This window comes from Phyllobates terribilis, unplaced genomic scaffold (genome assembly GCF_046119375.1).
Source record: "Phyllobates terribilis strain yellow unplaced genomic scaffold, ASM4611937v1 Scaffold_3__8_contigs__length_932513732, whole genome shotgun sequence".
In the NCBI taxonomy this organism is placed as follows: domain Eukaryota; kingdom Metazoa; phylum Chordata; class Amphibia; order Anura; family Dendrobatidae; genus Phyllobates; species Phyllobates terribilis.
In genome coordinates, this window is record NW_027362763.1 from 271,445,411 (window position 1) to 271,517,499 (window position 72,089).

The window sequence follows — 72,089 nt, forward strand, 5'->3', positions numbered from 1 at the left end:
TCACTCTCCACCTGCTGCCCGGCACCACCCATGCCAAACACCTGATCCATTTGGCAGAGCCAGGACTGTTCCTTGGCTCTGAAATCCATCACTGTTGAAGACAAAATAACCGTGCAAAACACGGAAAGAGTAAATATACATACAGTTTTCAACTGGTGCATACTAATTAAAGTTCAAAAGTAGAATAATTCACACCTTAGGATAATGGTAAGGGAAAATCGCCCAACATGAAAATCAAATAGAGAAAAAACACGCGATCAGGAAAATCCAAGAACTAGGTAATTGATATAAAAATTAGCTTTTATTAAATATAATAAGATAAAAGATATCTGACAAAGGCGGTGCAAAACACATACAATGTAAAAAATCCATCATAATGAAGGAACAACTAGGTTCATACTGTGAGAGTATGGCACTGTGGCCCATAAATTCATCTCCAATACCTCACATGGTCACAGGTAAAGTCTAAAAGAGGTTATATTACAGATGTCCAAGAAATCTGATTATCTACTGTGGCTAGCTATGCATTAACCATTCATTGCCTAAAAAGCATACAGCCAGCCACAACCAAAAGGACAAAAAAGTTAGGAATGGAATGTATACAATATATATACCTGGACTCTGGACAGGACCGTGTGGGGACTCACAGATGGACCACGCGTCCACCCCAACGCGCGTTTCGGCGTTGCCTTCTTCAGGGGGCATAAATCACCTCCGGAGGTGTGTTGTTTTATTTGCTGCCCAACCAATCAGGGATGGGACAAGGACCTTAGATGACGCGTGTAGCGTCACGGCCGTCCGGCCAATCCCTGATGTCAGCGTCATGCAATGGGAGGTGCGGAGATCACGTGGGCCCACGTGATCCCGCAGGTCCTGCATGGAGACGCCGACACCACAGGAGCGCCGAGACAGCCGGCAGCGCGCACGCGCACAGGTCCAGTCGGCCACATATTGTGACAGGGTATTCAATTAAGCTATCATGATGACATAGGCAGTCATATGTCAACCTAAGAATATACAGATGTAAAACGTACACCCTATACATCCCAGCAAATCATATAAGCAAGAATGTCCCAATGATGTTGTGTGATTCAAACTAAATCATGAATCATCCTAGGTACATAATTATCAATTGAGCAATAAAAATGCAAATTAATACAGTGTAAATATGTAAATAAAGCTAATAAAGAAACTGGGAAAATGCTCAAATATCCTCTCCAACTGGCATAGGGCTATATAGTGATGATCATGATAATAAATAATAAGTAAAAATAAATAATAAATAATAACTTTGAATCACACAACACGTATACGACATCATTGCAGGATTTCAAACGTATAGTCATATATATACTGCATCAGGACCACAAGTGTACAACTATACTCACAGATTGACATCATAGACATCACAAAGCAGATACTCCTGTTCCACAATTAGTACATGGTATACAAACAAAGTGATAAATCGCAATAATTGACAATATTGAAGCCGACGAGTCTGTCCCGCAAACATTAACACATCATATCTCAGGGAGTATTCCTTGTCCATAGAGTGAAATTTCTTTCAACCACATATGGCTCGGTAGCCACCACCCGAAGGGATAAAAGACGAAGCAGATGGATATGTACTGTGAAGAATAAAACAAAAATTAAAAACTAATATAAAAACAATACAATAGTATGGTGCAGGTGGAGAGAGATCAAATAAACGGGACAAAGCTAAGGTTTTCATTTAATTCGTTGGGGCATACCATACCCAACCTCCAAATCCATTTCGACTCAAGTTGGGCTAGACGCTGGCCAAGTTTACCCCCCCGAATGCCGTATTTGAGTAGGTCAATACCTCTAACCTTCAATAGGGAGCTATCACAATCGTGACAGAGTTTAAAGTGACGTGGTATTGTCCTGAGTGTGGAGGTGTCTATACAGTCGACGGCTGCCAAAATGCCCAATACATGTTCCCTCACTCTGACCTTAAGTTGGCGTGTTGTTAAGCCAACATAAATTAGTCCAAAAGGACAAGTAGCATAATATATGACATAACGTGAGGCACATGTAATGCGGCTCCTAATATCATATACTTTAGTACCAGCCGCATTTTTGAAGGTGGTAATTCTTTCCATGTTCGGGCAGGCAACACATCGACCGCAGGGAAAACTTCCACACTCAGGACTAGAAGCACCAAAAATTGTGGTTACCGATTCAGTCTGATAGTGACTGTGAACTAATCGGTCGCGTAAATTTTGAGAACGACGTATAGTGATGGAGGGACGGTTTGGAAGGATTTTAGACAGTGTAGGGTCTACCAATAAAATTGGCCAAGCCTTAGTCAAACAGTCCCTCATACGTCCAAATTGACCATGGTAGTTAGTTATAAATCTTACTCTGTCATCAATTTTAGGGCATTTCTGCTTATATAACAAATCATGTCGGTTAGAATATTTGGCACGGTGGCAAGCCTTTTTTATCATTCGCCTACTATAACCTCTCTCATAGAATCTTTCTTTCAAATCTTCAGACTTTTCAATAAAGTCACTATCATTAGAGCAGAGTCTACGTAGGCGCAAAAATTGGCCTGTTGGTACAGACTGGATCATATAGGGAGGATGGGAGGAATTGGCGTGGAGTAACATATTTGTAGAGGTTTCTTTCCTATAGATACTAGTCTGTAAGATATTATCTCGATCCCTAGTCAGAGTCACGTCTAGAAAATTTACAACATCTCTATCCCACGTGAATGTGATACGGATATTCATCTCATTTTTGTTAAGAGAATCCATTTATAGAAGTAAGTCTTCCACCGGCCCATGCCAGATCAAAAGGAGATCATCAATGTACCGCTGTGAATCTGTGAGTCCCCACACGGTCCTGTCCAGAGTCCAGGTATATATATTGTATACATTCCATTCCTAACTTTTTTGTCCTTTTGGTTGTGGCTGGCTGTATGCTTATTAGGCAATGAATGGTTAATGCATAGCTAGCCACAGTAGATAATCAGATTTCTTGGACATCTGTAATATAACCTCTTTTAGACTTTACCTGTGACCATGTGTGGTATTGGAGATGAATTTATGGGCCACAGTGCCATACTCTCACAGTATGAACCTAGTTGGTCCTTCATTATGATGGATTTTTTACATTGTATGTGTTTTGCACCGCCTTTGTCAGATATCTTTTATCTTATTATATTTAATAAAAGCTAATTTTTATATCAATTACCTAGTTCTTGGATTTTCCTGATCGCGTGTTTTTTCACTATTTGATTTTCATGTTGGGCGATTTTCCCTTACCATTATCCTAAGGTGTGAATTATTCTACTTTTGAACTTTAATTAGTATGCACCAGTTGAAAACTGTATGTATATTTACTCTTTCCGTGTTTTGCACGGTTATTTTGTCTTCAACAGTGATGGATTTCAGAGCCAAGGAACAGTCCTGGCTCTGCCAAATGGATCAGGTGTTTGGCATGGGTGGTGCCGGGCAGCAGGTGGAGAGTGATCAAGACTGGGACAATCAGGTTCAGTCCATACAGGACTTACTTTTGAAACGGACTAAGTTGTGGTGGAATAGGGCTTTTCTTCAGAGGTACATCACCAACAAATTAATTCCAAGAGGACTAAGAGTACGGGTGATCCCTACCTTTATAGTAGATGATAAGGACTTCATCTCTGGTTGGGAGAATTTGTGCAACACCTGCTCTTTAGGACTCATGCAGTTATTGATTGAAAATAATACTAAGACTATTTTGGCTCTTGACGCATGTATTGATGAAGCACAAAACAAGCTCAAAATCACCTGTCCATCTGAGAAATTTCAGGAATTTAATGCACAAATAGAGAAAAATCTTGATATATGTGTCAAGAAAATTCATGACATTCAAACATCCAAAATGTCTAGAGATCAACGTGACTTTGCCTCCAACATGGTATATAATTGGAGGAAGACTAGTACTCCACCTTCATCTGCACAACGCTCCGCTTCCATTACATCACTGTCATCGCTTAGCGAATCTTCAGGCATGTCGTCTTCATCAATTACTACAAGATCGGGACTTAGCCTTAAAAGGATATGCAATGCCAATTTTCACCCTTACAGACGTAGACCGTATAAACAAGTGGACAGTGGGCAGAACAAGGTAATCAATTTAAGTAGATATGAGTTGACTGACATTGATCTTAAATTGTTACATAGGGGTCTGTCATTTTCACCTAAAAGCAACTTTGATGTGTTCACTGTCATAAAAGACCTCCATTTGTTTGCTAGGTCTCTGTTGTTTAAAAAACACTATTTTAATGACAAATTATTCAATCTATTCCCAACAGAAGAGCAACTAGCCTTACGAACCTTGGAGGAACTTGCCAGTGAACACATTAGTGAAGAAGGAGGTAAGATCCCTTCATCAATTAGGGTTAAATCAAAGAAATTTCCCCCACTGTCTACTTGTGCAAATATTGATTTATTTGTGCAAGTAGTAACAAAGGAGTTTGAACGTATTCCATGCCATATACAAAACGATAACCTCACCAGAAATGAGCGTGAACGGTTACGAGTTCTACAAAATCTCCCTGATGTACTGCTGAAGCCAGCTGACAAGGGTAGCAACATTGTACTGTGGCCCAAAGATATGTATGAGAAGGAGGCCTTTTTTCAGCTAAATAATAAAACTTGCTATAAACGGCTAACATTCAATCCTCTGGCCTCATTCTCCTCATAATTATCTTTAATTATTAATCGGGCTACAGACAATGGCGTCATCACTAAGGAGCTGGCTTCGGCATTACTTGTTACCGAACTGATGGTGTCTACGCTTTATTTGTTGCCGAAAGTGCACAAAAACATTTCTACACCACCTGGTCGCCCTATTATTTCAGGGGCAGGGAACTATCTGGAGAAGGTTAGCCGGTGGATCGATAGCAAACTTCAGCCATTAGTAGAAAGTCTACCCTCATTCCTTTTGGACACTGGTGATTTGCTAAGAAGAGTTGATGGGCTGAGCTTGAACTCTGAAATGATCTTAGTGACAGGGGATGTAGAGTCTCTCTACACTAGCATTAAACATCCTGATGGCCTTAGGGCCTGTGCTTTTTTTCTTCATATGTCGAATCTCTCTAGTGATATGACAAAGTTGGTGATGGAACTCTTGGAATTTTGCCCTCACCCACAACTTCTTTACGTTCAAGCTGTCCTTCTACCTACAGCTCCAGGGCACCGCTATGGGTGCAGCCTTTGCACCAGCCTACGCTAATCTTTTCCTGGGGCTATGGGAGAGGGACCTTACCCTGCCGGATCGGCAGTCATCAATGGACTGTGTCCCCTTTTGGACGCGGTACATTGATGATCTCCTTTTGATCTGGCATGGGCCGGTGGAAGACTTACTTCTATTTATGGATTCTCTTAACAAAAATGAGATGAATATCTGTATCACATTCACGTGGGATAGAGATGTTGTAAATTTTCTAGACGTGACTCTGACTAGGGATCGAGATAATATCTTACAGACTAGTATCTATAGGAAAGAAACCTCTACAAATATGTTACTCCACGCCAAATCCTCCCATCCTCCCTATATGATCCAGTCTGTACCAACAGGCCAATTTTTGCGCTTACGTAGACTCTGCTCTAATGATAGTGACTTTATTGAAAAGTCTGAAGATTTGAAAGAAAGATTCTATGAGAGAGGTTATAGTAGGCGAATGATAAAAAAGGCTTACCACCGTGCCAAATATTCTAACCGACATGAGTTGTTATATAAGCAGAAATGCCCTAAAATTGATGACAGAGTAAGATTTATAACTAACTACCATGGTCAATTTGGACGTATGAGGGACTGTTTGACTAAGGCTTGGCCAATTTTATTGGTAGACCCTACACTGTCTAAAATCCTTCCAAACCGTCCCTCCATCACTATACGTCGTTCTCAAAATTTACGCGACCGATTAGTTCACAGTCACTATCAGACTGAATCGGTAACCACAATTTTTGGTGCTTCTAGTCCTGAGTGTGGAAGTTTTCCCTGCGGTCGATGTGTTGCCTGCCCGAACATGGAAAGAATTACCACCTTCAAAAATGCGGCTGGTACTAAAGTATATGATATTAGGAGCCGCATTACATGTACCTCACATTATGTCATATATTATGCTACTTGTCCTTGTGGACTAATTTATGTTGGCTTAACAACACGCCAACTTAAGGTCAGAGTGAGGGAACATGTATTGGGCATTTTGGCAGCCGTCGACTGTATAGACACCTCCACACTCAGGACAATACCACGTCACTTTAAACTCTGTCACGATTGTGATAGCTCCCTATTGAAGGTTAGAGGTATTGACCTACTCAAATATGGCATTCGGGGGGGTAAACTTGGCCAGCGTCTAGCCCAACTTGAGTCAAAATGGATTTGGAGGTTGGGTACGGTATGCCCCAACGGATTAAATGAAAACCTTAGCTTTGTCCCGTTTATTTGATCTCCCTCCACCTGCACCATACTATTGTATTGTTTTTATATTAGTTTTTAATTTTTGTTTTATTCTTCACAGTACATATCCATCTGCTTCGTCTTTTATCCCTTCGGGTGGTGGCTACCCAGACATATGTGGTTGAAAGAAATTTCACTCTATGGACAAGGAATACTCCCTGAGATATGATATGTTAATGTTTGCGGGACAGACTCGTCGGCTTCAATATCGTCAATTATTGCGATTTATCACTTTGTTTGTATACCATGTACTAATTGTGGAACAGGAGTATCTGCTTTGTGATGTCTATGATGTCAATCTGTGAGTATAGTTGTACACTTGTGGTCCTGATGCAGTATATATGTGACTATACGTTTGAAATCCTGCAATGATGTCGTATACGTGTTGTGTGATTCAAAGTTATTATTTATTATTTATTTTTACTTATTATTTATTATCATGATCATCACTATATAGCCCTATGCCAGTTGGAGAGGATATTTGAGCATTTTCCCAGTTTCTTTATTAGCTTTATTTACATATTTACACTGTATTAATTTGCATTTTTATTGCTCAATTGATAATTATGTACCTTGGATGATTCATGATTTAGTTTGAATCACACAACATCATTGGGACATTCTTGCTTATATGATTTGCTGGGATGTATAGGGTGTACGTTTTACATCTGTATATTCTTAGGTTGACATATTACTGCCTATGTCGTCATGATAGCTTAATTGAATACCCTGTCACAATATGTGGCCGACTGGACCTGTGCGCCTGCGCGCTGCCGGCTGTCTCGGCGCTCCTGTGGTGTCGGCGTCTCCATGCAGGACCTGCGGGATCACGTGGGCCCACGTGATCTCCGCACCTCCCATTGCATGACGCTGACATCAGGGATTGGCCGGACGGCCGTGACGCTACACGCGTCATCTAAGGTCCTTGTCCCATCCCTGATTGGTTGGGCAGCATATAAAATAACACACCTCCGGAGGTGATTTATGTCCCCTGAAGAAGGCAACGCCGAAACGCGTGTTGGGGTGGACGCGTGGTCCATCTGTGAGTCCCCACACGGTCCTGTCCAGAGTCCAGGTATATATATTGTATACATTCCATTCCTAACTTTTTTGTCCTTTTGGTTGTGGCTGGCTGTATGCTTATTAGGCAATGAATGGTTAATGCATTGCTAGCCACAGTAGGTAATCAGATTTCTTGGACATCTGTAATATAACCTCTTTTAGACTTTACCTGTGACCATGTGAGGTATTGGAGATGAATTTATGGGCCACAGTGCCATAATCTCACAGTATGAACCTAGTTGTTCCTTCATTATGATGGATTTTTTACATTGTATGTGTTTTGCACCGCCTTTGTCAGATATCTTTTATCTTATTATATTTAATAAAAGCTAATTTTTATATCAATTACCTAGTTCTTGGATTTTCCTGATCGCGTGTTTTTTCTCTATTTGATTTTCATGTGGGCGATTTTCCCTTACCATTAACCTAAGGTGTGAATTATTCTACTTTTGAACTTTAATTAGTATGCACCAGTTGAAAACTGTATGTACATAGTACCGGGTGTCAGCTGTGACAATCAGCTGACACCCGGCGGCGATCGCGCCCGCACAGCCTGTGTGCGCGCGCGATCTCGATGACGTACTAATACGGATCTGGCTCTTAAGTCACAGGGCACAGACGCGTATTAGTACGTCTAATGTTGTTAAGGGGTTAAAGTAGCCACCTTTTGCTTTGATGACTGCTTTGCACACTCTTGGCATTCTCTTGATGAGCTTCAGAGGTAGTCACTGGAAATGGTTTTCACTTCATAGGTGTGCCCTGTCAGGTTTAATAAGTGGGATTTCTTGCCTCGTAAATGGGGTTGGGACCATAAGTTGTGTTGTGCAGAAATCTGGTGGATACACAGCTGATAGTCCTACTGAATAGACTGTTAGAATTTGTATTATGGCAAGAAAGAAGCAGCTAAGTAAAGAAAAATGAGTGGCCATCATTACTTTAAGAAATGAAGGTCAGTCAGTGCGAAAAATTGGGAAAACTTTGAAAGTGTCCCCAAACGCAGTTGCAAAAACCATCAAGCGCTACAAAGAAACTGGTTCACATGAGGACCGCCCCAGGAAAGGACGACCAAGAGTCACCTCTGCTTCTGAGGATAAGTTTATCCAAGTCACCAGCCTCAGAAATCACAGGTTAACAGTAGAGATGAGCGGTGTTCGACTAGAACTGTTCGCCAATCTCAAATTCGAGCTGTTTTGGGCGGTGTTCGAGTTGTTCGACGAACCCGAACGATTTGCAAAAAATTCGGCTGTTCGAGGTTATGTTCGATAACTGTTCGTGCACCAAAAGCGTGTCCTGCATGTCTGGCGCTATTTAGAGCACGAATCATGCAAGGATTGTCTGCCACTCACTGTAATGCCACAGCCATGGTGGTTGTGGCATTACAGTGATTGCCCAAATCGATGGGAACAGTGCCAACAGTGAAACATGAAAAGCCGGCAATTCAGCAGCGGCATACACCTGTACCCGACAATTTAGAACCGAAAGAATAGAGCTTCACACATAGATTAGATAGATATAAACATGTCAGCCACATATATACGAAGTACAGTGACAGTGTTGCTTACTGTACTTGTCATTTAGCGTAAAGGATTTATCAAAAAAAATAATAGTGTTTTCATGCACCGTCTCTTTAAAAAAGCCGGCCGGCAATTCAGCAGCGGTACCCAACAATTTATAACAGACAGAATAGAGCTTCACACATAGATTAGATATATAGAAACATGTCAGTCACATATATATGAAGTACAGTGATAGTGTTGGTTACTGTACTTGTCATTTAGTATTAAAATAAAGGATTTATTATTAAAAAAATTGGCGTGGGGTTCCCCTTAATTTTAGGCTCTAGCGGAGGTTAAGCAGACGGCTGGGGCAGATGTTTGAAGCCTGGGAAGGGGGTAATACCCACGGAGCTTCCCAGGCTACTAATATCAGCCCCCAGCTGAATACATAGCCTTTATTAGCTATTAAAATGGGGGACACCCCAAAAAAAATGACGTGGGGTCCCCCCTAATTTAATAGCTAGCAAAGGCTAGGCAGACAGCTGGGGGCTGATATTAATAGCCCAGGAAGGGAGCCATGAATATTGGCCCCCTCCCAGGCTAGAAACACCAGCCGTCAGCCGCCCCAGAAATGGCGCATTCATAGGATGCGCCAATTCTGGCACTTAGCCTCGCTCTTCCACGCTGCCCTGGTGCGGTGGCAGGGGGTAATAGGGTTGGGGTTGATGTCAGCTTATAATGCCAGCTGACATCAAGCCCAGGTTAGTAATGGAGAGGCGTCTATAAGACACCCCCATTACTAACCCCATAGTCAAAGTTAAAAAAAACACAAACACCCAGAATAAAGTCCTTTAATTGAAATAAAGACACAATCCTTTATTGTTCTAAATTAAACCATACTTACCGTCACGCCCATTCCAGCTGAAGCCAACGATCTCCTGCAATAAAAGAAAAATAATAAAGCAACCTCATCCTTACCTTTCCATGGTTCCCACGACAGCTTCAGCTCTGCTACATCGAGATAACAGGCTGGACCGCAGCAGAACGCTGCCATCCAGCCTCTCATCCCGCAGACACTGAGAAGCGCAGGCTTGCTTGCGCTGCTCAGCGTCTCTCTGTGACGACATCCAGATGAGCCGAGTTCATGTCCAATGAACTCGGCTCACCTCATGCACGTCACTGACAGCGTGGGAAAATTCTCACGCTGAAGCGGTGAGTGCAGGAGAATTCTCCCACGCTGTCAGTGACGTGCATAAGGTGAGCTCATGTCCAATGAACTCAGCTCACCTCATGCACGTCACTGACAGCGTGGGAGAATTCTCCTGCACTCAGCGCTTCAGCGTGAGAATTCTCCCACGCTGAAGCGCTGAGTGCAGGAGAATTTTCCCACGCTGTCAGTGACGTGCATAAGGTGAGCTCATGTCCAATGAACTCAGCTCACCTCCTGCACGTCACTGACAGCGTGGGAGAATTCTCCTGCACTCAGCGCTTCAGTGTGAGAATTCTCCCACGCTGAAGCGCTGAGTGCAGGAGAATTTTCCCACGCTGTCAGTGACGTGCATGAGGTGAGCCGAGTTCATTGGACATTAACTCGGCTCATCTGGATGCCCTCACAGAGAGACACTGTGGAGCGCAAGCAAGCCTGCGCTTCTCAGTGTCTGCGGGATGAGAGGCTGGATGGCAGCGTTCTGCTGCGGTCAAGCCTGTCATCTCGATGTAGCAGAGCTGAAGCTGTCATGGGAACCATGGAAAGGTAAGGATGATGTTGCTTTATTATTTTTCTTTTATTTCAGGAGATCGTTGGCTTCAGCTGGAATGGGCGTGATGGTAAGTATGGTTTAATTTAGAACAATAAAGAATTGTGTGTTTATTTCAATTAAAGGACTTTATTCTGGGTGTTGTGTTTTTTTTAAATACTTTACTAGAAATTCATGGTGGTCATGTCTAATATTGGCGTGACCCCATGAATTTCGGGCTTAGGGCCAGCTGATAATGCCAAGCTTGCCCTAACCCCTTTATTACCCAGTGAGCCACCGCATCAGGGCCCTGGATGAGTTGGGTACAGCGCCAGAAGATGGCGCTTCTATGAACGCGCCATTTTCCGGGGTGGCTGCGGACTGCAATTTGCAGCGGGGGTGGCCCAGAAAGCTTGGGCCTCCCTGCGCTGCGGATTCCAGCCCCCAGCTGCCTAGTTGTACCTGGCTGGACACAAAAACAGGGCGAAGCCCCACGTCAATTTTCTTTAAATTATTTCGTGAAATAATTAAGAAAAAAAGGGCTTCCCTATATTGTTGTGTCCGGCCAGGTACAAATAGGCAGCTGGTGGTTGGGGGCAGCCCGTTCCTGCCTGCTGTACCTGGCTGGACACAAATATAGTGCGAAGCCCCACGTCAATTTTTTTTTAATTATTTCATGAATTTCCTGAAATAATTTAAAAAAATTGAAGTGGGGCTTCGCACTATATTTGTGTCCAGCCAGGTGCAGCAGGCAGGAACGGGCTGCCCCCATCCACCAGCTGCCTATTTGTACCTGGCCGGACACAACAATATAGGGAAGCCCTTTTTTTCTTAATTATTTCATGAATTTCATGAAATAATTAAAAAAAATTGAAGTGGGGCTTCGCACTATATTTGTGTCCAGCCAGGTACAGCAAGCAGGAACGGGCTGCCCCCAACCACCAGCTGCCTATTTGTACCTGGCCGGACACAACAATATAGGGAAGGCCTTTTTTTCTTAATTATTTCATGAATTTCATGAAATAATTTAAAAAAAAGTACGTGGGGCTTCGCCCTATTTTTGTGTCCAGCCAGGTACAACTAGGCAGCTGGGGGCTGGAATCTGCAGCGCAGGGAGGCCCAAGCTTTCTGGGCCCCCCCCCCGCTACAAATTGCAGTCCGCAGCCACCCCGGAAAATGGCGCGTTCATAGAAGCGCCATCTTCTGGCGCTGTACCCAACTCATCCAGGGCCCTGGTGCGGTGGCTCACTGGGTAATAAAGGGGTTAGGGCCAGCTTGGTATTATCAGCTGGCCCCAAGCCCAAAATTCCTGGGGTCACGCCAGTATTAGACATGACCGCCATGAATTTCTAGTAAAGTATTTAAAAAAAACACAACACCCAGAATAAAGTCCTTTAATTGAAATAAAGACACAATTCTTTATTGTTCTAAATTAAACCATACTTACCATCACACCCATTCCAGCTGAAGCCAACGATCTCCTGCAATAAAAGAAAAATAATAAACCAACCTCATCCTTACCTTTCCATGGTTCCCACGACAGCTTCAGCTCTGCTACATCGAGATGACTGGCTGGACCGCAGCAGAACGCTGCCATCCAGTCTGTCATCCCGCAGACACTGAGAAGCGCAGGCATGCTTGCGCTCCTCACTGTCTCGCTGTGACGGCATCCAGATGAGCCGAGGTCATGTCCAATGAACTCGGCTCACCTCATGCACGTCACTGACAGCGTGGGAAAATTCTCACGCTGAAGTGCTGAGTGCAGGAGAATTCTCCCACGCTGTCAGTGATGTGCATGAGGTGAGCTCATGTCCAATGAACTCAGCTCACCTCCTGCACGTCACTGACAGCGTGGGAAAATTCTCCTGCAATCAGCGCTTCAGCGTGAGAATTTTCCCACGCTGTCAGTGACGTGCATGAGGTGAGCCGAGTTCATTGGACATGAACTCGGCTCATCTGGATGTCGTCACAGAGAGACGCTGAGCAGCGCAAGCAAGCCTGCGCTTCTCAGTGTCTGCGGGATGACAGGCTGGATGGCAGCGTTCTGCTGCGGTCCAGCCTGTCATCTCGATGTAGCAGAGCTGAAGCTGTCGTGGGAACCATGGAAAGGTAAGGATGAGGTTGCTTTATTATTTTTCTTTTATTGCAGGAGATCGTTGGCTTCAGCTGGAATGGGCGTGACGGTAAGTATGGTTTAATTTAGAACAATAAAGGATTGTGTCTTTATTTCAATTAAAGGACTTTATTCTGGGTGTTTGTGTTTTTTTTAACTTTGACTATGGGGTTAGTAATGGGGGTGTCTTATAGACGCCTCTCCATTACTAACCTGGGCTTGATGTCAGCTGGCATTATAAGCTGACATCAACCCCAACCCTATTACCCCCTGCCACCGCACCAGGGCAGCGTGGAAGAGCGAGGCTAAGTGCCAGAATTGGCGCATCCTATGAATGCGCCATTTCTGGGGCGGCTGACGGCTGGTGTTTCTAGCCTGGGAGGGGGCCAATATTCATGGCTCCCTTCCTGGGCTATTAATATCAGCCCCCAGCTGTCTGCCTAGCCTTTGCTAGCTATTAAATTAGGGGGGACCCCACGTCATTTTTTTTGGGGGGTCCCCCATTTTAATAGCTAGTAAAGGCTATGTATTCAGCTGGGGGCTGATATTAGTAGCCTGGGAAGCTCCGTGGGTATTACCCCCTTCCCAGGCTTCAAACATCTGCCCCAGCCGTCTGCTTAACCTCCGCTAGAGCCTAAAATTAAGGGGAACCCCACGCCAATTTTTTTAATAATAAATCCTTTATTTTAATACTAAATGACAAGTACAGTAACCAACACTATCACTGTACTTCATATATATGTGACTGACATGTTTCTATCTATCTAATCTATGTGTGATGCTCTATCTTTCTGTTCTAAATTGTCGGGTACCGCTGCTGAATTGCCGGCCGGCTTTTTTAAAGAGACAGTGCATGAAAACACTATTATTTTTTTAAATAAATCCTTTACACTAAATGACAAGTACAGTAAGCAACACTATCACTGTACTTATTATATATGTGACTGACATGTTTCTATCTATCTAATCTATGTGTGAAGCTCTATTCTTTCTGTTCTAAATTGTCGGGTACAGATGCTGAATTGCCGGCCGGCTTTTTTAAAGAGACAGTGCATGAAAACACTAATATTTTTTTTAATAAATCCTTTACACTAAATGACAAGTGCAGTAACCAACACTGTCACTGTGCTTCTTATATGTGTGACTGACATGTTTCTATCAATCTAATCTATGTGTGATGCTCTATTCCTTCTTGTCTAAATTGTCGGGTACCGGTGTATGCCGCTGCTGAATTTGCCGGCCGGCTTTTTTAAAGAGAGTGTCTTCTGAGCAGTTTGTCAGCTTTTGGACACCTTTGCAGGTGTTTTCTATGTGTTTCTATGTGTTTTTGTTTGCCTGCCATTGGTTTTAACGGTGTTCGACGGTGTTCTAAGGTGTTCGACGAACAGTTCGACGAACAGTTCCTCGAACATCCCGGTGTTCGACGAACCGAACCGAACCCGAACACTACGGGGGTGGCTCAACACTAGTTAACAGCAGCTCAGATTAGAGACCAGGTCAATGCCACACAGAGTTCTAGGAGCAGACACATCTCTACAACAACTGTTAAGAGGAGACTTTGTGCAGCAGGCCTTCATGGTAAAATAGGTGCTAGGAAACCACTGCTAAGGACAGGCAACAAGCAGAAGAGACTTGTTTGGGCTAAAGAACACAAGGAATGGACATTAGACCAGTGGAAATCTGTGCTTTGGTCTGATGAGTCCAAATTTGAGATCTTTGGTTCTAACCACCATGTCTTTGTGCGACGCAGAAAATGTGAACGGATGGACTCTACATACCTGGTTCCCACCGTGAAGCATGGAGGAGGAGGTGTGATGGTGTGGGGGTGCTTTGCTGGTGACACTGTTGGGGATTTATTCAAAATTGAAGGCATACTGAACCAGCATGGCTACCACAGCATCTTGCAGTGGCATGCTATTCCATCTGGTTTGCGTTTAGTTGGTCCATCATTTATTTTTTAACAGGATAATGACCCCAAACACACCTCCAGGCTGTGTAAGGGCTATTTGACCAAGAAGGAGGGTGATGGGGTGCTACGCCAGATGACCTGGCCTCCACAGTCACCAGACCTGAACCCAATCGAGATGGTTTGGGGTGAGCTGGCCGCAGAGTGAAGGCAAAAGGGCCAACAAGTGCTAAGCAACTCTGGAAACTCCTTCAAGATTGTTGGAAGACCATTTCCAGTGACTACCTCTTGAAGCTCTTCAAGAGAATGCCAAGAGTGTGCAAAGCAGTCACCAAAGCAAAATGTGGCTACTTTGAAGAACCTAGAATATAAGACATATTTTCAGTTGTTTCACACTATTTTGTTATGTGTTAATTCATAGTTTTGCTGCCTTCAGTGTGAATGTACAATTTTCATAGTCATGAAAATACAGAAAAATCTTTAAATGAGACGGTGTGTCCAAACGTTTGGTCTGTACTGTACATATATATGTATAGATATATATATATATATATATATATATATATATATATATATATATATATATATATATAGTACCCTCTGTGTGCACTGTTTCTATGATTTCCCAATGTCTTGCCTGCTCTAAAATTGAAAACTATTCTGTCTTCATAAAGTTTGACCGGAGAGCAGTAGCAAGGCGGCAAAGACCTGTCCTAACATCCTAAATTGCATCTAAGCACTTATTAGACAGCTTGTTAAAGCAAAAGGAGACACCTAGGGGCCAAAAGTTTAGAGAGATTTTTCTGGAAAAAAAAACTAGATTTAAGCTGGACGTCATTTTGTTGAATTGTAGAGAGGTGGCAAAAAGTTAAAAAAGATAATACTTTCCACACCGTTCACCCCTCCAGACTCATCCCCTATTCTACCTCTCCCCCTTATGGTCTTCAGCACATTTTCCTACCACTACTGCATACTGAAATCTTGGGCCTCTTTACCCAATGTCAACACATCGTCCACTACCTTATAATGTGCACTACAGGCCTTGACATGCGTTGCCACCCTATAATGTGCACTCTATGCCGGGATGTCCATGTGTGACTAGGCCCAGGAATCTCTACACATGCTTGTCATAAAGTTGTGGTGATGTTATTAAGTGGCCCAACATGCTCTCTGGGTCATGAATTTCGACCATGGCTAATCTGTAAAGTTGCAAAGACATTGCGAAATGACTTGGAGGCTTAGCTTTCAGGACTAGCATGAAGATGGCAGGAGTTTCAGTACATGACAGTGGTGAAAAGAGAGAACAGGGAGCAGCAGCAGTCAAGGGGAAGTTAAGTATTATTAATATTATTATTAGCCATTCTCCCTCCAAGGTGTCATGTGACTCATTAATGTTACAATGTTTCGGGTGTACCATTAGATTTTCAAAACTAGTAGGACAAAATATTTATATGCAGGAATGTGGCCTGCTTTTAATCTTAATTATCCAGATGTGAAAATTCAGTAGGCCAGGAGCCATACACCTTTATCTTTATGTTGACTTTTGAATTTGTATTCTTGTTTGGTTGATCAAAAGACTATTGTTTGAAAAAGCAAGGATGTTTATCACTTGAGTTGATATTTGTTAATTGATGAATGGCTATCATTTACATCTTATATTAGCTTCTACAATGTATTGTCTGCTAGATTTCCAAGACACCCACTCAGAGAACAATGATTTTTACTAATATTATTATCATTTATTATTATAGCGCCATTTATTCCATGGCGTTTTACATGTGAAAAGGGGTATACATAGCAAATACACTCACAATAATCTTGAACAAAACGAGTCAGCAATTGGTACAGGAGGAGAGAGGACCCTGCCTGCGAGGGCTCACAATCTACAAGGGATGGGTAAGGATACAGTAGTTGGGGGTAGAGCTGGTCGTGCATCAGTATGGTGGAGCGGTGGTTACTGCAGGTTTTACGCTTGTCGGAAGAGGTTTCCACAGTAGGCGAGAGTCTGATATGTTGGGGTAGAGAGTTCCAGAGTAGTGGGGATGCACGGGAGAAGTCTCGTATGCAATTGTGGGAAGAGGAGATAAGAGGGGAGTAGAGAAGGAGATCTTGTGAGGATCGGAGGTTGCTTGCATGTAAGTATTGGGAGACTTGGTCACAGATGTATGAAGTAGACAGGTTGTGGATGGCTTTGTATGCCAAGGTTAGGGTATTGAAGTTGAGTCTCTGGGCAATGGGGAGCCAGTGAAGGGATTGACAGAGAAGAGAGGTCAGTGAATAGTGGGGGGACAGGTGGATTAGTCAGGCAGCAAGCAGAGTTTAGGATAGATTGGAGGGGTGCGAGAGTGTTAGAAGGGAGTCCACAGAGCAGGAGGTTGCAGTAGTCGAAGCGGGAGATGATGAGGGCATGCACTAGTGTTTTTGCTGAGTCTTTGATGAGGAATGTGTGGACCCAGGAGATATTTCTGAGTTGGAGTCGGCAGGAAGTGGAGAGGGTTTGGATATGTGGTTTGAAGGAGAGATCAGAGTCCAGGGTTACACCGAGGCAGCGAGCTTGTGTTATTGGGGAGAGTGGGCAGTCATTAACTTTGATGGATAGGTCAGTTGGGGGGGTTGGGAGAGGTGGGGGAAAGATTATGAATTCAGTTTTGTCGATGTTAAGCTTTAGAAATCTGGTGGAGAGGAAGGATTAAATAGCAGACAGACGTTGTGGAATTCTGGTTAGTAAGGAGCAGATATTGGGTCCAGAAAGGTAGATCTGTGTGTCATCAGCATAGAGGTGATACTCAAAGTCTCTGATGCCAAGAGAAGAGAGAGCCTGTAGTAAGAGGGAATGGTCCGCTGTGTCAAAGGCAGATGACATGTCCACGAGGAGGACAGAGTAGTGACGCTTGGATTTGGCGGTTTGTAGGTCGTTGGTGACTTTAGTCAGGGCAGTTTCAGTAGAATGGTGTGGTTGGAAGCCTGATTGTAAGCGGTCAAAGAGGGAGCAGGAGGAGAGGTGGGAGGACAGTTCAAGGTGGACATGTTGTTACAGTAGTTTTGAGGCATAGGGGAGTTGTGATATGGGGCAATAGCTAGACAGAGAGGATGGATCGAGGTAGGGCTATTTGAGGATGGGTGTGATTGAGGCATGTTTAAAACATGACGGGAAGATGCCAGTTGTTAGTGACAGGTTGAATAGGTGGGTTAGGGTTGGGATGAAGACTGTAGAATGGTTAAGGATTAGGTGGGACTTGATTGGGTCGAATTCACAGGTGGTGAGGTGTGATTTGGAGAGTAAAGAAGAAACTAGATCTTCTGTAATGGTGGAGAAGCTGCATGCTAATTACATATTGTACTGGGCCAAATAGTTTGTTGATCTGCAGAGCAGTGAGATACCTGCTATGCAAATTGATTAAATGCTCAAACAATGAGACATGAGCCCCTGCCACCTTCCCCCCTGACCTGTGAATGATAACCTGAGCCACAGATGTAAATCTCAGAAGGGATTTATTTCGTTCTGCAAAGAGAATCAGAGAGACTCTTCAGGGCAGCAACCAGGACACATGGCTCCATCAAGAGGGATACAGTTGTGACTCTACAGGATGTCAGCTTAGGGGACCCTGGCCCCAGCTGGAGGGATACAGATCTGCTCCATTGACTATCACAGACCCCATGGATACATTTGGGGAAACCAGATTGGGATGATGAGGTCACCTGCTCCCATTGATATGTTGTTTGTGGTTGCCAGGTGGGACCCTCCGGTCACCTGGAACCCATGGATACACTCTGAGAAAGTCAGGTTGGTGTAGTATCAGCGTCTCTGCCCCCTGTCAAGCAAAGACGCCGTCCCCCTTACCGCCGCGCTCACGGCCCGACGTCTTCCAGCTCTCCTGCTGATGCTGCCGGCAAGCGCAGCTTCCGGGGCGCTGTGCTTAGGGTGCACGCGCGCGCTCCCTCTTAAAGGGGCCGCGCACGCCGTCCTAAGGAGTCCCGACCAATGGCCGGAGGACCTCCCATATAAAAGGCACCTCCTCCAAAATGGAGGTGCCCGTGCAAGGCTATAGCTTTGTGTCGTAAACTCTGCTTCAGCCCTCAAGTTCAGTCCGCCAGCCTGACTACCAGTCCAGTCCACCAGCCTGACTACCAGTCCAGTCCGCCAGCCAGACTACCAGTCCAGTTCGCCAGCCAGACTACCAGTCCAGTCCGCCAGCCAGACAACCTATCTCCGCCAGCCAAGTGTACTCTCCAGCCTGACAGTCTGCCTACGATCCTAACCCGCCAGTCTGTCTATGGGCCTGGCTTGCCTGCCTACCCGGGGAATGTACCAGTTACCTTCCGTGCTTAATAGCCAGCCTACCTGGAGGCTCCTACCAGTTACCTGCCATGCCTATCAGTCAGCCTACCTGGAGGCTCCTACCAGTTACCTGCCGTGCCTACCCGGAGGCTCCTGCCAGTTACCCGTGGGAGTCACCTGCTCTCATACAAGGCCAGGCCCAGAGTAGCACGTGGTCCCTCTGTTTGGTCCTTCCCTGGTTCACGGAGTCGATTGAGCCATCGTGCAACCTTGGTCAGTCCGAGTTGATACCTAGTTAAGCCCATCTGGTCCCTCCTTGCTCCGCAGCACAGAGGTTCCACCACCCGGATCCATAACAGTAGTAACCATCTGGTCACCTGGTTCCATGGATATGTTGTTTTGGGTTGCCAGGTGGGACGCTCTGGTCACCTGGAAACCATGGATATGCTCGGAGAAAGCCAGGTTGAGACCATCCGGTCACCTGGTTCCATGGATATGTTCGGAGAAGCCAGTGTGGGAGCTTCGGTTCTCCTGGCCAAGCACCTCAATGGACTGTCAGCTTCCTAAGCTTAGAAAAAAAGAGAGGGGTCGCTCACTAGTCTATTCGGGTGCTCTGAAGACAAAAGTAATCTCAATTGCAAAAAGAACTTCGGCACTCCATACATGAATATATAAGAAATATTGTATCTAGACTAATGTCACTTTGAAAAATTAAGGATTTTTGCTCATAATTTGGCCAATTTATGTGTGCCCATCAACCACGACAAGGTTACCTTCGTTTGATGGGAAACTACGCTACGCTACCACTGGATATGCCACTCTTGGGCTGTAAGCCTGTATGAACAATATGTCTCTGCTTGGGCTTTTAACCTACAATGTATGGGCTGGTAGAGCTAGTTAAAACCACCTGTGATTGAATGGGAGGGACACATGGTCAGAAAAAAGTCTGTCAAACTTCTAATAGTGTGAACACGTACCTGCTGCAATGTTCCAGGAGCGGGATCCCAAAAATGATTAATAGAAAAAAAGAGAGGGGTCGCTCACTGGTCTATTCGGGTGCTCTGCAGAAAAAAGTCATCTCAATTGCAAAAAGAACTTCGGCACCCCATACATGAATATATAAGAAATATTGTATCTAGACTAATGTCACTTTGAAAAATTAAGGGTTTTTTGCGCATAATTTAGCCAATTTATGTGTGCCCATCAACAACGACAAGGTTACCTTCGTATGATGAGAAACTACGCTACGCTACCACTGGATATGCCACTCTTGGGCTGTAAGCCTGTACGAACAATATGTCTCTGCTTGGGCTTTTAACCTGCAATGTATGGGCTGGTAGAGCTAGTTAAAACCACCTGTGACTGAATGGGAGGGACACATGGTCAGAAAAAAGGCTGTCAAACTTCTAATAGTGTGAACACGTACCTGCTGCAATGTTCCAGGAGCGGGATCCCAATAATAATTAATAGAAAAAAAGAGAGGGGTTGCTCACTGGTCTATTCGGGTGCTCTGGTTTTAACTAGCTCTACCAGCCCATACATTGTAGGTTAAAAGCCCAAGCAGAGACAAGAGTGGCATATCCAGTGGTATCGTAGCATAGTTTCCCATAATACGAAGGTGACCTTGTCGTGGTTGATGGGCACACATAAATTGGCCAAATTATGCACAAAAAACCTTCACTTTTCAAAGTGACATTAGTCTAGATACAATATTTCTTATATATTCATGTATGGAGTGCCGAAGTTCTTTTTGCAATGGAGCTTCCTAAGCTTGCCACTACCTCCTCTCTGTGGGTGTCCACCCAAAGCAGTGGGCCACTGGTTGAGGTAGTTGGCTCTGGAAGTCCCAAAGTTGCAGCTGCTCTATTCCCGTCGGGCCAGCGGAAGGGTGAGACTGTGTAATTTTGCACCATCTTGAGTATTTGCTGTGACTGTTCTATATGTTTATTGTCTGTTTGGTGGTTCAATAACGTATTGCCACACTGTTTTACCCTCACCCTGTGTAGTTGGAGTAGTATTATGCCCACGGAAGACCCTGTGTCTTCACATACATGTACGTCATACTGTATGTTGTGTTTCTGCGGGCTTACACGCTGAGCCTCCATATTTTTCTGCGAATGGAGATGAGCTCTACCCTAGCCTTTTAAACTGTTAAATGATGCTGTTAATCTCTGACAGCAGCATTTAACAGATGCCGGCAAGTGGGCGCGTCATTCCACACACCCATCAGTGCACCCGAGATGTGATAACGGAAAACCGATGACTGCCTGGGGTCTTCTGATGACCCTCGCACCTGTCATTACGCTACTTCTGTGAAAGTCAGACTGTAGCTGGCGTTCATAAGAAATTGTGATTTTAGATATACATAGCAGTGCATATGCACTGCTATCTATAGCACGAGGGATCAGACGATTGCAGCTTCAAGTCCCCTAAGGGGACTATTGAATAAAGTAAAATGTAAAAAAAAAGTTTTTAAAAATGTATAAAAAAAATAAAAAAACACAAAAGTTCAAATAACCCGCCTTTTGCCCCATTAAAAATCAAGGTGTTAAAATAAATTAAATACACATATTTGGTATCGCTGCATTTGTAAAAGTCCGATCTATCAAACTTTATAGTTAATTAATTCGATTGGTAAATGCCGTAATGGAAAAAAATAACATTGCTGTAAAATGATCAAAGGTAATCAAAACATTGTATCCACCTCAAAAAAATTTTTAGAATTTTTTTTTTATCATTTAATTTAAAAAACTATACATGTTTGGTGTCTTTCTACTAATGCTGGCCTAATTAGTTTTAGCATATAGTGAACATGGTAAATAAAAAGACAAAAAACAATTGTGAAATTGCACAATTATTTTACAATTTCAACGCACTTGGAATTTTTTTCCTGTTTTCCATTGCATCACATGATAAAATAAATGATGTCATTCAAAAGTACAACTTGTTCAACAAAAAAAACATGCCATCATATGGCTATTTGGACGGGAAAATAAAAGAGTTATGGCTGTTGGAAAAAAAGAGAGAAAAAAAACAAAAACGAAAAACGGAAAATTGTTGTGTAGTGAAGGGGTTAATTGTTCATATTTTGCAGGCTTTTACATTTTTAAATGGTTCATTACATCTGAAACTTTTATGTCATATCTCCAGGATATTCCTTAAAAATCATATAAAAGCGATATTCTCTCCATTCACTACTATATAGTTTCTTTGTGCGACGCAGAAAATGTGAACGGATGGACTCTACATACCTGGTTCCCACCGTGAAGCATGGAGGAGGAGGTGTGATGGTGTGGGGGTGCTTTGCTGGTGACACTGTTGGGGATTTATTCAAAATTGAAGGCATACTGAACCAGCATGGCTACCACAGCATTTTGCAGTGGCATGCTATTCCATCTGGTTTGCGTTTAGTTGGTCCATCATTTATTTTTTAACAGGATAATGACCCCAAACACACCTCCAGGCTGTGTAAGGGCTATTTGACCAAGAAGGAGGGTGATGGGGTGCTACGCCAGATGACCTGGCCTCCACAGTCACCAGACCTGAACCCAATCGAGATGGTTTGGGGTGAGCTGGCCGCAGAGTGAAGGCAAAAGGGCCAACAAGTGCTAAGCAACTCTGGAAACTCCTTCAAGATTGTTGGAAGACCATTTCCAGTGACTACCTCTTGAAGCTCTTCAAGAGAATGCCAAGAGTGTGCAAAGCAGTCACCAAAGCAAAATGTGGCTACTTTGAAGAACCTAGAATATAAGACATATTTTCAGTTGTTTCACACTATTTTGTTATGTGTTAATTCATAGTTTTGCTGCCTTCAGTGTGAATGTACAATTTTCATAGTCATGAAAATACAGAAAAATCTTTAAATGAGACGGTGTGTCCAAACGTTTGGTCTGTACTGTACATATATATGTATAGATATATATATATATATATATATATATATATATATATATATATATATATATAGTACCCTCTGTGTGCACTGTTTCTATGATTTCCCAATGTCTTGCCTGCTCTAAAATTGAAAACTATTCTGTCTTCATAAAGTTTGACCGGAGAGCAGTAGCAAGGAGGCAAAGACCTGTCCTAACATCCTAAATTGCATCTAAGCACTTATTAGACAGCTTGTTAAAGCAAAAGGAGACACCTAGGGGCCAAAAGTTTAGAGAGATTTTTCTGGAAAAAAAAACTAGATTTAAGCTGGACGTCATTTTGTTGAATTGTAGAGAGGTGGCAAAAAGTTAAAAAAGATAATACTTTCCACACCGTTCACCCCTCCAGACTCATCCCCTATTCTACCTCTCCCCCTTATGGTCTTCAGCACATTTTCCTACCACTACTGCATACTGAAATCTTGGGCCTCTTTACCCAATGTCAACACATCGTCCACTACCTTATAATGTGCACTACAGGCCTTGACATGCGTTGCCACCCTATAATGAGCACTCTATGCCGGGATGTCCATGTGTGACTAGGCCCAGGAATCTCTACACATGCTTGTCATAAAGTTGTGGTGATGTTATTAAGTGGCCCAACATGCTCTCTGGGTCATGAATTTCGACCATGGCTAATCTGTAAAGTTGCAAAGACATTGCGAAATGACTTGGAGGCTTAGCTTTCAGGACTAGCATGAAGATGGCAGGAGTTTCAGTACATGACAGTGGTGAAAAGAGAGAACAGGGAGCAGCAGCAGTCAAGGGGAAGTTAAGTATTATTAATATTATTATTAGCCATTCTCCCTCCAAGGTGTCATGTGACTCATTAATGTTACAATGTTTCGGGTGTACCATTAGATTTTCAAAACTAGTAGGACAAAATATTTATATGCAGGAATGTGGCATGCTTTTAATCTTAATTATCCAGATGTGAAAATTCAGTAGGCCAGGAGCCATACACCTTTATCTTTATGTTGACTTTTGAATTTGTATTCTTGTTTGGTTGATCAAAAGACTATTGTTTGAAAAAGCAAGGATGTTTATCACTTGAGTTGATATTTGTTAATTGATGAATGGCTATCATTTACATCTTATATTAGCTTCTACAATGTATTGTCTGCTAGATTTCCAAGACACCCACTCAGAGAACAATGATTTTTACTAATATTATTATCATTTATTATTATAGCGCCATTTATTCCATGGCGTTTTACATGTGAAAAGGGGTATACATAGCAAATACACTCACAATAATCTTGAACAAAACGAGTCAGCAATTGGTACAGGAGGAGAGAGGACCCTGCCTGCGAGGGCTCACAATCTACAAGGGATGGGTAAGGATACAGTAGTTGGGGGTAGAGCTGGTCGTGCATCAGTATGGTGGAGCGGTGGTTACTGCAGGTTTTACGCTTGTCGGAAGAGGTTTCCACAGTAGGCGAGAGTCTGATATGTTGGGGTAGAGAGTTCCAGAGTAGTGGGGATGCACGGGAGAAGTCTCGTATGCAATTGTGGGAAGAGGAGATAAGAGGGGAGTAGAGAAGGAGATCTTGTGAGGATCGGAGGTTGCTTGCATGTAAGTATTGGGAGACTTGGTCACAGATGTATGAAGTAGACAGGTTGTGGATGGCTTTGTATGCCAAGGTTAGGGTATTGAAGTTGAGTCTCTGGGCAATGGGGAGCCAGTGAAGGGATTGACAGAGAAGAGAGGTCAGTGAATAGTGGGGGGACAGGTGGATTAGTCAGGCAGCAAGCAGAGTTTAGGATAGATTGGAGGGGTGCGAGAGTGTTAGAAGGGAGTCCACAGAGCAGGAGGTTGCAGTAGTCGAGGCGGGAGATGATGAGGGCATGCACTAGTGTTTTTGCTGAGTCTTTGATGAGGAATTTGTGGACCCAGGAGATATTTCTGAGTTGGAGTCGGCAGGAAGTGGAGAGGGTTTGGATATGTGGTTTGAAGGAGAGATCAGAGTCCAGGGTTACACCGAGGCAGCGAGCTTGTGTTATTGGGGAGAGTGGGCAGTCATTAACTTTGATGGATAGGTCAGTTGGGGGGGTTGGGAGAGGTGGGGGAAAGATTATGAATTCAGTTTTGTCGATGTTAAGCTTTAGAAATCTGGTGGAGAGGAAGGATTAAATAGCAGACAGACGTTGTGGAATTCTGGTTAGTAAGGAGCAGATATTGGGTCCAGAAAGGTAGATCTGTGTGTCATCAGCATAGAGGTGATACTCAAAGTCTCTGATGCCAAGAGAAGAGAGAGCCTGTAGTAAGAGGGAATGGTCCGCTGTGTCAAAGGCAGATGACATGTCCACGAGGAGGACAGAGTAGTGACGCTTGGATTTGGCGGTTTGTAGGTCGTTGGTGACTTTAGTCAGGGCAGTTTCAGTAGAATGGTGTGGTTGGAAGCCTGATTGTAAGCGGTCAAAGAGGGAGCAGGAGGAGAGGTGGGAGGACAGTTCAAGGTGGACATGTTGTTACAGTAGTTTTGAGGCATAGGGGAGTTGTGATATGGGGCAATAGCTAGACAGAGAGGATGGATCGAGGTAGGGCTATTTGAGGATGGGTGTGATTGAGGCATGTTTAAAACATGACGGGAAGATGCCAGTTGTTAGTGACAGGTTGAATAGGTGGGTTAGGGTTGGGATGAAGACTGTAGAATGGTTAAGGATTAGGTGGGACTTGATTGGGTCGAATTCACAGGTGGTGAGGTGTGATTTGGAGAGTAAAGAAGAAACTAGATCTTCTGTAATGGTGGAGAAGCTGCATGCTAATTACATATTGTACTGGGCCAAATAGTTTGTTGATCTGCAGAGCAGTGAGATACCTGCTATGCAAATTGATTAAATGCTCAAACAATGAGACATGAGCCCCTGCCACCTTCCCCCCTGACCTGTGAATGATAACCTGAGCCACAGATGTAAATCTCAGAAGGGATTTATTTCGTTCTGCAAAGAGAATCAGAGAGACTCTTCAGGGCAGCAACCAGGACACATGGCTCCATCAAGAGGGATACAGTTGTGACTCTACAGGATGTCAGCTTAGGGGACCCTGGCCCCAGTTGGAGGGATACAGATCTGCTCCATTGACTATCACAGACCCCATGGATACATTTGGGGAAACCAGATTGGGATGATGAGGTCACCTGCTCCCATTGATATGTTGTTTGTGGTTGCCAGGTGGGACCCTCCGGTCACCTGGAACCCATGGATACACTCTGAGAAAGTCAGGTTGGTGTAGTATCAGCGTCTCTGCCCCCTGTCAAGCAAAGACGCCGTCCCCCTTACCGCCGCGCTCACGGCCCGACGTCTTCCAGCTCTCCTGCTGATGCTGCCGGCACGCGCAGCTTCCGGGGCGCTGTGCTTAGGGTGCACGCGCGCACTCCCTCTTAAAGGGGCCGCGCACGCCGTCCTAAGGAGTCCCGACCAATGACCGGAGGACCTCCCATATAAAAGGCACCTCCTCCAAAATGGAGGTGCCCGTGCAAGGCTATAGCTTTGTGTCCTAAACTCTGCTTCAGCCCTCAAGTTCAGTCCGCCAGCCTGACTACCAGTCCAGTACACCAGCCTGACTACCAGTCCAGTCCGCCAGCCAGACTACCAGTCCAGTTCGCCAGCCAGACTACCAGTCCAGTCCGCCAGCCAGACAACCTATCTCCGCCAGCCAAGTGTACTCTCCAGCCTGACGGTCTGCCTACGATCCTAACCCGCCAGTCTGTCTATGGGCCTGGCTTGCCTGCCTACCCGGGGAATGTACCAGTTACCTTCCGTGCTTAATAGCCAGCCTACCTGGAGGCTCCTACCAGTTACCTGCCATGCCTATCAGTCAGCCTACCTGGAGGCTCCTACCAGTTACCTGCCGTGCCTACCCGGAGGCTCCTGCCAGTTACCCGTGGGAGTCACCTGCTCTCATACAAGGCCAGGCCCAGAGTAGCACGTGGTCCCTCTGTTTGGTCCTTCCCTGGTTCACGGAGTCGATTGAGCCATCGTGCAACCTTGGTCAGTCCGAGTTGATACCTAGTTAAGCCCATCTGGTCCCTCCTTGCTCCGCAGCACAGAGGTTCCACCACCCGGATCCATAACAGTAGTAACCATCTGGTCACCTGGTTCCATGGATATGTTGTTTTGGGTTGCCAGGTGGGACCCTCTGGTCACCTGGAAACCATGGATATGCTCGGAGAAAGCCAGGTTGAGACCATCCGGTCACCTGGTTCCATGGATATGTTCGGAGAAGCCAGTGTGGGAGCTTTCGGTTCTCCTGGCCAAGCACCTCAATGGACTGTCAGCTTCCTAAGCTTAGAAAAAAAGAGAGGGGTCGCTCACTAGTCTATTCGGGTGCTCTGAAGACAAAAGTAATCTCAATTGCAAAAAGAACTTTGGCACTCCATACATGAATATATAAGAAATATTGTATCTAGACTAATGTCACTTTGAAAAATTAAGGATTTTTGCTCATAATTTGGCCAATTTATGTGTGCCCATCAACCACGACAAGGTTACCTTCGTTTGATGGGAAACTACGCTACGCTACCACTGGATATGCCACTCTTGGGCTGTAAGCCTGTATGAACAATATGTCTCTGCTTGGGCTTTTAACCTACAATGTATGGGCTGGTAGAGCTAGTTAAAACCACCTGTGACTGAATGGGAGGGACACATGGTCAGAAAAAAGTCTGTCAAACTTCTAATAGTGTGAACACGTACCTCCTGCAATGTTCCAGGAGCGGGATCCCAAAAATGATTAATAGAAAAAAAGAGAGGGGTCGCTCACTGGTCTATTCGGGTGCTCTGCAGAAAAAAGTCATCTCAATTGCAAAAAGAACTTCGGCACCCCATACATGAATATATAAGAAATATTGTATCTAGACTAATGTCACTTTGAAAAATTAAGGGTTTTTTGCGCATAATTTAGCCAATTTATGTGTGCCCATCAACAACGACAAGGTTACCTTCGTATGATGAGAAACTACGCTACGCTACCACTGGATATGCCACTCTTGGGCTGTAAGCCTGTATGAACAATATGTCTCTGCTTGGGCTTTTAACCTGCAATGTATGGGCTGGTAGAGCTAGTTAAAACCACCTGTGACTGAATGGGAGGGACACATGGTCAGAAAAAAGGCTGTCAAACTTCTAATAGTGTGAACACGTACCTGCTGCAATGTTCCAGGAGCGGGATCCCAATAATAATTAATAGAAAAAAAGAGAGGGGTTGCTCACTGGTCTATTCGGGTGCTCTGGTTTTAACTAGCTCTACCAGCCCATACATTGTAGGTTAAAAGCCCAAGCAGAGACAAGAGTGGCATATCCAGTGGTAGCGTAGCGTAGTTTCCCATAATACGAAGGTGACCTTGTCGTGGTTGATGGGCACACATAAATTGGCCAAATTATGCACAAAAAACCTTCACTTTTCAAAGTGACATTAGTCTAGATACAATATTTCTTATATATTCATGTATGGAGTGCCGAAGTTCTTTTTGCAATGGAGCTTCCTAAGCTTGCCACTACCTCCTCTCTGTGGGTGTCCACCCAAAGCAGTGGGCCACTGGTTGAGGTAGTTGGCTCTGGAAGTCCCAAAGTTGCAGCTGCTCTATTCCCGTCGGGCCAGCGGAAGGGTGAGACTGTGTAATTTTGCACCATCTTGAGTATTTGCTGTGACTGTTCTATATGTTTATTGTCTGTTTGGTGGTTCAATAACGTATTGCCACACTGTTTTACCCTCACCCTGTGTAGTTGGAGTAGTATTATGCCCACGGAAGACCCTGTGTCTTCACATACATGTACGTCATACTGTATGTTGTGTTTCTGCGGGCTTACACGCTGAGCCTCCATATTTTTCTGCGAATGGAGATGAGCTCTACCCTAGCCTTTTAAACTGTTAAATGATGCTGTTAATCTCTGACAGCAGCATTTAACAGATGCCGGCAAGTGGGCGCGTCATTCCACACACCCATCAGTGCACCCGAGATGTGATAACGGAAAACCGATGACTGCCTGGGGTCTTCTGATGACCCTCGCACCTGTCATTACGCTACTTCTGTGAAAGTCAGACTGTAGCTGGCGTTCATAAGAAATTGTGATTTTAGATATACATAGCAGTGCATATGCACTGCTATCTATAGCACGAGGGATCAGACGATTGCAGCTTCAAGTCCCCTAAGGGGACTATTGAATAAAGTAAAATGTAAAAAAAAAGTTTTTAAAAATGTATAAAAAAAATAAAAAAACACAAAAGTTCAAATAACCCGCCTTTTGCCCCATTAAAAATCAAGGTGTTAAAATAAATTAAATACACATATTTGGTATCGCTGCATTTGTAAAAGTCCGATCTATCAAACTTTATAGTTAATTAATTCGATTGGTAAATGCCGTAATGGAAAAAAATAACATTGCAGTAAAATGATCAAAGGTAATCAAAACATTGTATCCACCTCAAAAAAATTTTTAGAATTTTTTTTTTATCATTTAATTTAAAAAACTATACATGTTTGGTGTCTTTCTACTAATGCTGGCCTAATTAGTTTTAGCATATAGTGAACATGGTAAATAAAAAGACAAAAAACAATTGTGAAATTGCACAATTATTTTACAATTTCAACGCACTTGGAATTTTTTTCCTGTTTTCCATTGCATCACATGATAAAATAAATGATGTCATTCAAAAGTACAACTTGTTCAACAAAAAAAACATGCCATCATATGGCTATTTGGACGGGAAAATAAAAGAGTTATGGCTGTTGGAAAAAAAGAGAGAAAAAAAACAAAAACGAAAAACGGAAAATTGTTGTGTAGTGAAGGGGTTAATTGTTCATATTTTGCAGGCTTTTACATTTTTAAATGGTTCATTACATCTGAAACTTTTATGTCATATCTCCAGGATATTCCTTAAAAATCATATAAAAGCGATATTCTCTCCATTCACTACTATATAGTTTAAAAACTGCTGAGCAAGCGCACTTGGCAATTTCGGTCAATATGACCTCCAAAATTATTAAATGTGCTATTCAGTACTTTAGAAAAGATGGATGAGAAGATGTGCAGTGCTAACTATACTTAATTACACCCAAAATACATATTTTTTTTTATTTCTGTAATAAATTATTAACAGCAGGGTATAATTAAAAAAATAGATAAATGCTCTTCAAAAAGTCAGTGTTATATAACATTATTATGTGGTAAAAAGTAATAATGTTTTCAACAAAGTTAAAGTTTTCCTTTCTGATTTTATATTAATACTCCTGTTTCAGAATACAAAAGATGAGAGGAGAATAAGTATTTTGCTGTTTTCAGATGAAGCACTATTCCTTTTCATTAATTGTGAACTGCTATTACATTTTATTACATTTATTTTATGGCGCTATCCAAGCAAGAAATGTCATCTTTGATCATTAAACCAGTTGTCTATTCCTTATCTACAAATCACAAATCTGTTTTCTAACTAATAACAGTGCATGCTGCATATTCTGTTAATATTGCTTGTCTCACTTCCATACACATAAAATTCTAATTGCTGCAGTTATGATCAATAATAAATTCCATGAAAAAATTGTAGCAGACATTTTGGAGACTAATTTGTATTGTAACATGAGGTTGAGCACTGTAATATTTCTTCTCATCTGTATATTTATCACAAGTGAGTCCTGTATACAGACTGAGTACAAGATTTATTATGACGTGATATACTTTAAGAAGTAGTTTTCCTTAAATTAAAACCATTATCATAGTTTCTCTATAAATCTGCAGGGCTAAATTAACAGTATGACTTAGCGCACTGACTGCATAAAAGCCCTAACATAAGCTACCGGTTTTCCTTGTTATGATATAACATACATAATACCTCCAAAGGCTCACAGAATTGTTCAACATAATTCATGCAAGAAAGTACTCTTGTAATCAAATTTATTCAACCCTCATTGCAAATTAGGTTTATTAGCAAAACTTACGAGGGTCAGTCAATAAGTAATGCCTCCTATTTTTTTTCTCCTTTTAATTGGCAAGAAATTCAAATGCAAATACATAGGTTGAAAACCACAACATTAACGATTAATTTGTCACTTTTCAATATAATCTCCATCCATCTCCACAGTCTTGGTCCACCGTTTAACAAGGGCATGCATTCCAGCATGGTAAAAAGCATTCTTGGGACCCACCGTGCACAAACTTTTCTGCATCCCAGTTGTCCAATAATTTTCATCACACTGCCTTTACTGAGGCAGATAATGCCACACAATTCATCTACAGTCACCCGGCGGTCACCACGAATGATGTCATCAACTTGCTGAATGTTGCTTGGAGTCACTGCGGTTACTGGCCTGCCACTCCGCATTTTGTCAGCCAATGGTGATGGCCCTTCAGCTGTGTTACAGCGACGAACCCATCGTCTAGCAGTACTGACATCCACTGTTGCATCACCGTACACATTTTTCAGTCTCTCATGAATTCGAATGGGCGTTTCACCTTCTGCATGCAAGAATTCAATCACAGAACGTTGTCTAATACGAACATCGATGTCAGCCATTTAGCAAACGGATACAGTCCTGCCACCTGTTGGTGCAGGAAGTTGCAATTGCTGTGGATTGGAGAAGAAGGTTTGAGGAATTGTGCCAAATTTGAAAATTTAACATAACTATATTGATTGACTCTTGTACAATCTATCTGCTGTTTGCAATAAACCAATGAAAAAGAACAATTTAAATAGATCAACAAAACTAATATAAGAAGTTCTCAAAAATCAAAACTTAATGCTACTTTTAATGACTGCTGCAGTCTCTGAAATATTCAACCTCTTCATGACAAGAATCTATAGTACTTCATAAGACTTTGGAGAGAAGAAAGGCGGCACTCTCTGTCCAATAAAAACATATTTTATTGCAAAATCGTTAAAAAATGAATGCAGGAGAATGCAGGTGAATCAGATGGACGACGGCCGTATCGCACACAGTGGTGCTTCAACGGGTCAAAACACCCATTTGGACTCATTTAAGCGCCATTCTGTGTGAAACGGCCATTGTCCGTCTCTTGCACCTGCATTCTCCTGCATAAATTTTTTAATGATTTTGCAATAAAATATGTTTTTTTGGGATTGAAAGTGCAGCCTTACCTCTCTTCAAAGTCCTATGGATATCTTGCATTTGGTGAAGCACCCGGAGTTCCCCTATAATCGTGGGATGTGTGCCATTATCCATTCAAGTTGTGTGAATTATGAATGGTCTTTTTTCTCTTTTTTTGCACTTTAGTACTTAGTAGTAAAGATGAGCAAATCTTTGGAAGTTTGAATTCTCCAGTTTCGCTGATTCTTTACAACAAATTTAATTAGCTGAAAATCATATTGCCACGTGTCATAAGAACTCCAATTGCCCGGAACAGAGGAGCATAACATCTTGAGGTCTCCTACGATTGTATCCAGCCTCATTAAAGCTCTTAATCAGCAACACAGCCGTTAATGTCAAAGCGATTTCAACATACAGTACCAAACAAAAGTTTAGATACATCTGATAATGCAATGGTTTTCCTTGTTTTTATTTCAAGGTGCACATTGTAGATTCACACTGAAGGCAGAAAAACTATGAAGAACCACATATGAAAACAAGCAGTCAAAAAAATATGTGAAACAAACCAGAATATATGTTAAATCCTAGATTCTGGCCAAAATAAGCAAGCTCGCAACCCACATCAAGGATCCTCACTTTCTAGCAAGTCCCTACACTAAAGTAAAATAAAACAGCACAGCCAAAGCAATAAAAGGAATTTTTAAAAATTCCACAATAATTCAATTAGAAACATAGCAAAGAGGTAATGGTATTCACCAGCCAAGATCTCAAGGAAAATGCACAACAGGATGCATCACACCCCCTTATTAGAAGGAGGTAACACAGGTGCAGAATGCTGTTGAACAATCACTCTCAACCTCTCACTCCATGGAGTGGGTGTTAGTCTAGCATTAAAACTGCACACAGATGAAACTTGCAATAGAACGCAGTTCACACACATGTAGCACAGTGCCTAGCCAGCAACCTATTACATGCCCCTCTATTCGATTAGGCGGGTTGCCCGGCACCTTATCAGTGCATAACAGAGGTGAAAATCCCTAATTTACAACATCCCTATTGATTTGCCTGGTTGCACCCTGTAAGATGTTTAAAGTGCATAAAAATATATAATAGGAGGTATTGGTTAATATTTTTGCCAAAATATAATACATATTACAATCTTCAAATGGATTGTGTGAGCTGACACTCCTGTGTTATGTTTGATTATTAGAAGTAGAAAACTAGCATGAGAAATTTGCACCAACTAATGCATGATGTAATTCTACAACCCCCATTACTCATTGACCTTGCCATGCATGTATATATGTATATATAGTTGTATATATGCACTGTATATAGTAATGCTGTAGAGCAATAGCAATATTTCTGCAGTCCTCTTCTGTCTTATTAAAGTGTATAAAGATTGATATACTGTTTCTATCTGTAAAGAACTTCTATTTTAAAATAAACCTATAATTACTTCTATTGTATGTCCCATAATTACATCTAATTAAAATAACATGTTTCTTTTAACTGCCAATCTATGCAGTATCCTAGAGCCACTGCATTATATAAATTGTAGCTAATTGGTAGATAAATGTTGTTGCTCAGTTTACCTGAGCATTTATAAAATATTCTAATAGATTGTATTCATTCTTCATTACAAATATAAGATATAGGACGTGTGATAATTTACAAATAAATGTACAATTAAAAATCTGACAACTGGTGAATTCATATATGTATGAATTTATGGTAGGGTTTGTTGTAGAGATTCCGGCAATTACCTTATTTATCTGAAGGACAATGGTATTCCAAAGTTCTTATCTTATGAAATTTGCAGACTGATAAAACAGATAACTGTTTAAACAAAGGGAAGGGAGTATATAGTATTTTCAGGGGGATATTCCAAACCAATGGTTAAACAGAAGAATAATAAACACATAGAAACCATATCATCATGATGTTCACGACAGAAATCTGGAGTGAAAAAACTTTGCTAAACATTTTGTGCATTTTGGCATTTTTACCCCAACCCTTGCCAGCTTCACCAAAGTGGGCATTACCTGGGCAGTACTAGAGGTGACCAATCTGGTAAATTCATCAACATTTAAACTACTTTAGTGACCTAAATTATGTCAGATATGTACTCAATTGGCCGATTTTCATTTCTGGATGAGGCTCATGTAAGTTGTAAGGTGCATCTAATTCATGAAGTGGCGTGTGCCTTCTAAAGAATTAGGTACAGCTTACTACAGCGCTCTCTTCATTTTGACTGGCATGCTCAAAGCTAGTCTTAATTAATTGGTATTTAAAGAATAAAAAAAGTTTGAGTTTGAGCTGAGTTGGGAGTTGAGCTAGCTCAGACAGAGGAAAAATATACTAACATTGGATAAAATTCTAAAGTTATAAAATACAACACAGGACTTCCCCTTATGAAGTTATAGAGGCTTAATATATTGCATCTTTATTTTTCAATTTTATGTTGTTATACTATTTGTATATCCTTTTGTATCTTTTAATTCATTATGTTTATTTTGCCTTGCACTGTGCATAGCTTTTAATTATATCTTTTGATTTGATACAATGTTTGTTTTTGATATTTTCTGTATGTTTTTTTCATTTAAATACACTTTGCTACATCACATTGCTATAGTGTGTAAACTCTATTATCAGATTTCTGAATCCATAGTAAAACATATAGCATGCAGAGATTCATGTACTTGCCACCATTCAGTTGAATGGAATGATTTTCAGTCACAGAAATTTTTACAATAAAATCTGCTGTGTGTAAATATTCCCAAAGAGATCCAAGGTTGGGACAACTACATCTTTCATCATACTTGAGTTACAGAAGAGAGAGGTAGAGAAGTAATCTTTTGCGAAACACTTATTGCAAACCTTTGCTGGTGATATTTTGTAAGTATAATATAAAACTTTTGTGAAAGAAATCAAACAATGGCCTCTTTATTGTACTCGCATACAAAAACCTGAAATGACCTTTACAGTCCTAAACTTGTTCTTTAAAATACAAGTTATTAGAGCACATAGAAAGCCAACTAAGCTCCCAAATTGCTTAACTGGTCCCTTTCCCACCTCTTTTTGAACAGCTATATGGCTTTGCAGCAAGCTCAGCAGGCAGATGGGTTGCGTATTATGGTCTCATCCCATCTGCACGGATCAGACAATAAAACTTCTTCTACGCATTGCTTCCACTGGCTCCATTTCACAGCAGCTACAGAACACACAGAAAATCTGGTGTCCAAAGCTTTAGTCTATTATAGGACTTTACAGTTTGTTATTATTGGTCACACATGCCTTGGCTCGGTTTATTTAATTAGATACCAAAAATGTGTGAAACTTAACCTTGCACAATATTTAATCCAACACATTTCCATTCATTGGGCTCCAATAACCATGAGCTGAGGCTAAGCTATAAAACCTAAAGTAAAAGAGCAAATCAAATAAAACAATCTACCAAGGGCCTGTATAAATTAATTATAATCAAACAAAAAAAAGGCACAAAGAACTGGCCGGTATTTACAAAGCTCTTCACATATATTTCACACATTGCTTTAATTGCTTGAATAATTGTGCCCAGTAAATAAACTTTAATTTCTTTATTAATGACCCTTAATACTTGTTAAGAGTCTTGAATAAATATTCTAAAAGTATGATTAAAAAGAAATACAAACGTAGAATCATGTCTTAATTAATTTGATAGTGTTTCATTGGTTTACAATCAGTACACAATAAGTTGGTGTTTTAAGTTGTCAGTGTAGCTTTAGCTGGTTAATTTGTCACCTCAGCCATAAGGTATATGTCTGGGTTACTGATGTACAAAGATTGCAGTCCAGCAGCTGCGATGTGCAATGTAAAGAGGCTAATGCGGGCTTGTGTAGTTTGACAAATTAGAAACAGGTGGGCTATTTGAACACAGAAGGCAATAAGAAACAAACAGTTTGGGGGGCCGGCAGATAATGAAATTCAAAATGATCAGAAGAAAATAATTTGCAGCAGCTGGTAAATTAGAGAAACAATCTCCAGTTCATGAGCCGATTAGTTTCTATAGAAATGCTTTTAGTTTAATCTAACTGAATTTAAGTAGGGTGAAAACAAGTCAAACTCACAAGGACATCATGATGCATTACATATACGGGCATAGGCGACCATTATAGAGAAGCCTCTTCGATGAAGATTACGTAAGTTATTTATGGTCCCTGATTAATCAATAAGCATAAATTGAATACTTGACAAGCACAAGTCATATGTACCTTTTATTGCCAAACATTTTCTCTGCACATGGGCTTTTATTATTCTTCCTCTTTGTTAATTTACTTTACTGGTTAATGTTCCTGTGGAGCAAAACAAGGAATTCTTCAGACACACGTGCGTGTATAGGTTCTATAAGAATTACATTTATTAAAGTCATGGGCATAGTGAACGTCAGGCTACGATAGTGCTATTTTATTGTGCTGCCTGTTAGATTGTGCTTATTTATAAAAATAAAGATATCAATAGGCAAATCATTTATGATCCAGTTTGTCACCAGTATTTAGGGTACATTTTTCTTAAGACTTTAGTTAGAAAAAGAAAAGTTTTCTTTCTTATTTATTTATATAGCACAACTAATTCCACAGCACTTTACAAGCATCATCATCACTGTCACCTTTGGGGCTCACAATCTAAATTACCTCTTAATATGTAATTGGAGTGTGGGAGTAATCTGCTGCAGGAGTGAGGTCACTGGGGTTCATCAGCTGAAGGTCAACTGATCAGCCCCGGTGACCTCAGCACCAGTACTAGTGGGAACATTCTTCAGAATGTTCCCACGCAGCACCAGTGCCGAAAAGTGAGCTCACATGACCACCGTCAAGTGACCGCAATGCGCTCTCAGCAGTGTACCGCCAAGCACAGGGAGGATGATATCGCCGGGGGACATCAGATGAGAATATTGCTTTTTACTTTATTTTTTACTTTTTTTTTCTTTTTTTTAACACTGCGTGGTATCCTGCTAGGCTGAGGAGACTACTGCTCCCCTCAGATGTGCCGCTCTCCCTGTTATCAGCGGGAGCGAAGGTAGGTCAGATGAGGGGAGTAGTACTCCTCCTCTGCCGACCCGGGTACCACTCGCAGCATTTCACCACCCATTGGCTTTAATTGAAATGCAGCAAATCCACAGGTATAAATTTCATACCTGCGGAATTGCTGCCATTCAATTAAAGTCAATGGGTGGGAAATGCTGCGCAAAATTGACATGCTGCGTTTTTTTCCGCAATGGTAATCCTGAGCGGAAATTTCCTCATCATGTGCACAGTACATCACGATTACCATTGCAATAGCTGGCAGACCCATTACCAAGCGTTTTTGCTGAGTTTCCGCCGCAAAAACGCATAAAAAATGCTACCTGTGCACTTAACCTAAGTTCTTTAAATGAAACATACCTTTACTAATATTAAAGTAACAACAGCATATATGGCTATGGATGATAACTGTTCTTCACTTCTGTGTTGTATAACTTTATCTTCCTATCTTTATTGTGAGGCTATGACCTAAGCCATCATGTCAATATTGAAATTCACTCAAATTTGGCTGCGGTATTTCCTGCCCCTGCTTTTAAACAGGCAATGATAAAATACTGTACAATTTTTGGCTCCAGTGTATAAGAGGGGTATAGTTGAACAGAGAAATGCAAAGAGAGTTGTTAAGAGAAAAGATGGACTGTAATACCAAGACAGCTAATCAAACTTTGGGCTATTCTATTTGAAATATGAAGGTTTAGAGGTAATTTTATTACAATGTTCAAATATATTTATGGACAGCACAGAGATGTTTCTCTTTTCGCCTAGGACTTCAACAATGGCAAGGGGGGCATCCTCTACATTTAGAGGAAAGAAGGTTTAACCATCCTCAAAGATGGAAATTTGTTACAGTGCACTCAGACTGGACAGACAGGAACACCCTGCAACAAGATATAGTAATGGTAGACACACTAAAAAGTTCAAGAAGGGCCTAGTTTCGTTATTCTAAAAATATAATAATACAGATTATGGGAAATAGATATTGTGATGGGAACTAGTCTGATTGCCATATATAGAATTGCTAAGGAATGTCCCTGCTTATTGTAGGGCAATTAGCATGTGCCTCATGTGGATTTTGTATTCCTCCTGAATAACAAGTTAGGTAATCAGAGAAACACAAGGGACTTGAGTCTTTCACCATGTAAACTCTGAAATAATAAAATGATAGTCCCTCCTGATTGGCTGTGTTATACCATGTGATGTGATAACTGCATTATGAGAAAGCTACCTGGCTGCACAAAGTATAAAATGGCGGCTGCCATTTCATGGCTATTGATGCAAATTTAATTTGAAGTGTTCACCAAATTCCTATAAAAATTACTCAAATTTAATTTGCATTAAATCGATTCACTCATCTCTAATGTATTGGCGGGAGGTATCACACAAAATTGATTTAAAAAAATATGAAATCATTAACAACTAAATCGTAGGTAGTAATTTGGTGCTTCACCTTTGGTTTATATGACAACCTGAATTTAAGGCTATATCTTCACCCCAAGTAATTTATGTATTTACTTTACTCATTTGTCTAGCACCATTAATTCCACAGCGCTTAACAGACATCATCACTGTCTCCATTGGGGCTCACAATCAAAATTTCTTATCAGCATGTCTTGAGAGTGTGGGAGGAAACCAAAGCAAACACAGAGAGAACATGCAAACCTTTTGAGGAAGCTGTCCTTGATGGAATTTGAACCCAGGAAACCAGCGCTGCAAGGCTGCAGTGCTAACCTCTGAGCCACCGTACATATTCTATATAATTAGAACCAATATCAAAAAAATATTATCCCCTGAGATACACGTAATACAATGAATACCAACAACAAGGAACAAATGGTGCACTAGGTCTCATTAAGCTTAATATTTATTAAAATTATTAAAATATAGAAAAAATATTAAAAAGAAGAGTCATACTATGGGGGACCACATGTATATGCTGAATACATCAACTAATGTCTATTATTATTATTATACTTATGTTTGTAATGTCTGTTATTATTTCCCATCTCGGAAAATGGCGCCATTATTTTATCTTACAAACTTTAGATTTTTTTTTAGCACCACTTAAATAGAAAAGAACCTATACATGTTTGGTATCTGTGAACTCGTAATGACCTGGAGAATCATAATGGCAGATCAGTTTTAGCATTTAGTGAACATGGTAAATACAAAAAACAATTGGGGAATTGCACTTTCTTTGCAATTTCACCGTACTGTGAATTGTTCTCCCGTTTTCCAGTATACTATATGGTGAAATCAATGTTGTTCAAAATTACAACTCATCTCGCAAAAAACAAGCCATCACATAGGCATATTGATAGAAAAAAAGTTATGGCTCTGGTAAGAAACACAGCAAAAAATTAAAACAGAAAAATATAAAATCGCAAGGTTGAAAAGGGGTTAATATTATATGCAGTTTGAAATTTTAAATCTGGTAACAAATCCACTTCAAGTTATCTGCAATTTTTTGTACTTCATACAAACTTATCTGTGCTAGTGAAAAGGGAGAAAGGTTTATAAGTGATTTTGGGGTCCTAGTCAGGGGCAGACATACCGACGGTGCATCAGCACCAGGGCCCGAAGGTGGAGGGAGGCCCTAGCGGGGAGATTAATAATTAGAGCAATCTGGCTCAAGGATCTGAGGGGCCCATGACCAGATTGCCCTTATTATAAGTGACGTGCCGAGCAAGGATTGCTCCTGCGGTTCCGCTGCCTATGGTAGAAAATGGCAGTGAAGCCACAGGAACACATCCTCAGCTTCCTGCCCAGTGCTTTCTCTGTCACACAGTCACGCACGTCTGTACTCTGCACGCCTGAATCGTTCAAAGTTCCCGGCAAGGGATCGACCAGTAACTAGTGTTGGCCAAAATGAGCTTAATGAGAGGGTCAGGGGAAAGGCAGCGGAACATAAACTCAGCCATGTGTGCCAGACTGCCAACAGCCAAGACTTCCCTGTCCTTAACAAGTGGACGACTGTCCATCTCCTCATCCCCCTCCTCAACCTCTCCTCCTCGTCTTCAGGTCATCCACGCTGATCAGACAGGATGAAGGTGGTTTGGGTAGTACTGTAGCGCATGCAACAAGCTCCTGTTCCTCCTCCTCCTCATTATCACCCTATCCGTGTTGAGAAGATAAGATGAGGCTGGGCTGTATAGTTTCTTGCTCCATTTCAACTTGCTTTGTCAGCAAAGTATCCTCTTTAAATTGTGAGCAGAAAGCATTTCAGTAGACAGAGAAATGGGGTGGTTACGCTGATTATGGAATCATCACCGCTTACCATCTTGGTTGAGTCTCCTGGTGTACTGTCCTGTCTCCTGGTAGCGCCTCCAGCCTCTGAACACTATGCTGACAGACACAGCAAACCTTCTTGAACACAGCTCGCATTGATGTGCCATCCTGGATGAGCTGCACTACCTGAGCAACTTCTGTGTGTTTCAGAGTCCGTCTCATGCTACCACGAGTGTGAAAGCACAATCAACATTCAAAAGTGACCAAAACATCAGCCAGAAAGAATTGGTACTGAGATGTGGTCTGTGGTTCCCACCTGCAGAACCACTCCTTTATTGAGTGTGTCTTGATAATTGCCAATAATTTCCATCTATTGTCTATTCCATTTGCACAACAGCATGTGAAATTGATTGTCAATCAGTGTTGCTTCCTAAGTGGACTGATTTCACAGAAGTTTGATCTAATTGGAGTTATATTCTGTTGTTTAAGTGTTCCCTTTATTTTTTTGAGCAGTGTATATATAGATACACAGTATCTATATATAGATATTTATATTTATATAGATATATGATAGATATATACAGATAGATACATACATACACAAATTCATAAAAATATATACATAGATATAAATATGTGAGCGAGATATATATTCTGTGTTTTGCATGTGTTGCTTACTGTACATGTAATTTATTGCTAAATTAAAGAATTTAAAAAAAAATGGCATGGGGGTCGGCCATAATTTCATTCTCTAGCAGAGGGTAAGCAGATAGCTGTGGGCGGATGTTAGTTGCCTGGGAAGGGAGTAATACCCATGGAGCTTCCCAGGCTATTAATATCAGCCCCCAGATGTATACTTAGCCTTTACTGGCTATTAAAATGGGGACCCCTCAAAATCATTGATGTGGGCTCCCCCTATTTTAACAGCCAGCAAAGGCTAGGCAGACAGCTGGGGGCTCATATTAATAGCCTAGGAAGGGGCCATGAATATTGGCCCCTTCTCAGATTACAAACACCAGCCCTTAGCCGCCCCAGAAATGGAGCATCCATAAGATGCGCCAATTCTGGCACTTAGCCTCCGCTCTGCCCATTGCCCTGTGGTAGTGGCAAGTGGGGTTATAGGGCTGGGGTTGATGTCAGCTTGTAATGCCAACTGACATCAAGCTCACATTAGTAATGGAGATGCGTCTATAATACATCCCCATTTCTAACCCCATGGTGAAAGTGAAATGTTAAAAAAAATACACCCACACCCAGAATGAAATATTTTACTTGAAATAACCACACAGACTCCTTTAACAGTTCTAAATTTAACCCTACTTACTATTACTCCCATTTCTCTGAATCCCATGTCACCTGTAACAAAAATAAAATAATAAACCAACGTCATCTTCACCTCTCCGACGTGAAGAACATTATCCATTTGTCCCGCGACGGGCCCAGCTCTGCTACATAGAGATGGCAGGCAACATAGTAGCTGGATGCGACTATCCAGACTGCCATCCAGCAGAGAATGTGCTTCTCGGTGTCTCTGCTGGACGGCAGTAAGCAACACAGTCACTGTACTAATTACATATTTCACTGACATCTTTCTAACTATTCTATGTATGTATAGCTATTCTCTCTATTCTATATTGTCGGGTACCGCTGATATTTTACTGCACGCGGCTGATGAATGGTCGGGTTTCAAGGAGACGGGTGCGTGAAAATCGGACGGCACTCGCATGGTCCGAGTGCCATGCGATTTTTTTCACACACCTATTAACTTGCATTGGCGAGTCTAATCCGAGATATGCAGCAATACGCAGCATGCTGCGATTTTTTTCTCAGTCTGATTTCAGCTGAGAAAAAAAATCGCAGATTAAAAATGTGCCTCATTGAATAACATTGGCTCAGTGCAATCCAAATTTTTATTGGATTTCACTAGTCTGTTTTCCTCGCATATGAGTATGAGTCCTTAAGATCAGAATAGGACTTACTCAGTGGGTCTGTGTGCTGTCTGAGAAAAAGAAAATTGAGCAGCACACGGATACAGAAATGTAGCCTTATTATATATAGCTCCGTCCCTTAGTGTATAGTGTACTCACTTATTATGTAAAGCACAATTCTTAAAGGGCATATCCATCTCCACGATCCTATCCCAATATGTAGCAGGCATAGTAATATTAGCAAATACCTCCAATTAGAAATATAGCACAGTTCTCCTGATTAGCTATATTGCTTATGCCATGTGCAGGCATTGCAGTAGCTTAGGTATCCATGGCTACGGCCACACACATAGTGATAGTTGGTTAGTCAGCTGTAAGTGGTCATAACCATGGATACTTAAGCTATTGCTATGCCTGTAAATGAGGTAAGCCATATAGCTTATTAGGAGAACTATAGTACATTTCTAATTTGAGGTATTTGCTAATATTACTACACCGAATTATGTAGCATCCTCTCTAGGTATGTATGATACCATCCCTTATTCTGTAGCATCCTCTCTATCTATGTATGGTGCCATCCCTCATTCTGTAGGATCCTCTCTATGTATGGCACCGTCCCTATTACGTACTATCCTCTCTAGCTATGTACGGTGGTGTCACTTATTATTTAGCATCCTTTGTAATGTTCAGCACCATCCCATTATTGCGTGGTACCATATCTTGTTATATATAGCATCGTCCCTTAAATTGAGTATTCTTGTTATTTTTGTTACTCACAACGCCTTCTTTTATTACATAGTACTCTCTTGTTAGATGTAAAATGACTGCTGATGAGGCAGCATCTGACCATAAGCCTCCTCTATTAGAAAAGAAGCTTTCCCAAACTCCATCAGCAGTCATTTCAGTTTATATTTAACAAGAGCGAACGCAATGAAATAAAGACATAAAGAAGGGGCACTACAAATAACAAAAAAAACAAGAATCCAATATGTAAACGACAAAAGAGGGCAATATGTAAAATTAAATTACATATATATTGCTTTGATACCACAAAAGGGGCCCCAAACTGTCAGTGTCCGCCCCTGGTCTCAGTGTTAGCATTTGAGGATTACAAATCTTAAAAAGTCCAAATTGTGAGAAATGCTTTTAAAGTACAGACATAGTTGATGGTAAAATATATAGTGGCGGGGGGGATTGCTTGCTGTATCCCCGTTGGGAGTCGTGCCAAAAACGGAACCCAATACATTCGGACTAATCCACCATTTGTCATATCCAAGGGGCAGGTCAGTAAACGACAACATCGATGCAGAACCAAGTACAGTAGTATATACTGTACATCTTTTGACAAGGCAATCAGGCGGGTCAAGAAGTTGGGAAGGGGCACCCTAATGGCCAAAACAGACATTGAGGGGGCGCCTATTGGGCTGCTTCTGGGAAGGAGCATACTATATAGATCGCTGTTTGCCCATGGGATGCTCCAGATCCTGCTCACTATTTGAGGCGTTTAGTTGCTTCATTGAATGGGTTGTCATGGACGTTTCTAAGGGGCCACAGATTATCCATTACCTCGACAACTTCTTATGCCTGGGCACAAAAGATTCGCCACAGTGTGAATACACGCGGTAGTCCACCTGTGAGAAGGAGAGAGCTGGAGGGACAGCGGACACCACAGAGCCGAGGGGTTAGATGGAGAACGGAAGAAGGAAAGAGGGCGAGAGCGGTAAGTGAGTACGGTGGAAGGCCGACCTGAGCTCCCCCATGTTCCTGCTGGACGGGGAACAGCCCTTGGAAGAAAAGCAGCTTGCGCATCCCTTTGAGGCTACGGGCGCGAGCGGGCAGAGGGAATACGCTGGAGTGCGAAGCCGTTCCTGCCCGTGCGACCTCCGTGTCGCCCGGTTAGTGCCAGAGCCGAGGTGGACCCTGACGGCCAGCCCCCCTCTCCTCACCCCCCACGGTGGAGGCAGGTCTAATCTCTGTAATTTAAATTGGCTCTGTAATTTGAATGAGTACACTTTAAATCCTTTTACAAGGATCTATTGGAGGGCAAGTCTGATGCCAGCAGCCGCGGTAATTCCAGCTCCAGTAGCTTTCATAAGGATCGAGCTTGGCGGAACACCGCAAGGCATGCTACCGCCAGTCCCAGCCCCTTTGCCTTGTGGCGCATCCCCGATGCTCTTCACTGAGTGTCCCGGGGGCCCGAAGCGTTTCCTTTGAAAAAATTAAGTGTCCAAACCACAGGTGGTGTAGCTTGCTTAACAGTTGGGCTACTCCGCTGACTAGCAGACACTGTTACGAGGCCCAAAGTATTGCCTGGGCTAGATGCAGTTAAAAATTTTTAATTAGATCTACAGGCGATGGCTACTCCGCTGACTAGCAGACACTGAAGCTTTGGAGCAGACCTCTAATTCCCAGGCTATAGTATGAGTAAACAGCTCTTCAGACTCAACCATCTGTGTTACCCCAAGCCATAGTGTATGTAGTTTCTTATGGTTAAAAGGGGGGGGGGGAGACCCGACCTACCTCGAATTGATGATGCCAACGTCATGTAAAACACAGCAAGGGAACTCCAAAAAGAGTCTCCATTTTGCCAAAAATTGTGGCACAGACACCACTTAAGTGGCATCAATTGTCCCAGAGTTGCTTAAAATAGTTGGTGAGGTGATTTTCCAAAATCATCAAGCTTTTAGTCTCCCCAGGATGACACAGGTGGGGCAGATGGTGGTTGGTCTGGCCCGCTTGGCCACATTGTAGCACAGTGAGCTTTGCACTGCAACTTATGCTTCATATCCATGTGTCGGTTCAAGCATAAAGTACTCAAACTATTGTTTTTTGGGCCTCTACTTGGCTTTTGGTGACAAATGTTACAGAAAACATGAGTTGGGTCATCCTTAGCGATCTCAAAAAATGCCCAGGCTATGCAAGGTTTAGAGCCCATGTGACTTTGCTACTAGCAATACTAGCAAATGATTGTCTGGGCTAGATGCAGTAAAAAATAGTTATTAGATTCACAGGCGGTGAAGATTGCTTCACAGCTGGGCTACTACGCCCAAAGTATTGATAGACTATACTAAATAAGGAAGGAGTCACTGACTGTGGTGGCCCCTTCGCGGGCCATGGCAATTGGTCATCCCCTTTCGCTGCCCCTTACTCAACGAATTCACAAACATCTCCCGTCGGTTTGGAGTCCCATTATGCCCAACCAAAACCATAGACCCCACAACAAAGCTATCATTCTTAGGCATCGAAATCGACACCACAGCAAAGTTGTTCTGCCTCCCATGGGAAAAAATACCAAAACATTACACCTGATCGAGGGTTTTTGCGCAGTATGGAAAGTAACACTACAGCAGATGCAAGTATTACTAGGTCTCCTCGTGTTTGCGACCTGGGTGATGCCAGTCGGAAGGGTTTTTTCTCGTCATTTATCGCCCGCAACAAAAGGGGTATCAAAACCGAGTCATAGAATCAGAATCAGCAGGCAACTACAGGCGGACTTAGAGGTGTGGAAAACCTTCTTATAATCATTCAACGGTCACACGTTATTTAAGTCAGTTGAACAGTCCAACATTGAAATAAGATTATTCACCGGGGTGGCAGAATCAGGCGGATATGCAGCGATACTAAATAACCAAAAGTGCACAAGCTTATGGCCTCCGTATTGGGCAGAACAAGTGCTGACAAAAAAACAGACACTCCTGGAACTCTTCCCAATAGTGGTAGCAATAGAAATATGGGGCGCACGCCTGGCTAACAAAAATATACACAATATATGTGTCCGCGCTAGCCTCGATGCTGAGGGGTCTAACGCTGCAGCTAACACTTTATCACAATTCAATTGGCAGATTTTCACAGAGCTCCTCCCCATAGCCCACCCATCGGGCAACAGTTGCCCACCCTCCCTATGGGATCTAATGGCGAATATTTGATGCCATTAATCAGAGTGTCAGTTGCCCCGTCGACGTGGCAAGCATACGATAAGGCATGGGAACAGTGGACACGACTAGTAGCAGGCAGGCGGGTTGACCAATGTGAACAAGCCAGATTACAAGTCACAATAGAATTTCTCCACCAGCTAATGATGAGGGGCATATCAGGGGCGTCAGCGCAGTGGTGGCTGACTGGAGTAGCATTTCACTTCCAACTACTGAATTGGGGAGATGTGACAAAGAGATTCATCATCAGATAATACATAAAAGGGTGGAAAAGGGGTCAGCCAAGTCAGGAGTGTAGACGTCCCGTGTCACTAAAACTGATTTCTCACATCACATCCCTAACACCATTAACATGACACTCACAATTTGAAGCAACACTACTGTCTACTGCATTTGCGATCGCCTTCTTCGGGGCGCTATGCATAAGGGAATTAGTCCCTCAATCCAAAATTACCACCAGTGGAGGCTTATTACACCAGGACGTAGTCAATAGCCAATAATTCAATACATCTACACATACGCAGATCGAAGACGGTTCCAGCGGGCAGGGGCACTTGGTTACTTCTACAACCCACAAACGGTACACTGAGTCGGGGAACAATAGTAAAAACATATATAACCATCAGATCACAAAGTAATTTCTTCCTATCACACATTGATGGAACGCCATTATCAAGATACCAGTTCCAAGCTATATTTAATAAATGCCTAACATCGGCAGGGAACCACCCCAAAGATTACGGGACACACTAATTCCACATAGGCACGGCCATGGAAGCAGCAAGAGCAGGACTGTCAGAGACGGAAGTTCAGAGGATAGGGAGAGATGGCGATCCACGTGTTTGGCGAGATACATAAGGCCGGACTTGTTATCCTAACGTGGTTTGTTTCTTTTACAGGTTACTCTAAGCCAACAGTGTGAGTGATAGGCCACTTGTATATATATTGGGCAGAAAAAAGGGCAAGAGTCCGCCCACGCGGGAGGAAATTAGAGTTTTATAACACATATTTCAACTGGAGAGGTATTAGAGGCCTGCAATGGCCACAGGTACTAATGGAGGTAATCAAGGTAGGGAGAGAGGCAAGAGGTTCGGTCATCTTAGTTATACAGGCCGGAGAAAATGACCTAGGTCATCACAAGAGCGCAAATCTAATGGCAATAATGAAACTAGACACTGAGCGCTTCAGAGAATTTTTCACAAAACTAACTATAGTATGGTCAGAGATTGTGCCGATAGCGGTATGGCAAGGTGCGTGAGACATCACGGCCACCGAACGGACAAGGCGGGTAATAAATATTCAGATGGCAAAATGTATAAGAGACAGAGGCGGTGTATTGATACGACACCGACAACTGGAAGGAGATAAATCAGGCCTCATACGGCCCGACGGTGTTCACTTAATGGATATTGGACTGGACATATTCCTGTCAGGACTCCAGGACGGAGTGGAACAAGCGTTAAGAGTGATGGATAGGGGTCAGAGTCCTGCATACGAGTACACAGGATCCTCCGTGGCCTGGAAATAGAAAGGACATGTTGGAGAGTTACACTTGTTGGCCAACTTGCCGGTGTGGAGACACAGGGCATGCTGCAACAAGCTGAATTATTTTAGAAATAAAATGCCTTTCTAATGGAATGAGAATAAAGAGTTAATAAAGCTGTGACCGATCCTCACCCATCCAGTTGTAAGAGTTACATTATTGTATTGTCAAGGAAAGGGGGTCGGTAGGGGGGGTTGAGTGTCTGGGTTAGTTTGGGGGTCCCCACAGTCTGCCTAGGCTAGATGCAGTTAAAAATTCTTATTAGATATACAGGTGGTGCAGCTTACTTCACAGCTGGGCTACTACGCCCAAAATATTGCCTGGGCTAAAGGCAGTTAAAAATTCTTATTAGAAACACTGGCGGTGCAGCTTGCTTGGCAGCTTTGCTACTATGCCCAAAGTATTGCCTGGGCTAGATGCAGTTAAAAAATTTTATTAGATACACAGGCGGTGCAGCTTGCTTGGCATCTGGGCTACTACGCCCAAAGTATTGCCTGGGCTAGATGCAGTTAAAAATTCTTATTATATACACAGGCGGTGCAGCTTGCTTCACAGCTGGGTTACTACGTTGACTAGCAGACACTGAAGCGTTGGAGCAGACCTCTGAGTAAACAGCTCTTGAGACGCAACCATCTGTGTTACCCCAAGCCCTAGTGTATGTATTTTCTTACGGTTAAGGGGGGGGGGCGGGGGGCAACCCAACCCACCTGGAATTGACGATGCCAAGGTCACGTAAAACACAGCAAGGGGACTCCTAAAAGAGTCTCCATTTTTTCCAAAAATTGTGGCACAGACAACACTTAAGTGGCATTAATTGACCCAGAGTTGCTTAAAATGGTTGGTGAGGTGATTTTACCAAATCCTCAAGCTTTTATTCTCCCCAGAATGACACAGGGGTCGAAAAGTCCTTGCGGATCCTTGATTTGTTCATCTTTATGAACGTGAGTCTGTCTACATTCTCAGTGGACAGCCACGTGTGCTTATCTGTCAGCACACCACCAGCAGCACTAAACACACGCTCAGAGAGAACGCTGGCTGCGGGGCATGACAAGATCTCCAAGGCGTGAGTGGCGAGCTCAGGCCATTTTTCCAGATTGCAAGTCCAAAATGACCAAGGGTCCCGTGACACAGTCATGGCTTCGATGTTCACTTGGAGATACTCCTGTACCATCCTCTCTAGGCGTTGACTATGTGTCAGACTTCTTGTCTCCTGTGGCCTTGCAAAGGATGGTCTAAAAAAGTGGTGAAATGATTCCAAAAAATTGCTGTTACCAGCAGATACTGTGTTACTGTTACGGTTTGAGTGAAGACTCGACAGTCCCACGGTTGGCAAGTTAGAACTATGTGCACCACTGGTGTTTTGTGGAAAAACACATGTAAGATTCTGCAACAGCCTCTGCTGATACCCCTGTATGCGTGAATCCCTTTCTATGGCAGGAATTATTTCGGCAAATTTACTTTTGTACCGGGGATCTAAGAGTGTGGCAACCCAGTAGTCGGGATTACTTCAAATTCTGACAATCCGAGGGTCATGTTGGAGGTAGGGCAGCAAGAAGGCACTCATTTGTCTTGCGCATCCAGGAGCATTAAGTCCTTGTTGTGTTGGTGACGAGGTAAGAATCATGCTTCCTTCCTCTGCCCTCTCCCCCCAACCTTGCACAACAGAAATGTGATCAAGGTCTCCCTCATCTGATGAGTAGAGACGAGCGTTGTTCGACTCGAACTGTTCGCCAATCTCAAATTCGAGCTGTTTTAGGCGGTGTTCGAGCCGTTCGGCGAACACGAACGATTTGAGAAAAATTCGGCTGTTCGAGGTCATGTTCAATAACTGTTCGTGCACCAAAATCATAACTGGATTTTTTCTCAGTAATGATGAAAATTAATGTTAATATGCAGTTTGAGTGTACAGCGGGGTGGGGGGAGGGGCAGGGGATGGATCTCTGCAGGAATAATGAAGATCTCCATTTTTTTTTCTCTTTCCCGCATTTACAGTGGGGAGGTGCAATCTGTCAGCCTATCAGCAGCGCACACACGGAGCGAAGTGCTTTTTTTCACACAAGCAAGGGCATGTGTCATTGGCAGTGTATGTCACATGTCCTTGCCCTATAAGACCAAACCATTTTCCTCGTCGCCACCATTTTCTCACTGCTGCAGCTGCGTGTTAGACGGCACTGCTGTTGCTGTGTGCGCTATACCTTGTTAATTTCAAGCCAATTTTCGCACAAATCTACAGATAGCTTGGGAGTAGGGAATAGTTGTGATTGCAGTCCTTTTAAGGACTAGGTTACAGCATTTCTTACGACTTTTATCAGGCAGGTCTGTGCTTTTAAATAGATAGATTGTGGGAGTAAAGACTAATTGTAATTGCAGTCCTTTTCAGGACTAGGTTACATCAGTTCCTGTCATTTTTTGCCAGGCAGGTCTGTGCTAGTGCTGTGCAAGTTTTTTTCACAGCATTTGGCTGAATCTAGGAAAGCTAATCCTTTTTGGCCTATTGCAGTGTGTTAGTCAGTGGAGTAGCCTATCTGTGTTGCAAGATATACCACCTGTGTATAGAATACCAATTTTTTTACTGCACCTAGTGAAGTAAAATCTTTTGGGCATAGCATCATTCTATTAGTCCATTTATACTGACCTCCATCAGGTTGCAAATTGAATATCATTTTTTTCTGCATCTAGCTCTGAAAAAATATTTGGCCTTCTAGCAGTGTGTGGGACTTGTTCTATTAGTCCATCTATACTGACCTCCATCAGGTTGCAAACTGAATATAATTTTTTTCTGCATCTAGCTCTGAAAAAATATTTGGCCTTCTAGCAGTGTGTGGGACTTTCTCTATTAGTCCATCTATACTGACCTCCATCAGGTTGCAAATTAAAAATAATTTATATCTGCATCTAGCTCTGAAAAAATATTTGGCCTTTTAGCAGTGTGTGGGACTTTCTCTATTAGTCCATCTATACTGACCTCCATCAGGTTGCAAATAAAAAATAATTTTTTGTCTGCATCTAGCTCTGAAAAAATATTTGGGCTTCTAGCTGTGTGTGGGACTGGTTCTATTAGTCCATCTATACTGACCTCCATCAGGTTGCAAACTGAATATAATTTTTTTCTGCATCTAGCTCTGAAAAAATATTTGGCCTTCTAGCAGTGTGTGGGACTTTCTCTATTAGTCCATCTATACTGACCTCCATCAGGTTGCAAATTAAAAATAATTTGTATCTGCATCTAGCTCTGAAAAAATATTTGGCCTTCTAGCAGTGTGTGGGACTTTCTCTATTAGTCCATCTATACTGACCTCCATCAGGTTGCAAATTCAAAATAATTTGTATCTGCATCTAGCTCTGAAAAATATTTGGCCTTCTAGCAATGTGTGGGACTTTCTCTATTAGTCCAGCTATACTGACCTCCATCGGGCAAATTAAAAATAATTTTTATCTGCACCTACCTCTGAAAAAATATTTGGCCTTCTAGCAGTGTGTGGGACTTGTTCTATTAGTCCATCTATACTGACCTCCATCACGCTGCAAATTCAAAATAATTTTTTGTCTGCATCTAGCTCTGAAAAAATATTTGGCCTTCTAGCAGTGTGTGGGACTTTCTCTATTAGTCCATCTATACTGACCTCCATCAGGTTGCAAATTAAAAATAATTTTTATCTGCATCTAGCTCTGAAAAAATATTTGGCCTTCTAGCTGTGTGTGGGACTTGTTCTATTAGTCCATCTATACTGACCTCCATCAGGTTGCAAACTGAATATAATTTTTTTCTGCATCTAGCTCTGAAAAAATATTTGGCCTTCTAGCAGTGTGTGGGACTTTCTCTATTAGTCCATCTATACTGACCTTCATCAGGTTGCAAATTAAAAATATTGTTTTGTCTGCATCTAGCTCTGAAAAAATATTTGGCCTTCTAGCAGTGTGTGGGACTTTCTCTATTAGTCCATCTATACTGACCTCCATCAGGTTGCAAACTGAATATATTTTTTTTCTGCATCTACCTCTGAAAAAACATTTGGGCTTCTAGCTGTGTGTAGGACTTGTTCTATTAGTCCATCTATACTGACCTCCATCAGGTTGCAAACTGAATACAATTTTTTTCTGCATCTACCTCTGAAAAAATATTTGGGCTTCTAGCTGTGTGTGGGACTTGTTCTATTAGTCCATCTATACTGACCTCCATCAGGTTGCAAATTGAATATAATTTTTTTCTGCATCTAACCCAGCCAATAGTTTTGGCCTAATACCACAGTTTGGCCACTCAGCTCTGCTCGGTTCCCATCCATTGTTTTTTTGTGCAAACAACTCCAGAGTTGTGAATTAGTTAACCACCAAAATGAGTGGAAAAAGGCCTGCTGCTGGTGGAAAGGGGAATAGGCATGTTGGGAAGGGGAAAAAAGGTTGTGTCCGTGGGGTAGGTGTTAAAGCAACAGTAACATCTGCAGAAGAAAGACCATCTTCCAGCCAAACTAAAATGTCTACTTCTTTTAGCGGACAATGTGATAAGATCCCTTTCTTACGGCCACGCCAATCGCTACAAATTCCAGATGAGGCACAAAAACAGCAGGTGCTTCAACGGATATCAAGTGCTCCTTTAAGTGGGCTCTCCTCCACATCAACTTCAACATCACAAATACTCCAGTCCTCAAAGGTGTCACCCCAATCGCACTTGCTTCCTCACAGATCCCAAATCTCCAGCTGCCCGTCTGAGTATGAGGTAGAGCAGATGGTTGAGTCTGCAGAGCTGTTTACTCATACTATAGCCTGGGAATCAGAGGTCGACTCCAGCGCTTCTGTGAATCCAGACGAGGAAATGATCTGCACTGATGCCCAGAATCTTTATGAGTCGGATCCAGGACCAGACACAGAAGGTTCTGACCATAATGTAGACCCTCATTCCCAAACTGTAACTCCTGTTGGTGGAGACAATGAAGAAGATGATGATGAGACTCAAATACCTGATTGGAGCGACAACTTTAGTTTTTTGTCAGGGCAGGAACAGGTTGGCTCTGAGGACGACGGGTGTGATAACGCACAGGGTGATGATGATGAGGTTGGAGATCACACTTACTGTCAACCCACAGTCAGCCAAGAGATGAGGTCAGCAGAGGAGGTGGAGGAAGATGCTAGTGACGACGAGGTCAGGTTGCGCCTTCCTGGACAGAGACGTAGTACTGGAAGCACGTCAACAACTGCATCCTCAAACACAACTCTGCCTCTCACCACAAGTCGTGGTGGCTCTTCAGGTCGCATGGGTGCTAAGCCTTGCATAGCCTGGGCATTTTTTCAGATCGATAAAGATGACCCAACTCGTGTTATCTGTAACATTTGTCAGCAAAAGCTAAGTAGAGGCCAAAAAATACATAGTTTGAGTACTTCATGCATGAACCGGCACATGGACATGAAGCATAAGTTGCAGTGGGAAGCTCAGTGTGCTACAATGCGGCCTAGCCGGCCGGGCCAACCGCCGTCTGCCATATCTTGTGCATCCACGGCCTCTTCATCCTCTGTGACTGGGGGGACAGCAGTCACACCTGTTTTGGGGCGCAGACCTGCCACCTCTTTACCCGCAACAGCCAGCGTGATTGGCAGGTCATCATTTTCTTTGGAGGTGGTAACACCAGCTGGTGTTGAGCGCTGTCCGACATCGATAGCACCACCTTTGGATCAAGGCAACCTAACATGTCCGCCTGCATCTTCCTCACAGACCGGCAGTTTGCCGGGGACACCCTTATCAACCCCGTCTAAGCACAATAGCCAGCCCTCGGTCCCTCAGATGTGGACAAGTAAAAGACCATTTCCTCCTAGCCATGAGAAAGCTAAGAGGTTGAATTTCACCATCTGCAAGCTCTTGGCTACAGAAATGCTGCCTTTCCGCCTGGTGGACACAGAGGATTTTCGAGACCTTATGTCCGTCGCAGTGCCCCAGTACCAGATGCCCAGTCGGCACTACTTCTCAAAGAAAGGTGTGACTGCGCTCCACCAGCATGTCGCACACAACATCACCGCTTCTTTGAGAAACTCTGTGTGTGACAGGGTGCATTTCTCCACAGACACTTGGACGAGTAGGCATGGACAGGGGCGTTACATGTCGCTGACTGGGCACTGGGTAACTATGGTGACAGCAGGACAAGGGGCTGCTGTCCAAGTCTTGCCGTCCCCATGAGTTGTGCGTCAATCCTCTTTATGTCAAAGTTCCTCCACTGCTTCTGCCTCCTCAACCTCCTCTCGGTCTTCCACCTGCACCCAACGCCTGTCTGGTCATGCCGCAAGCTTTCTAACTGCGCAGAAGAGATCCTGCACACCTCCTTACTATGATGGCAGTAGGGCTCAACGTCATCAGGCGGTTTTTACTTTGAAATGTCTGGGAAATGTGAGTCACACAGCTGAGGAGTTGTGGTCAGCTCTGAAAAACCAATTTCATGAATGGTTGTCTCCACTGGACCTGAAACCAGGGAAGGCCGTGTGCGACAATGCTGCAAACCTGGGTGCGGCCCTTCGCCGGGGCAATGTCACACACGTGCCTTGTATGGCTCACGTGTTGAACCTGGTTGTCCAGCAATTTTTAGCCCACTATCCCAGACTAGATGGCCTTCTGCAGAGGGCACTGTCGCTGTGTGCTCACTTCCGCCGTTCGCATCCCGCAGCTCAACGACTTACATCTCTACAGAAGTCGTTGGGCCTGCCACTTCTCCGGCTAAAATGCGATGTGCCTACCCAGTGGAATTCAACTCTGCACATGTTGCAGCGACTGTGGCAGCACCGACAAGCCCTGGTGCAATACGTTCTGACGTATAGCCTGGGCCAACGAGATCCAGAGGTGGGGCAAATCACGCTGGAGGAGTGGTCTCAGAGCAGGGACCTATGCACCCTTCTGCACAGTTTTGAAATGGCGACGAAGATGTTTAGTGCTGACGATGCCATTATCAGCATGACTATTCCGGTGATTTACATGCTGGAGCACATGTTAAACAGAATTCGGAGTCAGGTGGTGGCACAAGAGGAGGTGGAGGAAGTAGAGGAGGAGGAGTTGTATGCGGAAGGGCTAACATCTGTAAGGTCCAGACGGTCGGCAGCACCAAGGCGGCAGGCATGTGAGGGTGGGGGAGATGGTTTTACCAGGGTGCATGGTAGCAGCCAAACTAGTGAGGAAGGTGCAGGAGCCCAGGAAGAAGTGGAGGACGAACTGATGGAAGACTCATCAGATGAGGGAGACCTTGATCACATTTCTGTTGTGCGAGGTTGGGGGGAGAGGACAGAGGAAGGAAGCATGATTGTTACCTCGCCACCAACACAACAGGGACTTGGTGCTCCTGGATGCGCAACACACATGAGTGCCTTCTTGCTGCACTACCTGCAACATGACCCTCGAATTGTGAGAATTAGAAATAATCCTGACTACTGGGTTGCCACACTGTTAGATTCCCGGTACAAAAGTAAATTTGCAGAAATTATTCCTGCCATAGAAAGGGATGCACGCATGCAGGAGTATCAGCAGAGACTGTTGCAGAATCTTACATGTGCTTTTCCACAAAACACCAGTGGTGCACGTAGTGAATCTCACAGTTCCAACTTGCCAACCATGGGACCGTCAAGTGTTCAGCACTCAAACCGTAACAGAACCACAGTATCTGCTGGTAACATCAATTTTGCGGAATCATTTCACCACTTTTTTAGCCCATCCTTTGCAAGGCCACAGGAGACAAGAAGTCTGACACATAGTCAACGCCTAGAGACGATGGTACAGGAGTATCTCCAAGTAAACATTGAAGCCATGACTGTGTCACTGGACCCTTGCTCTTTTTGGGCTTCCAATCTGGATAAATGGCCGGAGCTAGCCACTTACGCCTTGGAGATCTTGTCATGCCCCGCAGCCAGCGTTCTGTCTGAACGTGTGTTCAGCGCTGCTGGTGGTGTGCTGACAGATAAGTGCACGCGGCTCTCCACTGATAATGTAGACAGACTCACGTTCATAAAGATGAACAAATCATGGATCCGAACGACTTTTCTACCCCTGTGTCATCCTGGGGAGAGTAAAAGCTTGATGATTGGTTAAAATCACCCTACCAACCGTTTTAAGCTTTCAAATTACTAATCATGTTTATCTGTATCTTGGCTGGAAAATAATTTGGGCTTTGTAGCAGTGTGCAGCACTGATTCTATTAGGCCATCTATAATAAGCTCCACCAGATTTAAAATTACTAATCATGTTTATCTGTATCTTGACTGGAAAATAATTTGGGCTTTGTAGCAGTGTGCAACACTGATCCTATTAGGCCATCTATACTAAGCTCCACCAGATTTAAAATTAATAATAATTTTTAGCTGCATCTAGCCCGGAAAATAATTTTGGGGCTCCGAGATGCGCAAGACACATAAGTGCCTTCTTGCTGCACTACCTGCAACATGACCCTTATATTGTCAGAATTCGAATTAATCATGACTATTGGGTTGCCACACTCTTAGATCCCCCAAACTTTTCGATCAACCTTTTCATTTTAATAAAGACCAAAAAAATGGTCATTTTTGAAATTATAAGCATTAGCAGGTTATTAGAAACTGAAATCAAACAGTTTTCAACTCAAAACTTTATTCTAGGTGATGTTACATTTTCACATAGGACCCCTTGTTCGAAAGGAGCTTCTGAACTCTCTCGTCCATTGAATTTGTCAGGTTTTGGATGGTTTCTGCTTCAATTGTTTTGCATGAGGACAGAATACCCTCCCAGAGCTGTTGCTTAGATGTGAACTGCCTGCCGCCATCATAGACACTCCTTTTGATGATGCTCCAGAGGTTCTGAATGGGGTAGAGGTCAGGGGAGCATGGGGGTCACACCATAAGTTTGTCCCCTTTTATGCCCATATCAGCCAGAGATGCAGATGTTTTATGTGCAGCATGAGATGGTGCATTATCATGCAAAAAAATGATCTTGCTGTGAAATACACGGTTCTTCTTCTTGAACCATGGCAGGAAGTGCTGTTTGAGAAAATCCACATACATTATGGAGTTCATCTTTAGCGCCTTCAGGGATCCTAAAGGGGCCGACAATCTCTCTCATAATGATTCCAGCCCAAAACATTACTCCACCTCCTCCTTGTTGGCGCTGTAGCCGTGTTTGCGTGGGGTGTCCATCAACCAGCCATCCTCCACTCCATCCATCTGGACCATCGAGCGCTGCACGGCACTCATCCATGAACAAAACAGTTTTGAAATCAGTCTTCATGTAATGTTTGGCCCACTGGAGCCGTTTCTGCTTGTGTGAAGTGGATAGAGGAGGTCGACAGGATGGCGTATGCACAGCTGCAAACCTCTGAAGGACCCTGCATCTTGTTGTTCGGGGGACGTTGGAGGCACCAGCAGCTTCAAAAACTTGTCTGCTGCTATGACAAGGCTTTTTTGCCGCTGCTCTTTTAACCTGACGTAATTGCCTGTAGGAAAGAGTCCTCAATTTGCCCTTATCAGCACGCACACTTGTGTACTGTGAATCAGCTACATACTTCTTGATTGCCAAGACACTTCATCCTGATCATTGCACAATGTTGATTGTAGTCATGCCTTGACCTAAACACTCCACAATTTGTTGCTTCTCAGCAGCCGACACATCCTTTTTCTTTCTCATTTTGGCAGAAAATGTAGGCTGCTTAATAATGTGAGACAGCCTTCTTAAGTAGTATTGCCTTTCATTGGACACACCTGCCAAACTAATTAGCACAGGTGTCTGCAATTGCTTACAGTGATATAAAGAGCCCTGACACACATCACCATCAATGAGTTTAACTGACAAACAAACAAATTCTTCCCTTATCACTCCTAAACACTTTTTGCATAATAATTTGGAACACAGTGTACTTGTGCTTTTCCACAAAACACCAGTGGTTCACGTAGTGAATCTTCCAGTTCTAACTTGCCAACCGTGGTCTGTATGGAGTTGTTCAATAAAGGGCCCAAAATTAAGATAACATAGATGGGAGAGGTCTCTATGAATAGGAATTCCTAAGTATTTGATACCCTGTGAGGGCCAGGCAAAGGGAAAGTTGGACTGGATGGAATCCTATATGGATTTGGGGAGGGAGACATCGAGGGCCTCAGACTTCGCTGCATTGATTTTAAAATTTGACCATGTAACAAAGTGATCTATTTCAGCCATAACAGCATGGATGGATATATGTGATTGAGTGATATATACTAGGACATCATCAGCAAATAGAGAGCACTTGTACTCGGTGCCTCCCACCTCAATCCACCTAATATTGGGGTTATGGCGAATTGATGAGAGCAGGTGCTCCGTCACTAGGATGTATAAGAGAGGGGACAGAGGACATCCCTGCCTTGTCCCATTGGTGATTGTGAAAGGTGATGAAAATGTTCTGATGCAACCCCTGGGCCTTGGGACACCCGGAGCCGGACCCTTTTTGGTGGATGCTGGTGGTTGTAGTCTTCGTGGCGGCGACCCGGTTCCGTGGCTCAGGGTGGTCAAACCAGTGGCGGAACTATTTATGTGGTTTTGATGTTTAAATGTCCGACTACGCCACCCGTGGATTGCGGTCAGAGTGAACCGCCGCTGCAGGGCAGACCGCTGAGGCTGGTGTTGTGGGTGCAGCAGAGCGCAGCATAACTCCCCACGGGAGGAGTATAGCCTCAGGGCAGTGTATGCGGAGGATGGGGGGGGTGGTGCAGGGCAGCAGCAGTAACGACACGGAGTCAGTGATGCAGTCCAGGGCCTTAACTCACAGTTCTTATTATCCAGACCACGTCTGCAGGTAACGGCTGCCCACGTCGTACTGTGCTCACCAGGTGAGGGGCTCAGACAACTCCCAGATAACTTTGGAGCGCTTCACAGGACCCCCTTTGTGTGTCCTTTGTCTGGCCTTTCTTACCAACCCTTCTGTCCGGCTGCCTCGGGCCTCCTCTTGGTAAACTTGGCGCCAGCTTCCCTGACCCTATGTGGTGCCTTCCTAGCGGGTGTAGCGAGGGGCTGCGCCACATAAAATGTCACAGCCTCCGGTTTCTAGCTGAGGGTCGTTTCCTGCCTCCACTAGTTTCGGGGACCGGTCTCCCCCTTTGGCCTGACCCTCCACGCAGGTGGATTCGGGCGTGCAGTGGTGACTCGCCCATCCGAACCCCTGGGATCCCTTCATTCCTTGTTCCTGGAGCCTTCTCCGCTCCTCTTCCTTCCTTCTCCCTCTTCCAGGCCTGGGCTTCTGTTACTAGGCCCGCTTCCAGAGCAGAGCTCATGCAGAGCCCCTGCTCCCTGCCACTTCTGCTCAGACTTCTCTGCACTGAACTAAGATGGTGCCCACCTTTTATACTCCCTTCTCAATGCACCCATGAACTGCTTCCTCCCTGCTCCTGCACTACAGGATTCCCCTTCCTCAGTGTTCCCTCCCCCCACTCCAGCCAGGGACAGGGACTGTCGTGCCCATCTCAGAGGTATATTGGTCGCCCTGCCCCACGGCAATGTGGTGTAATGCATGCAGGTGTCGGGTCCTGATCCACACTCCATCCTTACCTGAGAGTGAGATATCACACCTCTGGGTGAGGTGCAATACCTCTGTAGCAACCGAGCCCTCAGGGTGCTACAGTTCCATTTATCTTCAGCCTAGGTGACGTATTGTGATACAGGGCCGTGATTTTGGCTATAAAAGGGTCCCCTAGACCCCTATCCCAAGCTTTTTAAGAGAATCATATATGGCGTGCTAGGAGACTCTATGGAATGCTTTCTCAGCATCCAACGAGAGTATCTAATTACAAATTTTTAACTGCATCTAGCCCAGGAAATACTTTGTGCCTAGTAGCAGTGTCTGCTAGTCAGCGGATTATCCCGGCTGTTAAGCAAGCTACACCACCTGTACTTTGAACACTTAATTTTTTCAAAGGAAATGCTTCGGGACCACGGGATACTCAGTGAAGAGCATCAGGAGGCACCCCAAGGCATAGGGGCTGGGACTGGCAGTAGGATGCCTTGCGGTGGACAGCCGAGCTCGATCCTTATAAAAGCTTTTTAACTGCAGCAGCTTTAGTGGACGCTACTGGAGCTGGAATTACGCGGCTGCTGGCATGAGACTTGCCCTCCAATAGATCCTTGTAAATGGATTTAAATTGTATTCATTCAAATTAGAGAGACAATTTAAATTAAAAAGCTTAGAGCTGCCTCCACCACAGGGACATGCCTATATCTGTGTCTCCCCCTCCTTTTACTCCTCCACCTCTTTTCTTTTCGCATGACTATATGTACTTGTCACTTTTCCATGTGTTAGTTGTGTCTTCTGAGCAGTTTGTCAGCTTTTGGACACCTTTGAAGGTGTTTTCTATGTGTTTCTATGTGTTTTTGTTTGCCTGCCATTGGTTTTAACGGTGTTCGAAGGTGTTCGACGAACAGTTCGGCGAACACACGGGTGTTCGACGAACCGAACCGAACTCGAACACTATGGGGGTTGCTCAACACTACTGATGAGTCTTCCATGCCCATTGCCAGTTCGTCCTCCACTTCTTCCTGGGCTCCTGCACCTTCCTCAACAGTTTGGCTGCTACCATGTCCCCTGGTTAAACCCTCTCCTCCACCCTCCCATGCCTGCCAGCATGGTGTTGCCGACTGTCTGGACCTTGGAGATGTTATCCCTACATCCGACTCCTCCTCTACTTCCTCCACCTCCTCTTGTCCCACCACCTGACTCCGAATTCTGTTTAACGTGTGCTCCAGCATGTAAATCACCAGAATAGTCAAGCTGATAATGGCATCGTCAGAACTAAACATCTACGTCGCCATTTCTGTGCAGAAGGTTGCATAGGTCCCTGATCTGAGACCACTCCTGCAGCGTGATTTGCCCCACCTCTGGATCTTGTTGGCCCAGGCTATACGTCAGAACGTATTGCACCAGGGCTTGTCAGTGCTGCCACAGTCGCTGCAACATGTGCAGAGTTGAATTCCACCGTGTCAGCACATCGCATTTCAGCCGGTCGACTGGCAGACCCAACGACTTCTGTAGAGATGTAAGTCGTTGAGCTGCGGGATGCGAACGGCGGAATTAAGCACACAGTGACCATGCCCTCTGCAGAAGGCCATCTAGTCCGGGATAGTGGGCTAAAAATTTCTGGACAACCAGCTTCAACACGTGTGTGACATTGCCCCGGCGAAGGGCCGCACCCATGTTTGCAGCATTGTCGCACACGGCCTTCCCTGGTTTCAGGTCCAGTGGAGACAACCATTCATGAAACTGGGTCTCCAGAGCTGACCACAACTCCTCAGCTGTGTGACTCACATTTCCCAGACATTTCAAAGTAAAAACCGCCTGATGCCGTTGAGCCCTGCTGCCAGCATAGTAAGGAGGTGTGCAGGATTCCTTCTGCGCAGTTAGAAAGCTTGTGGCATTACCAGACAGGCTCTGGGTGCAGGTGGAGGACCGAGAGGAGGTTGAGGAGGCAGAAGTAGTGGAGGAACTTCTAGATAAAGAGGATTGACGCACAAGTCGTGGGGACGGCAAGACTTGGACAGCAGCCCCTTGTCCTGCTGTCTCCATAGTTACCCAGTGCCCAGTCAGCGACATGTAACGCTCCTGTCCATGCCTACTCATCCAAGTGTCTGTGGTGAAATGCACCCTGTCACACACAGAGTTTCTCAAAGAAGCGGTGATGTTGTGTGCGACATGCTGGTGTAGTGCAGGCACACCTTTCTTTGAGAAGTAGTGTCGACTGGGCATCTGGTACTGGGGCACTGCGACGGACATAAGGTCTCGAAAATCCTCTGTGTTCACCAGGCGGAAAGGCAGCATTTCTGTAGCCAACAGCTTGCAGATGGTGAAATTCAACCTCTTTGCTTTGTCATTGGCTAGGAGGAATTGATCTTTTACTTGTCCACATCTGAGGGACCGAGGGCTGGCTGTTGTGCTTAGACGGGGTTGAGTAGGGTGTCCCCGGCAAACTGCCGGTCTGTGAGGAAGATGCAGGCGGACATGTTAGGTTGCCTTGATCCAAAGGTGGTGCTCTCGATGTCGGAGAGCGCTCAACACCAGCTGAAATGAAATGATGACCTGCCAATCACACTGGCTGTTGCGGGTAAAGAGGTGGCAGGTCTGCATCCAAAAACATGTGTGACTGCTGTCCCCCCAGTCACAGAGGATGAAGAGGCCGCGGATGCACAAGATGGGGCAGACGGCGGTTGGTCCGGCCGGCTAGGCTGCATTCTAGCACAGTGAGCTTCCCACTGCAACTTATGCTTCATATCCATGTGACGGTTCATGCATGAAGTACTCAAACAATGGATTTTTTGGCCTCTACTTAGTTTTTGGTGACAAATATTACAGATAACACGAGTTGGGTCATCCTTATCGATCTGAAAAAATGCCCAGGCTATGCAAGGCTTTGAGCCCATGTGACCTGAATAGCCACCACGACTTGTGGTCAGAGGCAGAGTTGTGGTTGAGGATGCAGTTGTTGACGTGCTTCCAGTACTCCGTCTCTGTCCAGGAATGCGCAACCTAACCTCGTCGTCAATAGCATCCTCCTCCACCTCCTCTGCTGACTTCATCGACTGGCTGACAGTGGGTTGTAAGTGGGATCTCCAACCTCGTCATCATCACCCTGTGTGTTCTCACACCCGTCGTCCTCAGAGCCAACCTCTTCTTGCCCTGACGAAAAGTCAAGTTGTCACTCCAATAAGGTATTTGAGTCTCATCATCGTCTTCATCATTGTCTCCACCAACAGGAGTTACAGTTTGGGAATGAGGGTCTACATTATGCTCAGAACCTTCTTCATCTGGTCCTGGATCCGACTCATAAAGATTCTGTGCATCAGTGCAGATCATTTCCTCGTCTGGATTCACAGAAGCTCTGGAGCAGACCTCCAATTCCCAGGCTATTATATGAGTAAACAGCTCTGCAGACTCAACCATCTGTGTTACCCCATACTCAGAGAGGGCAGCTGGAGACTTTGGAGCTGTGAGGAAGCAAGTGCGATTGGGGTGACACCTCTGAGGACTGGAGTATTTGTGATGTTGAAGTTGAGGTGGAGGAGAGCCCACTTGAAGGAGCACTTGATATGCGTTGAAGCACCTGCTGTTTTTGTGCCTCATCTGGAATTTGTAGCGATGGGCGTGTTCGTAACAAAGGGATCGTATCACATTGTCCACGAAAAGAAGTAGACATCTTAGTTTGGCTGGAAGATGGTCTTTCTTCTGCAGATGTTACTGTTGCTTTAACACCTATACCACGGACACAACCTTTTTTTTCCCTTTAAAACACACCTATTCCCCTTTCCACCAGCAGCAGGCCTTTTGCCACTCATTTTGGGGGTTAACTAACTGACAACTATGTAGTTGTTTGCACCAAAAACGATGGATGGAAACCGAGCAGAGCTGAGTGGCCGAACTGTGGTACTAGCCCAAAAGGATTGGCTGGGCTAGATGCAGTAAACAATTTTATTAGATACACAGGTGGTGCAGCTTGGTACAGATGGGCTACTACCAATGAGTAACAGACACTGCTACAGGCCCAAAATTATATACTGGGCTAGATGCAGTAAAAAATTGTTATTAAATTCAAAGGTGGTGGAGCTTGGTACAGATGGGCTACTACAATGAGTAACAGACACTGCTACAGGCCCAAAATTATTTACTGGGCTAGATGCAGTAAAAAATTGTTATTAAATTGAAAGGTGGTGGAGCTTGGTACAGATGGGCTGCTACAATGAGTAACAGACACTGCTACAGGCCCAAAATTATTTACTGGGCTAAATGCAGTTAAAAATTGATATGAAATTCAAAGGTGGTGGAGCTTGGTACAGATGGGCTACTGCAATGAGTAACAGACACTGCTACAGGCACAAAATTATTTACTGGGCTAGATGCAGTAAAAAATTGTTATTAAATTCAAAGGTGGTGTAGCTTGGTACAGATGGGTTACTACAATGAGTAACAGACACTGCTACAGGCCCAAAATTATTTACTGGGCTAGATGCTGTAAAAAATTGTTATTAAATTCAAAGGTGGTGTAGCTTGGTACAGATGGGCTACTACAATGAGTAACAGACACTGCTACAGTCCCAAAATTATTTACTGGGCTAGATGCAGTAAAAAATTGTTATTAATTTCAAAGGTGGAGGAGCTTAGTACAGATCGGCTACTACAATGAGTAACAGACACTGCTACTATGCCCAAAAGGTCTTACTTGGCTAGGTGCAGTAAAAAAATGTTATTAGATACACAGGTGGTGTAGCTTGCAACACAGATAGGCTACTCCACTGACTAACACACACTGCTAGAGGCCCAAAAGGATTGGCTTAGTTAGATTTAGCCAAATGCCGTGAAAAACACTTGCACAGCACTGGCACAGACCTGCCTGGCAAAAAGTGCTAGGAATTGCTGTAACCTAGCCCTTAAAAGGGCTGGAATTACAACTAGTCCCTACTCCCTAAACCTATCTGTCTATTTAAGAGAAAATTCGCTTGCAATTCACAATTACACAATATAGCGCTAACAGCAGCAGCGGTGCCATCTAACACTCAGCTGCAGCAGTGAGAAAATGGTGGCGACGGGGAAAATGGCTGGGTCTTATAGGGCAAGGACATGTGACATACACAGCCAATGACACATGCCCTTGCTTGTGTGAAAATAAAAGCACTTTGCTGCGTGTATGCGCTGCTGATAGGCTGACAGACTGCACCGCCCCACTGTAAATGCGGGAAAGAAAAAAAAATGGCGATCGGCATTATTTCTGCAGAGATCCATCCCCTGCCCCTCCCCCCACCCGCTGTACACTGAAAATGTGTATTAACATTGATTAACAGTATTACTGTGAAAAAATCCAGTTACGATTTTGGTGCACGAACAGTTATCGAACATAACCTCGAACAGCCGAATTTTTTGCAAATCGTTCGGGTTCGTCGAACGGCTCGAACACCGCCCAAAACAGCTCGAATTTGAGATTGGCGAACAGTTCAAGTCGAACACCGCTCATCTCTAGTGATCATTGCACAAGTTATACGGCAATATGTTTCTGCCCTTAAACTAAGGCAAAGTTTCATCTGCTGCGATCCTTCTTATTACAACACCTATGGCATCACTTTGAAATGTAATGAAATAATTTAATGTTACATATTGTAACCGGTAAAAGTGTGGACATGTACTACTACTAACTTCTGAGAGATGAAAATAAATGAAGGAATGAAAAAAACAAAAAAAAAACGATGTTCCTGGACATAAACCAAGGAGAAAGCTGTTGTGGAATTGAACTTGTTAAGTTTATATGCAATCTAATAGTGATTGGTTTATTAGAAGCTAGTGAGACATAAGAGCAGTGAAATTGGGAACGTGTCAATCAGAAAGCACTTCAGTGACTCAGAGAGTTTGTAATTGAAACCCCAGTTCTTAAATTAATTGATACAACAAAGGCAGTGACTCTGCAGGTGGATGTATCCAATAATGGACTTACACAGAGAATACCAAATAGAAAAAAAGATATAGTGTGCATTAAACATGATAAAATAAAAGCCCTAATAATTTCCCTATAGAATATAGCTAAATAAATTAAAAGTAATTCACTGGGAAAATAAAACATAAAGCATACATTTTACACACAACTTTGTAGACAACACACACACTATACATATATACCATTGTTAAATGATTTGTCCACATTTATTTTTTAAAAATATATAAAGATATAATGTTTATAAAATAATTAAGCACGCTATACTCACTAGCTCTTACCATTGTGGCTCCAGAGCATGGCCCTGCAGTGATCTTCATCAGGACGTTTAAGTATTATTCTTCTGTAATATAAAAAAACACATTTGCATCATTGTTTGCATAAAGCCTTCCTGTATCTTTATTGGTACATGTTTAAAATCCTCCTGTAGATCCTCAAAAAATCTAAAACCCATAGCAGTTTTAGAGTTTATGTGGAGCTCTAAGAGGATTCTAAGCAAGTACCAACAAATATACAATGTCTTATGGAAATAGTGGAGTACGTGTGTTTATTTCCAATCAAGAATATTGTCTGCTTCAGAGGATATTGAGTTCATACTGGATAATTCTCAACCTTTTACTTATAGGCGAGTTGGTTATTTTAAAATTTCAAAATTATTTTTTCTATAATATGACTGTCTACAGAGACCTATTAATTGTTGGTTGTGGTGTTTCATAAAAACATAGTTTTTAAAGATGCTAAGAAAAGGGGGAGAATTCTGTCATCTTCTTCCTTCCCACCTTGGCTCAGTTACTCTGACAGAAAATTCCCTGTTTGTGTAAATCAAGAGACCTGTCAATCCTGATAGGCAGGCAGGAGTTGACTCATTCCAGATTCTCTTTTTCTGGACATCTGTGGTTTTCAAGGATAGCACTTGAACCTATGATATTCTATGGGGTTGTGCACATGTCTGTTTTTCTCCTCAAATGTAGTGGTCTGCTGAAAAAATTAGAGAAATGTCCGATTTTGATCCGAGTTTAAGATCAAAATTAGCAATGCAAGTCTATGGATTTGTGAAAAAAATGGACTGCATTTGGATGACATCCGTGTGCGGTTCGATCTTCACGGACTAACAAAATAGAGAAGGCGGAGAAACTTTTTTTTTCTCTCCACGTCTAAGAAAAACGGATGCCACTCTGATCAAACTCTGATCAGAATAACCGGACAGTTTTTATGGATGTGGAGAAAATATTTGTGTGACCCTACCCATGGAGTAAGATCTGCTTCACACATCCATTTTTTTGCTGTTATTTTTTTTACATATGTTAAAAACTTCATCAGTGTTTGAGATTTGATTTTCTTCAGAATTTGGCCAATGTGTCTCTTTTTACCAAGAGCGTCTCATTAGTTTTTCTTGGATGCAAAAAATAACTGATGTAGGCTTCTCGAGCTTCTATGAAATAGTCAGGGAAAAATTGTACACGGATGGAACTACAATACCATCCATGTGCTGTGTTTCTCAATGATCCATAGACTTCTATGGGTGAGTTTGATCTTCTAGTAGGATCAACAATGGACAGTTCAGTTTTTTTTGGGGGGAGGGAAGTTGCGGACATTGAACAGGGAAATGTAAAGAACCACATAGTCTATAGTGGGTGCATTTCAATACAGAAAAATCACAGAGCATGTAACTGAAAATTAGACATATGAAAGAGGCCTAAGAGCTCATTCAGATGAGAAAATATTCACTGTGTTCTTCATGTACACCACAGACTGCACACTGAGCCAACGAACCCATTATACCTAATGTGCAGGTGCACATGGCCAATTTTCCAAGAGGAAAGATGGTCCCTGTGGAAAAAACACAGCATGTACTAATTTTTCTGTTTTACAGACCAGAATAATACATGCAATGTAAAGTTAGCAGTTCTTTAGCTTTAGAGTTTTAATTTCCATTTTAACACAGACAGGGTGTTTGGAAACTGGTAACACCACACGTGACATGGCTGTATTGCAAGATTATTTTGTCATTTAAACTTGGCATTATTTAAGCATGTACCAAATTGTTTCTCAGTGCAATTCCCTGTGTTGCTATTTAATACTGTGTGATAATACAATGCCTCCAGCATTTTTTAAATTGGATCGTTTAAGAGTGGATTTAAATTGCTTGTTTTCTCTTTTTCTACCATATACACATTACCTTTGATTTAAAGTCCCTTTCACTTTGACTTATGGTATTGGAATTTAGAGATAATATCATTAAAGTTATGAAGAGATTATAATAAAAAAAACTATTGCTTGAAGTATGTTTCACTTTAATACAGATTAATGCAAATTATATACAGGCCAATCATACTCAATCTGACAAAATTAGAATTTGCCAAATGGAACAGATTTTCCTTGCAGGTAAGTTAATTGCTGCAAATTGAATGTTCCTTATTATGCAGAGCATATTGAAAATAGAATATAAAAAACAAAAAAATGGTACCTCAACACTCATCTACCTGCTGTCTGGTACTCCACAGCTCTTCTTTCTGCTGTTGCATCTCTGATGGCTGCAACCAGGCCCCAGACCTCCCTGTGTGTGCCATGCCAAAATTGTGCATTTCATGACGTCATAATGTTGTGACATACGTCACAATCTTATGATGCGTAATGACTAGAGATGAGCGTTGTTCTACTCGAACTGTTCGCCAATCTCAAATTCGAGCTGTTTTGGGCGGTGTTCGAGCCGATCGGCGAACACGAACAATTTGAGAAAAATTCGGCTGTTCGAGGTTATGTTCGATAACTGTTCGTGCACCAAAATCATAACTGGATTTTTTCTCAGTAATGATGAAAATTAATGTTAATACGCAGTTTGAGTGTACAGCGGGGCGGGGGGAGGGGCAGGGGATGGATCTCTGCAGGAACAATGAAGATCTCCATTTTTTTTTCTTATTCCCGCATTTGCAGTGGGGAGGTGCAATCTGTCAGCCTATCAGCAGCGCACACACGGAGCGAAGTGCTTTTTTTCACACAAGCAAGGGCATGTGTGATTGGCAGTGTATGTCACATGTCCTTGCCCTATAAGACCAAGCCATTTTCCCCGTCGCCACCATTTTCTCACTGCTGCAGCTGCGTGTTAGACGGCACCGCTGTTGCTGTGTGCGCTATACCTTGTTAATTTCAAGCCAATTTTCGCACAAATATACAGATAGCTTGGGAGTAGGGAATAGTTGTGATTGCAGTCCTTTTAAGGACTAGGTTACAGCATTTCCTACGACTTTTATCAGGCAGGTCTGTGCTCTTAAATAGATAGATTGTGGGAGTAAAGACTAATTGTAATTGGAGTCCTTTTCAGGACTAGGTTACATCAGTTCCTATCAGTTTTTGCCAGGCAGGTCTGTGCCAGTGCTGTGCAAGTTTTTTTCACAGCATTTGGCTGAATCTAGCAAAGCTAATCCTTTTTGGCCTATTGCAGAGTGTGTTAGTCAGTGGAGTAGCCTATCTGTGTTGCAAGATATACCACCTGTGTATAGAATACCAATTTTTTTACTGCACCTAGTGAAGTAAAATCTTTTGGACATAGCATCATTCTATTAGTCCATCTATACTGACCTCCATCAGGTTGCAAACTGAATATAATTTTTTTCTGCATCTAGCTCTGAAAAAATATTTGGGCTTCTAGCAGTGTGTGGGACTTGGTCTATTAGTCCATCTATACTGACCTCCATCAGGTTGCAAATTAAAAATAATTTTTTTCTTCATTTAGCTCTGAAAAAATATTTGGGCTTCTAGCAGTGTGTGGGACTTGTTCTATTAGTCCTTCTATACTGACCTCCAGCAGGTTGCAAATTGAATATAATTTTTTTCTGCATCTAGCTCTGAAAAAATATTTGGGCTTCTAGCGGTGTGTGGGACTTGGTCTACTAGTCCATCTATACTGACCTCCATCAGGTTGCAAATTAAAAATAATTTTTTTCTGCATCTAGCTCTGAAAAAATATTTGGGCTTCTAGCAGTGTGTGGGACTTGGTCTATTAGTCCATCTATACTGACCTCCATCAGGTTGCAAATTAAAAATAATTTTTTTCTTCATTTATCTCTGAAAAAATATTTGGGCTTCTAGCAGCGTGTGGGACTTGTTCTATTAGTCCATCTATACTGACCTCCATCAGGTTGCAAATTAAAAATAATTTTTTTCTGCATCTAGCTCTGAAAAAATATTTGGGCTTCTAGCAGTGTGTGGGACTGGGTCTATTAGTCCATCTATACTGACCTCCATCAGGTTGCAAATTAAAAATATTTTTTTTCTTCATTTATCTCTGAAAAAATATTTGGGCTTCTAGCAGCGTGTGGGACTTGTTCTATTAGTCCATCTATACTGACCTCCATCAGGTTGCAAATTAAAAATAATTTTTTTCTGCATCTAGCTCTGAAAAAATATTTGGGCTTATAGCAGTGTGTGGGACTTGGTCTATTAGTCCATCTATACTGACCTCCATCAGGTTGCAAATTAAAAATAATTTTTTTCTGCATCTAGCTCTGAAAAAATATTTGGGCTTCTAGCAGCGTGTGGGACTTGTTCTATTAGTCCATCTATACTGACCTCCATCAGGTTGCAAATTAAAAATAATTTTTTTCTGCATCTAGCTCTGAAAAAATATTTGGGCTTCTAGCAGTGTGTGGGACTTGGTCTATTAGTCCATCTATACTGACCTCCATCAGGTTGCAAATTAAAAATATTTTTTTTCTGCATCTAGCTCTGAAAAAATATTTGGGCTTCTAGCAGTGTGTGGGACTTGGTCTATTAGTCCATCTATACTGACCTCCATCAGGTTGCAAATTGAATAAAAAAAAATTCTGCATCTAGCTCTGAAAAAATATTTGGGCTTCTAGCGGTGTGTGGGACTTGGTCTATTAGTCCATCTATACTGACCTCCATCAGGTTGCAAATTAAAAATAATTTTTTTCTGCATCTAGCTCTGAAAAAATATTTGGGCTTCTAGCAGTGTGTGGGACTTGGTCTATTAGTCCATCTATACTGACCTCCATCAGGTTGCAAATTGAATAAAAAAAATTTCTGCATCTAGCTCTGAAAAAATATTTGGGCTTCTAGCGGTGTGTGGGACTTGGTCTATTAGTCCATCTATACTGACCTCCATCAGGTTGCAAATTAAAAATATTTTTTTTCTGCATCTAGCTCTGAAAAAATATTTGGGCTTCTAGCAGTGTGTGGGACTTGGTCTATTAGTCCATCTATACTGACCTCCATCAGGTTGCAAATTAAAAATAATTTTTTTCTTCATTTATCTCTGAAAAAATATTTGGGCTTCTAGCAGCGTGTGGGACTTGTTCTATTAGTCCATCTATACTGACCTCCATCAGGTTGCAAATTAAAAATAATTTTTTTCTGCATCTAGCTCTGAAAAAATATTTGGGCTTCTAGCAGTGTGTGGGACTTGGTCTATTAGTCCATCTATACTGACCTCCATCAGGTTGCAAATTAAAAATAATTTTTTTCTTCATTTATCTCTGAAAAAATATTTGGGCTTCTAGCAGCGTGTGGGACTTGTTCTATTAGTCCATCTATACTGACCTCCATCAGGTTGCAAATTAAAAATAATTTTTTTCTGCATCTAACCCAGCCAATAGTTTTGGCCTAATACCACAGTTTGGCCACTCAGCTCTGCTCGGTTACCATCCATTGTTTTTTTGTGCAAACAACTCCAGAGTTGTGAATTAGTTAACCACCAAAATGAGTGGAAAAAGGCCTGCTGCTGGTGGAAAGGGGAATAGGCGTGTTGGGAAGGGGAAAAAAGGTTGTGTCCGTGGGGTAGGTGCAGAAGAAAGACCATCTTCCAGCCAAACTAAAATGTCTACTTCTTTTAGCGGACAATGTGATAAGATCCCTTTCTTACGGCCACGCCAATCGCTACAAATTCCAGATGAGGCACAAAAACAGCAGGTGCTTCAACGGATATCAAGTGCTCCTTTAAGTGGGCTCTCCTCCACATCAACTTCAACATCACAAATACTCCAGTCCTCAAAGGTGTCACCCAAATCGCACTTGCTTCCTCACAGCTCCCAAATCTCCAGCTGCCCGTCTGAGTATGAGGTAGAACAGATGGTTGAGTCTGCAGAGCTGTTTACTCATACTATAGCCTGGGAATCAGAGGTCGACTCCAGCGCTTCTGTGAATCCAGACGAGGAAATGATCTGCACTGATGCCCAGAATCTTTATGAGTCGGATCCAGGACCAGACGCAGAAGGTTCTGACCATAATGTAGACCCTCATTCCCAAACTGTAACTCCTGTTGGTGGAGACAATGAGGAAGACGATGATAAGACTCAAATACCTGATTGGAGCGACAACTTTAGTTTTTTGTCAGGGCAAGAACAGGTTGGCTCTGAGGACGACGGGTGTGATAACGCACAGGGTGATGATGATGAGGTCGGAGATCCCACTTACTGTCAACCCACAGTCAGCCAAGAGATGAGGTCAGCAGAGGAGGTGGAGGAAGATGCTAGTGACGACGAGGTCAGGTTGCGCCTTCCTGGACAGAGACGTAGTACTGGAAGCACGTCAACAACTGCATCCTCAAACACAACTCTGCCTCTCACCACAAGTCGTGGTGGCTCTTCAGGTCGCATGGGTGCTAAGCCTTGCATAGCCTGGGCATTTTTTCAGATCGATAAAGATGACCCAACTCGTGTTATCTGTAACATTTGTCAGCAAAAGCTAAGTAGAGGCCAAAAAATACATAGTTTGAGTACTTCATGCATGAACCGGCACATGGACATGAAGCATAAGTTGCAGTGGGAAGCTCAGTGTGCTACAATGCGGTCTAGCCGGCCGGGCCAACCACCGTCTGCCATATCTTGTGCATCCGCGGCCTCTTCATCCTCTGTGACTGGGGGGACAGCAGTCACACCTGTTTTGGGGCGCAGACCTGCCACCTCTTTACCCGCAACAGC